Raw genomic sequence first — 72,089 nt, 5'->3', positions numbered from 1 at the left:
AGGCGGCCGTAAGGTTATGGCATGTAGATGATTGGAACTCTGCCGGTTTCTAAGGGAGCTGCCACATCCCACAGAGTGGGTGTCACAGGCAGATGATGGGGACAGGGTACCCACTCCCAAAGCAACAATGGCACAGGCAGAGCTGCCGCATTGTGGATGCAGAAGTGTGCTTGTATGCAAGTGTGCTCATGCACACACAAATTAATACGCATACATATCAAAGAATGTAGGAGCACACAAGTAAATACAAATTCATAAAACAACCATTTTTTAATTTTCTGAAAATATGATATTGAGCTGTAATTTATGGTCACCAACAGAAACAAGAGGGGGGAGTGTATGTGTTGACCATGTAGGTCACAGAAATGAAACAAAAAATTAAAAATGTCAAAATTCATATATGAAAAAGCAACAATTCATGTTTCCCATTTTAGCCTTTTTCAAGTATTTGTTATTCTAATAAATGCAAAATAACAATAAATGGCAATGCTCCCAGATAGTTGTTTGACCTCACAACATGGTCTTACACTAAAGAATGCTAAAGGAAACACTTATATCTCCATCTCATAAAAATCAAGGATATATTTGCATTTTCTCACACCATAAAATCTCTTCATTTGTTCTAAACTTTGTTGTTGTTGTTGTTGTTCAGTGTAAATAGCACAATACTAGTTGTGACCTGATCTCAGTGGGTTTCATTATGTTTATTTGGAAAGCCATGTAATTTAATAAAATGTAATTTAGTGTGCTGTCCACTTGGCCAGAAAAGCCCTGATCATCATAATTCATGCCAAGAACACCAAAGATGCTCTGTCCTAATACCAATTTTTTAATCATGTTACTGTACTTTCATAACTTATTTGTCTGATTATTTGGCCTATTATTCCAAGTCCTCAGTTCAAATGATAGTGAGGGAGAGCCAATTTAGGTTTTCCCTGGCCTCAAACTGTCAACCAATCAGAATCCAGTGGGTGTGAGTAGAGGCGATAAAAGGTGTGGCTTATGATGCCCCATGACCCGAGCCCCTGAGGGAACCCCACTCACGCAGATGTCTTGTCTGTACTGCTCTCTCCTCCTCACAGACCTACCACCATTTCTTGTCAATGAGGGGAAATCGTATGAAAAGCAAAAATGCAGAATGGCCTAGAAAAGGTGTTGTAAAGCACTGATTTTCAAGGTCTTAACGATAGAAGGCAAAAAAAAAAAAAAGAAACACATAGAGGGAAAAGGGCAGCTTCAAATCATAGGTCAGTGAAAAAGGGGCAATACACCAGGTGTGGAATTGTGGGGGTACAAATGGTGGAAAGGAGAGGACGGATGAGTAGAGAGGAGGATAAGGTACGTGTGTGTGTGTGTGTGTGTGTGTGTGTGTGTTAATGAGTGAGTGTGTGTGAAAGAGAGGGACAGACGGAGAGAGAGAGACTTTGTATGTGTGATTGTGTGCTGAGGTGAGAATGTTCTTAATGGGGTACAGGTGACAACATGCTGACCACGGCCACTGAACAATGATTACTCAGGGAGCTGAAGGTGTGTATATGAATGTGTGTGTGTGTGTGTGTGTGTGTGTGTGTGTGTGTGTGTGTGTGTGTGTGTGTGTGTGTGTGTTAAAGAGAGGAAGAAAAAGAAGTGAAGCATGAAAGATTAAAAAAATAAAAGATATATGGTGTATTTTCCCAATAATTCTGCATAAATAAAAAAAGAGTAGACTTCCTAAGAGTATGTTGTATGAAGAACAAAAAGGATATGATCTGTCTCTGTGAGATTAAAACTTGGCCTAAGAAACCCGAGTGGAACACTGTCTAAGCTGACCACTATATTACTAATGTATGTATATCACTTCTATGATTTTAACAGTTTGTAATACTTTAATTTAAATATTTAAAAACATCATTGAGTGATTTAAATACTGTAGTGTTACATATATAATTTTGTTTTAATCACTTCAAATCACCTCAGAGAAAATTACAGTTATATCTAAATATGTATATATATAAATCTATATGATAAACAATTCAAGCTACAGCTGTTTATTCTTTCATAAATGTCACCAGTACCAATGTAAATTATTTTGAAGGCCTTATTATTTTACTAAACTCATAATTAATTAGGGAAAACAAAGACTGTTGGTTTGATTTAGTTAGTAAAAAGGCTAAATAGAAATTAAAAAAACTAAACTTGAAAAACTAAAATTGCAAAGATTATACAACAGTTAAACCTTGGCCTATTAAATATCTTCTTGTTTTGTTAGTTATTAAAAAGACACATTTTGAGATTACAGTTAATTGATTTCACACTAAAATCATGAAGAATTTAAAGTAGTTCTCTTTGCAAGCTCATGAACTTTCACCACATTGGTAGAAAATAAATTCATTTATTGGGGAAGTTAAATTGTGGTACGTTAAGTAGAGTAAGAATATGAAATAATCAAAATTAACATAATACTTGTGGCTTGGGATAAAACACATTTTCAAATATTCTGAAAAAATAAAATAACTTGTTCATTGTTTCGGTTTCCTGAAATTTGATTAAAAAGCTTAAAGCTTACTTTGTTCTATTTGACTTATAAATCACTACATGAAATGAAACATATCACATTTTTTTGTTCAATTTCAATGGTTAATTGTTCACTTTGATTTCTCAGTAGCTGATGAAAACAAGACCTGCATTAGGCACTGATAACTGATTGTTTTCATTAGTGTTTCTTTGTGTCTACCTTGACCTCAGCTTTTCCACCAGTCATTTCTTCTGAAAAGAAAATTATTCAGTTGCTGTACTGTCAAAGTACATTTATGTAGTATGTCAGAGTCATTTTGAATTATTCTAAAAGGCTCGTCAAAATTAATTAAAATATTTGTAAGGTAATGTTGTAATTCCTCTTACTTGTGAACATGCGTTGTTATGCCAAAAGCACATGATTTTTAAGAGCATAAAATCCTATCCAGTGGTGTCTCCTGAATGGAAACACAACATTGTGTAGAACACTGGTGCCCCCTAGTGTTAATTATATGACCTTTTGATTGGATCAACACTGAATAAAATTATGTCCAATCAATACCAGCTGGCATGTTATGTACTTTTTTAGCAGAAGACTCTACATGTTCTACATTTTCATTATATTCACATACCGAGTGTGGATAAGAAAAAACATTTAATTACTTTTTTATTTCTTTCAAACTAGTCTAACAAGTTTTAATAATATGTTGTTTATCTGGGTTTACAGCTTCATGTGCAAAACTATCTAAAATATTATACCTCTTAAATTATGAAATAAATATTAATCTATGTTGGCAACAAACAAATATTCTCCATCGGACACTCATACATACACACCCTCATTACTCACTTATAATATAGGATGCATACTACGAACTACAAAAGACATTTTGTCTCATTTAAAATCATGCCTAAATCATCACTGTGGACATTAAGTTTATTCCTATAGAATTTTTTTTATTTATAATACTCTTTTCTGTCCATGTTTCTATGTCTCTGTGAGTGTGTGTTTGGTGTACGTGTTGGCTGTGATTGCAGTATGTTGTCCTGTCTTCAGTCTCTCAGTTGGTGTGAACTTTAGTGAGTGCCGACAGTCACAGACACTCTACAGTAGTTTTCTACCAGGTTACTATAATCCATGGTCCAAGTTACATGTCTGTGTGTATTCTCCTGATATTGCATCGGTCCACAGTCACCATCGGGTGATAGGAAAAAAACAAATCAAATAATAGGAGTAAACTTAGCACATGAGGGTTTTGAGGACACTTTAATTTTTATGGGGCAATCCTGGGATTTGTCCCTGTGTCAATTCCTCTATGTACCCCAAGGCCAGAGCACTTATTTTTACATCACATCTTAAACCGTTTTTGTCCTTGGTCCTAAATTATTGGGAAACAAAATGTGTGGTCTCAACAAATATGAGCAGGGTTTTGATGTTGATAATTGTGACCATTTGGGACACAGAATTTTGCTTTTTCTCTTTCAAAAGCAGTCTCCTGTCTCTCTGCCATATAAATGCTTAAAGTACTCACACTCTCTCAAACACACACACACACACACACACACACACAGAGTGTAGATATTTTTTTCCAATGCCTGAGTGAGACTGCATCATGAACTTCTACCCTCAACTCTTCTCTCTCATCTTGGAGCTTTGGAAATTAAGTTATTCTCATCTGGCAATCCTCCCTCCCCTCAATCCCTATGATCACAAAGAAGCCGTCAAGCTTAAGATATGAAAGCCCCCCACAACAACCCCAAACCCCCTCCAATAAGCATGCCATGTTTCTTATGCAAATGCAAAAGAGAAGCACTTACAAGAAGACTTTAAAAAGTATGGAGACCCCGTCAATGCAGCTGAGTATTATAACACTTACTTGCTAATTTCTATGGGTCAGCTGTGGAGGAATAGACCTGCCAATCATTTTCACATGTAGCAGAATTTGTCTGTCTACAAACATGGATACTTTGCCGTTGCTATGGAGACTAATCCGAGTCCGCAACTCCCCCCCGCACTCCCTGTCCACATTCTGTGTGTTGACACCGTCAGGCAGTTTTTGAAACTACCTGATCACACATTTAGCTGGAGGCTGGCGGAGCTACCAGGAAGCTCTCAAGCGGAGTTCACTGTACTCGAGGTCGGTAAGAGGGCTCTGTCACTCTCTAACTTGCTCTCACACATACACATGCAAACACATAGATAGGACTACTCGGAATGTAAATATATTCAAATGTCTTTTACATTACAGCTGACCAAGTTTTTGTCATCAGATGGAAAAACAAATGTGACAGTAAACAAGGCAAAGTGAAAGCTTTTCCAGTGAATGCTGCCTTAGCCTTGCTTATTTTACACAATATATTTGGTCAATATTTACGCATAAAATGTATTCAATATCATGTCATATAGTAACAGACAACAGTTAAAACTGAACTGCTATTCAAATTGTTATACTACACATTTCATTACACACAAAAGCTATAAAATCCCTAGGACATAAACAGTACCATATCTTCAAAATATATAATAGCATTTGTTATTATGTTTTTAAAATAGTCACAGACAGACAATTAAAAAAATGCATATTTGCATGATGGTAAACCTGTATAGATTTCCAAGAGGAATATTCTAGGTTGTCTGTTTAAAATGCTGTGCATAGATCCTATACCTTCTCCCTGCAAATCAAATATTCATGCACTACCTTGTTGTCTCTAGTCCTGAGGGTAGAGCTTGAATTACATATGCCTCACACGCATCTTCATGAATCATATATCACTGTATACCTACACACACTCATAGTGGCCATTATAGAGTCCGCACGCACACACACATACATACACCCATAACAAGACAAGGATGTGTGTGAATGCATATCTACACGTGAAAACAACTGTCCGGCTCTTAAGGTTTATTTAGAGCACATGGACAAGGATTATAGTTCTCTGCTGAATAGGCCCGCTAGATGAAACCTCAACGCCACTGTAGCACTTTAGTATGAATGAGAGTGCTGATAAAGGGTAGGAGAAGGAGTGGGAAAGAGGAAGAGGAGCAACCTGAGGGTGGGGTGCGTGAATGTGGAGGGGTGTTTTCACATTCTCGGGGCAGTGGCCTTTCTTGGTGCCAGGATAGGCTCTGCAGCCCCCTTCAATTAAGCAGGAAAATTGATGTGTATCATTAATTATGTCAGTAATATCATAAATCATCACTGGGTGCAGTAATTAATTATTTTCAACTCGTGTGAAGAACATGACAGAGTAGAGATAAATAAGGGGAGAGAAAGCTACAGTGGAATTGTGGGGGAGGAGGGTGGGGTGGGAGGGGAGGGGAGGGGAGGGATGGGGGGCTATTCGTCCGTCAGTAACTGGGGGGGTACACTCACACGCTCTATTTACCGGACCATTGGGATGTGACGGGAACGTGACAGCCCCCCTTCTGCTCTCACTTACCAGCCTTCTCATAGAGGAACGACAATTAAGCCTGAACGAGACGGGCACTTCCTGGAACAGATGCTGGCGTTCCCTGTGAAAAGCGACCCTGTCCAGCCTCTGAGGTTAAGGTGTATGTAGCAGAGTTACCATTGCCTCTAAATGAACTAACAGCCCTCTGATGGACCATTTATAATCAAAGGGCAACCTTAAAGAAAGTATGCCTGTAAGGCCACTGAAGCTTGTCTGAGGACTTGAATGCATTTTATTGTTCAAGTCCTGCCCACCATTATGGGAAATGTTTTAGTGGCTTGTATGCGATACTTCTGAAGCTCCAACACTTAAAACCCTGCTGGAGTTTATATGCTGACAGGTGTAAGTGGAAAATTAATTAAGAGAAAAAATGATTAAATTATTAAAATGATGAGGGTTTTTCTAGCATTGCATAATAGAATATTGTATTGGTAAAATACAAAACAGCAATTCCATAGTTAAGTGTTTATCAAGTCTGTTTTCCATAGCTCCTTTTTTTGGGGGGGGTGGACACTGCAGTTATTAAAATTGATAAATACACAAAAAAATACTTCTTTTTTTTTTTACAGGTTACGGGACACTGATCAGCACAAGAGTCTGATATTTTAGTCTTTCATTTTATTTGATTGAACGGCCACTTGAACGAAAATTGTTTCAGCTGATTAAAGAATAAAAGAGCAAATGAAGAGCTCTCTGTAAAAAGGTTATTCAAACAGAACTCTGTCTCTGCACTCTTCACTCATTGAAAGGACTTAAAATATTTTGTTTAATGAATTTTTAATTGTGTACAGTACATGTCACCTCTGCTTTTTGCCCAAATATATGGGATATGTAAAACAAAAAATGAATAATTAACTTATCATTTTTTTTAAACCCTTATCATTTTAATAGTTGCAACAGATGACAGACTGTAAAGTTTTAACAGCAGCTTTTTATGAAATTACTTTAATAGTCTACACAGGAGTAGAGTAACACCTACAGTACACGCACTCGACATCAAGTGCTTCAGAGCGTCTGAAAAGTAGGAGAGAAGGTGATAACACACCAACTGCAGCCTGGGAGATTTCAAACTCCATTGCCTTTAGCTCACTAAGTGTTGACTGACTCACATGCTTGTATGCCTTCTCTCTCTACCTTTGTGGATGCAGAGTATCGATCCAATAGATGGGGAGGAGATGAAGGGAGGAGAACCTGTGCTGAGAAAAAGTAAACACCGCTCCAGATGACAAAACACTGATCACCCCAGAGACGTAGACCTTTCCCTTCTCCCTTTCCCCATCATTCTTCGTGACCTTTGACACCCCCAGCCTAAAGCCATAATCAGCTGCGCAATTTTTTTACCTCCTGTAACTTTATGGTATGTGCATTTGCTGGAAGTCATCCATGTTGGCAGTGAAGAACAGGATCAACAATAGAGTTAAGCTTTTTAAGAATTCATTTTTGTATGCATATACAAGTGAGGTAAAGCAGTAGCAGCGTTGTGTGAGAGGGGTTTAGGGAACACAGGCATCTAAGCAAGTGTTTAATATCAAGTGCACACGGTGGAGTTTAATCAATACCAGGCCCCTTTTGTTCCCAGCCTGCTGAGGAGAGTTGCGGCCATTCACTCCAGAAAGGTTAATGCTTGAGGTCAAGTGATTTCACACCCACACCAGGATCCTCCATGTCACCACAGCTACCACGCCTCCAGCCGCCATGAGACCACCATCCTGATTTATGGGTTGTGAGAGGGTGATGGGATGGAGTTGGGGGGGAGCAGTGTTATCTTATGATAATTCTGTCCCTCTGTACTCCCACAAATGAAGGGAGCGAGTGAGAGAGTGAGAGAGACGAGAGAGCAGACTCAACCTGCCCTACACCCACGTGGGTGGGTTTTTTTGTTTTTTTTTCTTTGCTCTGTCTCCTCTGTGACATGGTCCTTTAGTTTTCTACCAACTGGCTCTACATGCAGTCATAATGGTAATCTTTATCGTTATAATTGCTCTAAATTTGCGTGTCCACTTGTGAAAGGGCAGTGACGCTCGGCGCAACAGCAGTGAGTCATGATGGATTAGAATATCAATAATACCATTAGCAGAAGATTACAAATCTGTGAGAACTGTTTATAATGCCTATCAACAAATCAGACAACATATTTTTGCCGTTTGCCTTTAAATTAAGAAGTGAAAAGTGAAGCTGTAAATATCCCGTCTGAAGTCTCACTGTCTGTGTGAATAAATCTATATAATGGGGATGGCGTGGTTAAGAAGGTGCCAGGAAAGGAAGAGGCACAAGAGGAATTAACATGAGGACTTATCTCACCCAGGCCATTATTTAAACCCTCACTATTCTAAACACACCACCCCTCCAATGAGAAGGACAATAAATAATCCTTCCAAATAAAATCTATTCCCTGCAAATTCTCCAGGATACAACCCATCATTATCAGTAGGAGGGGACAGACAGCAATTAATAACACAGCCACCCATCTCTCAGAGAGCATCCATCTTATTTTCATTAGGTCTATTTCTGCATGCATACGTGTGCTTGCTTGTGAGGATGTGCTTGTGCATCCCTGTGTATGTTAGAAACACTGTGTAACAGTGAGCATTAGTTATGTGCTGTTACCTGTTTCCACTCAGCCACACCGCCGTGTTACCTTATAGTCTGGCTTTTGCACTGCAGGCCTGGATGTATGCTGTTTGAGATAATTTTTTGTGATCATGCCTTTAATTTTTCTAATGCCTTATTAATGCTCTACCAGAACCACCTTTGATTTGCTTCTCTGGACTTCCTGCATTTTTTATCTCATGTTTTGAGGCAGTATTCTCTCCAAAAGGGCAATTGCACTAGCGTTAGCATCATCTAGGTCTCTGGGGTTGACAATAGCAATTAGCTTCAATGACAGAGCGATATGAGAGGCTGCTGATTGACAGTTGCCCCCAGAGAAGGGGCTGACTGAGGTGACAGCTGGGCTCTCCACTCTCCCTGGCTGCCCCAGGCTCTGGCCCTGTGTCATCCCATGCGCCAGCCAAACCCTTCCCTAGCACACAGTCACATGTCTAGTTACATCCTGTGCGGTGGCCAAACCCTTCCCCATCACTCAAGCTCATGCCTTGTTATATCCTGTGTGTGAGCTAAACCCTCCCCCCTTGGTCCGAGCCTGTTTCTTGTTATTCTAACACAGCACATTGTGACACACATCACTGACCTTTAATTTTCCTTTTCCTTCATCATATTGTATGTGTGCATGCACATTCACAGCAGCGTGCGTGTATGTATGTGTGTGTATGATTTGAGAAAGTGTGTGTGTGTGTTTCCATCTTTTCTCATAGAGTACAGCCTGATGGTTTGGTATCCCTTCTATGTCAAAGCAACAACTGCAGCAGCCCTGACACATCAGTGAGTGTTTCTTCAGTAGCAGCCTGAGGAAATGAAGCGCTCCACGTCTATTGATCCCCCTACACTCCACTGTGCATCAGGGAGACTTTGTTTTCACTGCCTAACAGAAACATAGCTCCATCAATACTGTACAGTACTCCTCGGCACCAGCTCCTCTCCTCACACAGCAGCGTCCCAGGAGGCCTGTGATAGACTCCACTAACTGTACACAAACTGTACAGAGAGAGAATACAATATGTTTGTGTGTGTTGTGATGCGTTTGTCAAAGCGCAGAGGGGGCCCTGGGATGGCAACAGCAATTTAAGGAGTATAAAAGACATATTGGCAACAATGCTTTGTGAATGATATATTATGTAATCTGCCCCGGGAGTATGTCTTCTACTCCATCTCCCTCACTTTTTCTCTCCTTCTATCTTTCTTTCTCTGTTTTTCCCATTTGTATCTTCCTCATTCTCTGTGTCAGTGGTGGGGCTTTTAAGGCTCACTTCTACATGCATCAAAATAAGTGCCAATAAACAAATCACTGCACTAAACGGCATCAAGGTCACATCAATCTGGAAACAACAATGCTGACTGGTTTCACCCGAGTCTATTAGTCGGAGGGGGGAGGGAGGGGCAAGCACGGGGCCAGTGTGTGTGTGTACGGGTGGGGAAAGAGACCTCTGTCAGCACTGATAGAGCCCCACCACTCTTATTTATTGCCCACTGTACTCCATGTACAGCATTCAGCCTTCAGCCTGTAAATAGGACAATAGTAGAGAGGTCTGACCATGTGTGTACGCGTATGTGTGTATGTGAGTGTATGTCCAGTATACAATATATGCTGTATATTCATCTGGTTTCCAAACCTTTACCGTGTTCAGATTAACAGATATGAATCTTATTGATTTATTAAGTGACGTATTTTATTTTTATGATAAATATCAAATCATTGTGGTGCTGCTGTTGTTTCATTTACATGGACACATTCTTTAATCAAATCAATTAACTGATTATGTCGAATAAATCCTGATTATTAGTCCACTAAGATGTTTTTTCTAGAGTTTTCACACTCGCACCTATAAGGACAAATACATGCAGACACACACACGCACACACATTTCTTCACATATTCATTGTATAATTTGTAAAAAGAAATTTTAATAATACTATCAATTTGGCATATATTAGATTCATTTTTGAAATCTTGCAACAAGTCTCCATATTTTTGGGTTTGTTTGAAATGGAAGCCCTTACCTTTGACTGTCTCCTATCATAAACATGCAGAAATGTATTCTCATTCACACTGGAGCTATAATATAGGAAATATACTGACATTTCACTGTGCAGTTATGTCTGTCTCAGGTGCTTTACATCTCTATATAAAATGTATGAAAAGATTTAAGCTTCAAAAAAGTACAAGGGCATTTTAATGCAAAACATGAAGACAAACATAACCTGCCTCTAATGACAGCAAACTGACATATAGGAGAAGACTCTGCAGGTCAAATGACATTATTTGAGTCTAGTTCCTCACTGTTCTTGTGGCAATCAATTCAAGACAGAGTTGCCCTCGCCTCCCTCTCCCATACTTATATATGGATAAACACCAGAAATGAATACCACCGTTCTTCCTTCATACACATTGTAAATATATTAGCTTGCGTTACAACTGTACACTTTACTTTTTCAGTCAAAATACTGCTAATGCAAGTAGGGTAATGGTCAATGTATAATTGAGTGCATATCTGCCTGTCACTACTTACCAAGAGTCACAGTAAAAGGAGACAACATGGCCACAACTTGCTGTGTAAGTATTAGTGTTACAAATTTATAACAAATCCTAAGAGATGAGATTAAAAGGATGTGTGCTAAAGATTAAAAGTGAAAAAACACTAAAATTATAAGGTCAAATAAAGTTTAACTCACAAAAACAGCTGTGACCCCTGACAAAACACTGAACCCCTTTCAGTACTTTGGTAAAATGATGCAAAGTTTATGTAAATGATTAGTTGAGGTTTCAAACATCTTGAATCTACAACTCACCCCAAACAATTTATGGCATCTTAAAATGAAGTCCAATTAATCACAGGAAGTGTGCTGCTTTACAGCTTTCATATGTACACAAAAAAGAAACAACAATGAATGGTTGCACATGTGAATATACACAAGCATGCAAAAGCTCCTGCAAACATACTCACACAGACACACACACACACACAGACACACACACACACACACACAGACATCTGAAGATATTCTTGTGTTTCAGTCTGCTTAGCCACCTCCTTTATATCTATCCTTCAATCAGAGTTATTGATTGGATGAAATCATCAGCCAAGTGGTCCATCGTCACTCTCTCCAGCCAACGCAGAAGGAGCTCTTAAACTCTGACGCCACAGAAATATCCAACCCACAGCTTTCATTTCACCAGACATACATTAAATGGTATTAATAGAACACCACTTAATGGATCAATTCCCTCTGTTTATGTAAAGTGGAGTGGAAAAAGGGAGGGAGTAGAAGAGAGAAAAAGCAAGAGAGAGACGGAGAGAGAGAGAGAGAGAAAAGGGAGGGAGGGATTAAGGGAGAAAATTAGGTATGTTAAGATAGGGAGAGATATTTCTGCGTGTGGGAGAGGTGTGAGTGGAAAAAAGCACCTTATTAAATGACAAGCTTTTCCTGGTTTGCGCTAATTAATTGTGCACTGCCACTGACTGCTAATTTGCTGGGAAAAAATGCATCCCAAAAGCAAAGGGGGCTCCTGCTTGAACTTTGCCTCAGAAGCACCTAATTCACCGGTGACTGCAGCTGTGTTCCTCTCCTGGACTGCAACACTATTAAATTAGAGCGCCTGGGCCATCAATTTAATAAGCGCTGGAGCAGATCATTTGAATAAGGACAGTATTAGTATTCTAGCTGAGCACAACTAAGAGCAGCTGACCTTTTTCACCGCTGAGAAGATCCTTGAACACATCCAGCTGAATCAGAGAACACGGTAATAAGCCTGTCAATGTTTAACAGTGTCAAAAAGGAAGGGTTTTTTTTAGGCTTCTCTTCTTCAGCCTATCAAGCCCCCACCGCCCTTTAGTAGTAAATATTTTGATCTATCAAGCCAGCTAGGATATCAGCAATTTAAAACTGAGGGACAGACCAGGAAAAAGGTAAGAAAGAGAGAAAGTATGAGATAACTAGAAACACTGCCTTGACGTTGTATTCGTCCACCAACCAATCAAGTTGCAGTTTACATCTATGTCTGTCCACATTCAGAATATTAGCAGTGAAAACTTTGAAGGAATTTAATAAAAATGTATAAAGTGTACTTTTTGATGAAATGAAATTGACCTTGACCTTTGACCACCAAATTTTAATTATTTCATTCTTGAGACAAAGTGAACATTTGTGCTAGATATAATGAAATTCCCTCAAGGTATTCCTGAAATATCACAATCACAAGAAGGGGACGGGGGGACGGGCGGACGGACGGACGGACAGACGGACAACCCAAAAACATAATACCTCCGGCCACGGCTGTCGGCATAAAAACACACTCACAATATGCTGAGATTTATGATTAATTGCACTACAGTCTACACATAGGTCCATTTGTGCATGTGTGTGTGTGTGTGTGTGCATGCCCACACATGTATTCATACACCATGTGCACCCATGTATACCTTCTTTCCAGATGCACAATTGATTTATGTGCATGTTGGGGTGTGGAATTGATCAGTGCACATCAAAATTCCCCATGAACTCACACATAACAAATCAGATCCTGACCTTTGGCTCCAACATCTTTAGCTGCTGATGCACACCTGGGGGACAGCCTATTAAGCACTGTTTTGACACATACTGTGGATGTTTTGAACGGTACCAGGGTGAATTGGCAGGATAGTGAAACATTAGTAGTAGTAATGCATTGGGCTGTGAAATAGATCATCCACAGTGACAGTTACAGTGCCTGTCAGACCGTAGAGAAATAGATTTAACTAGCCTTTTGTCTGCATGAAATAAACATTGCATGGGAGGTTAAATGCTCCATCATATGACTGCTTGGCGACGAATCAAGCACTTTCTATGTACCTCCTGTACTAATATTGAAAATCCCAGTGACACTAAGTGAAATTGTGTAGACTGTTCCTTTCATGCAATTAATTTCAAGCTTATTACTACAGAAGATTGTGTAACAGTCATATATAAACCGATAAAGCACATTTGTACTGCTCCATTCTTTGCAACCTAAAACTAAGCAGCCTTGAATTTACTGAAACGCTGCAAGGTAATTCTGTTATGACAGGCAACACAGTAATCAATATAGGGGCAGTGAGCACAACACACCAGGCTCCAAGGGTAACATGGAAAACAAGGTCTGTGACTGGTCATACGACTGCCACTACTTGGGCTTTATCCAGGGATATAATAAATAAACAAGATGGCGTCTCATTCACTCACCATGCAGCACTTAAATGCTGAGGACAAGTAAGATCCATAAATAATGGGGGAGTTAGATGGTAGATATATGTTTGGCCTGGGAAATGGCCGGCTCTGTGTTTTATGGGGCTAGTTGCAATGTTGATGAATATTTGCCCGTTCGGAATCATAGCTTAATGTCAGCCTACAATTTGTTGCAATTAGCTGGGTGATTTATAGGAATGCCAGGGCCAAGTGCATGGTAACAATTAACACAGCTTTCTGTAGGCTTTTTATTAATGGGGTGTCGCACCAGAGGAAGGTCTCAACCAAAGCTAGTACATCTGCAGGCCTCTTGGTGTGTGGCACCGTCAGCAGCAAAGATGGAGGACAGACTTACCGAGTCTAGCAAAAGCCAGACGAGCTGCGCAAAAACATTTTTTTCTCCCTCCTTTTATTCTGTGTGTGTGTGTATTCAACTGTGTGTGTATATAGTATGTTGTATGTATGACACTAACACTTTCATAATTGTAAATAATTCACTTTTTTTTAATATTGCACATTTTAGTATATTTAATCTAACATGTTATTTTCTTAATATACAAATTAATGAATGATGATTGATACATGCATTTTAGTTTTTTGTGACATAAAAATGAATCACATGAAAGGCAATCTTTGTAGGCTATAAATATTACTTTTTTTGTTGCCTAATTAAATTAAATTTACTGACTTATCAAATGCTATAAATAATTGAGAAAAAAATGTCTAGTAAAAATACATGTACATATTTAAATATCATTTTAACTTTCTACTAGCATTTGGCATTTAAGTACATTTTTTTAAAGCTACGCAATGAGACAAACAGTTAAAAAGGAACCAAACAGCTGTTCTGTCTGGCAATAACAGGGTTCAAGTGGAGCGATGTGCCCCTAAACGGCTAATAAACGGCACAAAATGAGCCTGCAATTAAATTTATACACTTGATTGCACTGCTGTCATGTCCACTACAGGCTTATCGAACACCTGGGATCTATTTCCTAATAGAACCTTGGGGAGAGTGGGAAAGAGAAAGAGGGGGGAAAAGAAATGAACAAAGCAATCTTTTTTCCCTGGTATTTTTGGCTGCTTTCTCAGGCATTTGTGAAGATCCTCTTCACTCGAGCAGAGGGTTTGAGATTTTAAAGAAGAAAGACAAAAGAGGGCTGGTTTTATTGGACAATGTTGTATAGCTATAGCAAATTAGTTTTTCATACACTTAAATTATTGAAGTCATTTGTAGTCATTAGTAAGCGGTGTTATCACACATCTTAAAGCAAGGTTTGTGGTTATGGATTCAATCAAGGTGAGTATTAAAAAAGAACAGGTCGTACATATAGAGATGTATTGCATGTAATCTTAAATGTCACACCTTTCTAATTTTTGAACAATTGTGCAAGGAAAGCACTGAGTAGCATAAACATCTAGATATGTTATTTGTGACCTGTCTCACAAAGTTACATACGTCAATACATGATAATGAATAATGTTGTTGCAAATCTAATGAAATGACAGATTCTCTTCTAACTGACTCCATAAGCGCTGACACCACACTGCAATACCTCTCAACCCAGCTTCAACACTCCATTTCATCATGAAAAAGGTGTCAGCACAGCAAATTATAATCATTAATAAACCTTTATTTGATGGTGTTTGACAAAACTGTAACGTTACTGTGAAAACGCACATATTTTTCTCATGTCTAGTTATATGTACTCTTCTCACGTTCTTCTCATCTCTAACTCACTCTGAATACAGAAGAGCAAGCAGTTTTGCCTTTCTCAAGCATTGCATACTGATTTACTGCCCAAAAACACTGATTAACCATAAGAAAAAGAAAAGTCTGCTTTCATTTTACTCACAACTGGTCAAAACAAATGTAGAAGCAGAAACCCCACCGTTAAACAATTCTGACCTGGACTATTAATGACATTTTTAAAAAGGAAACATAAAATAACAGACAGTCTGTAGCTCTTCCTCTTTTTGGTATCAGAGGAAAAAAATGAAAGCACAAGGTTCAACTTTGTGAACAATGTCGCTGTTCACTGCATTAGCATAAGTTATGGTGGTCAAGAATCATACACTGACTCTGTGTTCTGTTCTTCATCTACAGCGAGATTTCCTTCTCCCTAAATTCTCTTCAATTTGCTAATTACACCGGGGCAATTTCAGAGAGCTGGGCTGATAGAAAAAGTCACGTTTTAGGGACTCTGGGCCCACAATCTGTCTCTGACCACTGTTAAGTCACATAAAGTATGTGGCAGGAGGCCAACAATAATTTTGCTAACCCTTTTTTAATTGTGGGAGGGTCATTCACAATGCCCAGTAGAAAGCATTAGCCACTGAACTGCGACTGACAAGGGCAGGTTTCCCACCAGCAAGAGGCACCTTGCAGGCAGGCCAAAAAGGCACAGAAAAAACCCTGTAATACGTATGCCATATTAAAGTCACATTTTAGTGCAACCTGGAACACGTTGTGTAATTTAAAAACAAGAAGAATCTAATATGTTTGTGTTTCTCTTCTTATAGTGTATGTAAAAATTACCATTTTAAAATTTTATGGGGACTTAAAAATAGCATTTCTGTGCTGGGGATCAAAACCATAAATTATTCAGTCAGCTCCTTATTTGATTATGTTTGCTAATTTTGTGACCTTGTCAAGCAATTATTTGGCAATCTCTGCCTTTTTCTCTACTTACCTGGTTCACTGGTTCACTGAGTGGCTAATGGTATTTTAACTTGACCAAATTATGAGAGCTCTTCTGAAGTGGCCGCAACACAATTGGTTCAATATGTTTCAGAGTTAGAAATTTAACAAAGAAACATTCTGAAGAATTCACAGGTTTATCTAAAAGACTCATCCTGAGGGATGTGAAAAAAATGAAGAAATATACATTCTCTCTTCAGTCTCTTTCTTACTCTTGCCTTAAATTATCCACTTTTGACAGCTGACTAACAATCATCATTACAGCTGAAACATTTACCTGTGAGAATGGCCATAAATCTTGTTAAAATAACCAAAACCGTCTCTTGTGCTTTTTTCCCCACAAGAAGCAACCTGTCTGTAAGCACACACCATCTGTACATAGTTAGAACCGTATGCACACAGATGGCAGCCAAACACTCCCAAAGTTGCTCCGTCCGCACGTCTAACCTTACAAAGCAAACTAATTAACAGTAAAACGCACAGAAAAGGAAGGAGCAGTTTGAAAGAATTTGCAACGACTCTAATGAGGAGAGAGAACGGTCATCTATATAGTAATGCCAGAGGGATGGGGGGGGGACTACTGCTGAGGCTCTAGGTTTACTGCCCTCTTTAAGATCCATAGTAAATGAGGGCTACTTATCGTCAAGCCTCTGCCCCAACACACAAGCCTTTAACAGCATGGTGCGGGGCACAGGACAGGCATCGGAAAGAAGGGAGATAAGTGGTGGTGGAGCTCGGCTAGGAATCTTGATTTACCAAATCAGATATCAGTAGAAGGGCTTGCTGTCACACACTTTATTTAAAGCAGGCAAGCCCATAACAATATCCTGAGGTTTAGAGGTCAGGAATGTGAAGTTTTAATCTTTTTCACAGTTAATATGTAAAAAAACTGGTTAAAAGTTTATCTGTATATTTGAATCCACCTGTTATGATACAATTATATAACTTTGTCCCAGCTGTGTGATTTACTTAATTAAAACAATATTTAGTTTATTTCCTTTAAATGACAGGACACCAGCAGGGAACTTGTGCACTGTTGTGGCTGTTGTCTTTTCATGAGATGGTGTACCCACACTTTCAGTGGCCCACCATACTGATGAAATTCATTTTATGAAAAGGAGGACAATTCCTTGGAAAGTTAATTAGTAGGAAACAAGCGGAGGAAAAAGCAGGAAACGAGAAATGACCCAGCTGCCAAAAGTAATAACGTTTTCATTATTTATTTCATTATTCATTTATGGATGTGTTCAGACAGAATTAATAATAGAAATCCCTGAGAGAAAATGTTTGCGCTGGAACTCTATTACGAGCAGGCCAAGTCCAGTGGCACAGTTAGTTAACATGCACAAATGTACTGCCCCCGACAAATAACATATCAAGTGGATCCCTGAATTATTTTGTGCTCCCAAACCTCTCTCTTTCAATTCTCTGCTTTTCATTTAATTGTTTCAGTCAGGGTTAAGGTTTTATTCAAACTGCTACTCCCTGCTACCTTCATGGAAAAATAAAACAATTTAAGAAAAAGCTAAAGCAATTCATCTGCTGCCAAATGCTGCAAGAACAGTATCGCAATAATCACCATGGCATCCATTTAAATGTCTATTGCTCTGTTTTCATAATAAAGTGAGATGTCCATTTCTCCCTGAGAAAACTAGTAATGAAGCACAGAATCAATTAGAAGTCCCTTTGGAGAGTGGAATTTGTGCTGTTCCATTACACATTTCTTCTTTTTTAGTCCAAACATTACTCTGCATGATATTCCCTGATCTGGCCTGTGTTTGCTTTTTCTCAACTGTTTACTGCAACACTTCCAGGCCAACTCACATTTGATTTTCCCCACAGAGATTCCAAACTCACTCCCAATACACGCTCTGGAGAAAATGAGGCCGGAAAAGAGTAGTGGCGATTCATTCAAGGCTGTCCAAAGATCTCTATTACAAAAGCAGATTTTATTTTCACTTCCAACACAGACATCTCTGATAAAAAGCATGTCAAAGGCAACTGGGATGACTGGTTTTTCTCTTGGCATATTATTTTTCACTTATCAAATGTGTTTCCCTCACCAGCCTTCCAACCACAACCTACCCACCCAATTCCTGGCTTTACTATACTAAAGTAAATTGAGAACGGATGGCGAGGGACAGAGTGCCTCATTGGATCGATCTCTATATCTACAGAAGACACATTAGAGTTGGGGTGTCTGTGTATGTGTGTATGTGTGTGTGTGTGTGTGTGTTGGGGGGGGGGGGGGGGTCTAAAAATGAAAAAAAAAAGAAAAGAATAAAAAGAATAAGAATAGAGCCTTGGCCATGTGTCAGTTGAGCATTTCTACATTAGCCATACGTAAGGCATTTTTTCTCTTTTTCTCTTATTCGCTGCTCAAAGCATCAGGGCCATGGCCATGTGTGAATAATCACACAGAGGGCCTCAGAGGTGCCCTCGCCGCCTTACAAGAGGCTGGGTGCAAGGGCAGATGGGGGAGGCGCAAGTTGAAGGAGTCGAGAGATGGGGGTAGTCGTAAACGTTAACACGTTTTGGATTTGGATATCCTCACAAGCTTGTCTCATTAGCTGCTAATTGGCAAGATTTTCCCCCATCTTTTGTTCTGCATAACTTTTGTCTTTTTTTTGGGGGGGGGTGAGTTTGGAAGGAGGAGTGGGAGGTGTGTGTGTGGGGGGGGGGGGTAGGGGATGGGGAGGGTGGCAGTGGGATGGTGAACTACATATTTCAAGTGCTCCATGCTTCACTGAGAGAGAGTTAAGCCCATATTACAGCAACATAAACACTTCTGTCCTATGATTAACCTTAAAAAGCAACTGAGTGCAAAACTGAACACTCAACCTGCTCAACCAAATTAGCACTGAGATCAAGGGAGGAGAGAAAGATAGAAAGAAAGAGAAAAAGAACAGTGAATGAGAGAGAGGGTGAGAGGCAAGGACAGGGGTTATTCCTCCCCCCCCCTCTCCTTTCCGCTCCTTCACCTTTGCCAACTGGGAAATTGTAGAAAAACATCAACACAGCTAAACGGCAAATTATTACCAAAGCTCCCCTCAGTGCTGGGTCCAAAGCAGACATATTGGAGTTGTCATGCAGGGGGATGGCCAATACTTTCCTAAGATTATTCTGAGTATTGCACTCTTTGACAAACATTAAAAGAGACAAACAAATACATAAGTAAATGTGTATTTGCCTATGAGCAAAGACTAGAAAGAAACGAAGAGTAAGAAAATTGGTCCCCATATTAACACAGCTTCCTGACAGTCCAAGTGGATTATACATTTACAGAAGTAGCCACTTGAGTCTACATGAACCCTATCCTTAAGGCAGATCCTGGCCATGACTGCTGATTTGAAAGTCATGTGTGCGTCTTCTAGACTTTTTTTTCTGCAACTATGACTGTCTGTCTGTGTCTCCATCTGTCTCTCTTTCTTTCTCTCTGTCTATCTTACTCTTTTTATCCCTTTGATTCTGCAGAGATGTAACCGCCCTGAATGCCAATAGGGACCTGCTAGATGATAGGTCAATTGTCCGTTCCTGTTTCTTTAGAGAATTTCATTTTTTCTAAAAAAAAAAAAAAAAAGGTATTGGATTTCAGGACTGTGTCATTCAAAGCAAACTATGTCTGAAGTAATCTATTTTAATGGACATCATTAAACTGAATAGACAGAGATATAGTATGTGTCTGCCAGTGTTTGTGGAGGGATTTTTATTATACACTGAGGAATAGAGGATGTATCAATACTTGCCACTGCTGACAAATGGAATAATATTATGCACTTAAAAAATCCAGACTGTGTACTTTATTACCAACAGGTGTGTGATGTCATTACATTAGCGCAACTTATTTTTTTGCATTGTTATAATTTGAGGAAAAACTTGTGATCACCGCTAAGGAATGAGAGGAGCACCTGAGGAACATTTAACTGTTGCAAAGCTTATCAACAGCATGGAGACGGAAACAATGGAAAACAGTGGAAAAGAAACATGATGGTTACAATTACTGTAAGAGTGAGGCTCTGTTTTATGTTAAGAGAGATGTCAGAGAGGGTTAGGAAGCTGGGTCATAGCCCTCATATGCTGTTTAACACCTGACACCAAGGCCTAACCAAGATTCATAACTCAAATGGAAAGAGAGGTGAAGAACAAACAGAAGGAAGAAATAAAGAAAAAAAGAACAGAAGAACAGACTTCAGTCAGGCTTTCTGTCAAACTTCTGTCACAACTATACAATCCCAAAAATCGTACAATCTAAAAAGTAACAGTTTTAAGATATAAAGCATAATATACAATTATTTCACTTAAAGCATTTAAACACCTAAATCAAAGTAATAATTTCTAAACCAATGACATCTGATTTCTAACACTGTCCATGGGCTCAGAGTGAGTAAGGCCTGTAGAAAATCACAGTAGGTCACAAACGGCCAGCACATGAGTCCTTGGCTTCATCCAACATCCAGCAGATCAAGGGCCTTGAACTAAAGCAGTACTGACACTGACCTCACTGAGACCCAGCAACTGAAACAGCCCTAACAAGGTATTAGCAGGCACCGCTGTATACCCTCCAACTCTCAGCCCCGGTCTAAAGAAACACAGCTGCACGGGGTGTTTTTCAGGGCGGAGGGCAAACCTGCAAGCAACATGGTGCCCCCGGCTAAGCTCAAGGGTGCAGCTGGAAGGTCAAGAATTCAAAGCAATGGGGGGCAAAGTTTACAGAGATTATTTTTTACTGGCATTTTTCTCTCTCTCCAACACAGCACTTAATGCACTAAATCCTTTGGATATCGATTTGTTGGGTAGTCATCTACAATAATTCCAGGAATATATACAATATGCATTTCCGACCTAGTGTATGAGTGTGCTGTGTGTTCTTGTGTGTGTATGCATGTGCAAGCACGTATGGCGGTAGTCTCTGTGTGACTGTGGGCGTCTGGAGGAGAGAGAAGCCTCATCTGTTACCAGCCCAGCCCGGCCGGCCCGCCACATGAAGTAGAGCGACAGGGTGTCACCACCGACGACAGTGATAGATGCCCTAAATTCAGTAGTCAACTTGGGCAATTGGACACATTAACAACAGGCACCTGCTTTCCCCTGTACAAATCTATTAAAAGATAACAGCAATGGCGGCTCCTGCACTATTAGTAAATTATAGCTCTGTCTGAGTGTGAGGTAAGTGTGGGCCTCCTTCTCTGAGCAACCCCCTCCCACTCACCTCTGCTACCCATTCTCATTGACAGTCTCACAGTGCCACCCAGTGGCGATAATTTATAATGTTTTTCTAAAATGTAGAGCAATATTTGAACACGGATAAAAAAAGTAAACAGACGAGGCAATATTTACACAAAGACGATCATTTGTCTGCTCTTATCTGAGGACAGGATCCATGTACTAACTAACTAAATCACTGACAATTCGAATTTAAAATAATGTTATATTTTACACTCAAATTACAATCACATTATCATCACACTGCATTTATCCAAATAATTCCCATGGTGAATTAGTATTAATTTTTTACTTAAAAAAAATAAAAATAAATAATGTATGATGTTGGCAGCAGTTATTCAACCTGAACACAAATAAAAACCTCATACTAAACAAAAATTAGTAATAAATTAGTGACAAATTTGCCATGACAATAAGTCTGAAGGCCAACCTCGTTTAAAGTGGATCGTTTAATGTTGCTTTAATCAGTTAACAGATTATTTTAGTCTGTGTTTGTGTGAGTGACAGCACACGTGTTTCAGTGGATTCATCTTCACCCTTGCGTGCACCTTATGGATTTCGGTTGGATGACTGGGCCAAATGGCCAGTGATTGGAGACAATGTGGCTGACATAAAACCATTATGACCTACTCAAGACCTGCTCTATTAAAGCATTAACAGCAGACCAGTACTCTCAACATGACAACATTATGACATGTCTTGGGCTAGAGCTCAGGTATGCCACATAAGTGTGTCACATAAATTTGCTGTGGGTAAATATTTCTGTGTGTGCTTGTGAGAGGGGTATGTGTTTGCAAGCTGGCCAAGAATAAAGGGAGGACAAGACCAGTAAATACTTTTACAGCAGGCAATTTGTCAGGAAGTGTAAATGTCTCCAATTCCCAACAGCGCTGGAGTAAAATTTACAGTCACTCTGAAAGTGACAATGCACAAAAAAGGACCACTTTTTACTCTCTCTTATCTCCCTCAGACCACTAAAACCTTCCCATAAATCTCTTCCGGTCCCCCCAGATGTCTGCTGTTGTCAGATATCATGCCTTGACAATGCCTTCTACCATCATTGTCTTGACAGAAATATGATATGTGAAACTGCAATGTCACATCACTTAACATGATTTATCCTAAGCAAGGCTGCACCATTTTAATCAATCAAAAATGTCACCTTTTTTCCTGTAATGATGGTAGAGGTATAGGATCCCTGTGTTGGGGTGATCTATAAGACTTATCTAGCCTAGGCTACTGATTTATGACTACTGCTGGCTAATGTACTAAAGGAGCGTCCTCTCTTCCTGTCTTCAGGGTTTCTATCAAATTGGCAAATAAGTAGGCCAGTATTACCTCATGGGCAGGGATGAATACACTTCATGTTGAGTGTGAATCCTATGAATGTGACCTGATATGAGTTTGAAACCTATAGATTATCCCTTTAATGTGCCACCAAATTAATTCTTGGCCCTTTATACAGTATGAACTCCATACACTCATGGTCAGGCAAGTAGTTTGAACATATGTCTTCACAAAATGACAAACTACGTATGGTGTTTGCTGATGGATTCTATGGGCTTTGTTGTTTACACATACATTGATTATGTCTCACTTAACCGGCTGTTCTATAAACATTTTAAAGCCTCACTGAATAAGTATGGCTTTCAGAAAATCAACATTAGCGTATTAACAGTATATCAAACTAATTATTGCAGCTTGTCTCTGTAAATTCCAAATACTGCAAGAACTACCAGCCATAATTGCTAAACAATGATGGTGAAGAATTAGTAAATAAAAACCATCAACATAACCAGCACCAATGGACGAGTTGACCAGCTAAACAATGTTTCTATTATACTGGACAAATGACAAAATATGTGTACTCTACTTTCACTACTCGCATCTGATCACAACATAACCCACACATAAATATCAAGCAACATTAACTGCATACTGAAATAGAGAATGGCAGGCATTTTAACATCCGCATTGTGCTATAAAATAAGTAGACTGTAGGCTGTACCTGTGACCACAATGGAGTGACTGGATCCACATGCCATCAGCTTCACCTCGCCCAACCTGGTAACTGTGAACTCTCTCAGATGGGCCTCCTCTGGACTGATGTCCCCTGGCCTGCCATGTCCAGTCTGGCCCAGCTCCCCACTACCCCAGCAAAGCAGATCCATATCCAACTCACTGTACGTCCTAAAAACACAGAAAGACAAGAGGGATGAATTTAGGTGACATGAGAAAAGTAAAGAACATTTGATGAGTACTTTTTTTCAACTTCAGCTTAATTTTATTCACAACCAAGAACTGTGGATATGCATGAAAATGGTTTTCTCTCAGGTTTGGAATTTATAGTTTTCCAACTACAGCATATACATCCCATACAAATATAGAATACATTTTTTATACATGTCCAACTGAACTAGAGTCATCTGCCACCATAAATGCACCTAAAAGATCTAGTCCCAAGTGCAGTATGATGTAAAATGGTGGAAAGGTTTTCATGTAGCTGGGCCTTCTAGTCAGCATTAAGCTTGCTTTAAACCAATTTGAAGTTCCCAGCCTTATTTGTAATGAACTGTGTATCCGATGCAGATGACCAATATTCATCTCAACATATTTATTTAAAATCTGCCCTCTGTGCTAATTAGAATGTGACCCACACACATACACACACACACACAGACAGAAAGCCATGTGTGTACACAAACATACACACTCCCCACAGCAATATTACCAACACAATTCCATCCGACTGATATTGGAATTTTCCGAAAGAGCAAACCAATAGATAACCTATTACAAAACTATAAGAGATCAATAGCTAATTTCTTTGCATTGATTACCACTTGGACATTTAACATGCCCCTGTGGCCACAATGTGTGTTCCACAAGCTTAGATCCCCATTGGCCCTCATGAGTATTAAAATTATCGATTCAGACAGAGGACTAAAAATGTCAAGCTGTTCATTAATCTTAATAAAGACTGGACTTGACCAAGGCACCCTTTCTCCCAATGCAGGGATATAACCTATCCAACCAGGAGCTATACACAGCATAGATTAATGAGCTTCTACTGAGAAATGTGATAGAAGTATTTGCCATAAATGGATCAATTGCAAAAGAACATGTCTTTTATAATAATATTTTATAATAGTGCCTACTTTTATCTAGTATCACAATTCATGCTGTCTATTCTATTGTAGTCATTTGATTAGAAATTTAAAACAAACTTTGCAAAAAAACAAGGAGCACTATAGTATTGAGGTCTTTGTATGACATGAAGCTACATCAGCTGTTATGCTACAGATGTCCCTCTGCAGTCTGCAGTCTACAATGGACAAATATTATCAGGCACTGCCTAACAATCAGTTTCATGTCTGTCTTATGTAGATGAGTTTCAAGGCATGCAGGGCTGTCCTTAGCTTAATGAGGGCCCTAAGCAGGATTTGATTTGCTCACTTTTCTTACTTTTAATTACTTTCATATTTCTCTCACATTCACTCATATGTTTCCTGCTCTCGACTGATTGGCAGCTAAGCTACTGCCATAATTTCCTCGCACATCCACTAATCAGGGAGAGTGTTACCAGATTGTTTCAAAATAAATACATGCATACAATGGCTCTTTCACACAAAACACATTTTTCAGTAGACAAAAACAATTACAGCTGAAACTAAATTTTTGCTAGCCAGCAAAGACAGCGACCCCTTGACTTAATTCTGTCAAGAAGCTTTTCGATGTCTACCACACCTGGCAGTTACCAAGCTCCTATTTTGATTTAAGTTTTGTAATTAACATCCCAAAAGCTTAAAATAATTAACCACACATTAAGGCATGCCAGTCGAAGCTGCTGTTTCTTGCTCTTCTGCTTGCATCCATCTGATGAAAAATATAACTTCAAAGTTTTACAGAAAGCTACTGGTTATGCAGATTTGTTCTTTATTATATCTCTACATATGTTTTGCTTTCTATATAAAATATTCCAGGTAGTGGCTATCTTCTGACTGTCTTGGCTTTTACAGGCCTTGTTCTTAGAATTGTGAGGAAGCTTAGCCATAGTGTCATTGAAAGTGATAGGAGGAATGCAACAAAAAACAACTCAAACAATGATGAACTTGATGGTATGATTACACACTACAGCAAAAAACAGTCCTCACCTTTCTTTTTCTCAATGACTTGACCAGTATATCAGAGTTTTACTGATCCCTTGTATATTTTCACCGGCTAGGCAGCCAAAAGATTAAATTTACTATTTTTTCCTTAATTTAACAGGAGCAGGAGAATTTAATTGCGGGAGCCGTCACTCAGCATGAAGACGGCCGGCCCTAGCTGACGTGTCACCTGAAGGGGCTGAGACCAGAAAGATGCCATCTTGTTACATCACTGGGGCCTACGGGCCCGAACCCCGTCCGACACCTAGATAGCGGTGCTCTTGACTCTGTGTTTCTTATCAAAACGTTGCTTCATCTCCCGCTGCTTTTCCCTCACCACTGCTTGAGCGGCATCTCGGCCAGCCCTATTGAATAGCTTGAATGACTACGGTGAAGTATCAAGATATTTGACCAATGAAGCCAAATCAGTGGCTATGATGACATCAGGTGAATGTCCAGCAGAACTAAAGGAAAAGGTGATTTTTAAATGGACTGATAAAGGATTTAGATACCTGGGTATTATTATTACTCCTAACATATCACAACTCTTTGAAGCAAACTATGGGAAATTGTTATTTGAGATAAAGAATGACTTGGCTAGATGGGAGACATTGCCTCTGAGTCTGATGGGAAGAATTGAAGTGGTTAGAATGAATATACCACCAAGATTGTTGTTCTTGTTCCAGTCATTGCTGATTGTAGTTTCTGCCTCAACTTTTTTAAAAATTGATAAAATCATATTGAAATTTTTATGGCAAAATAAAAGAGCGAGAATTAAATACAAGACACTTATTTGCTCAACAGAAAGGGGAGGGCTGAATTTACCTAATTTAAAGAAGTACTATTGGGCAGCACAATTTAAAGCCATAATTATGTGGATAACAAATGAGACACATTCCATGTGGGTGGGGAATGGAGCGAAATGCATGTCAGAACACATCTTTGGAATCACTTCCATTTCTGACTGAAAAGGTTTGGAAAAAGCTGAAAGTGGGCAATGACTGGATCAGAGGAACAATGAAAGTATGGTCAGTATTACGAAACAATATGAATTTGTCAAGTTCTATTTGTAGGGCTACAAAAATAGCAAAAACCCCAGAGTTTCTACCATCTATTATGGATTCAGGTTACAACAACTGGGCAAACAATGGCTTGGTATATTGAACAAGTGTTTAATTGACAAACTATGAAATCATTTGAACAACTTAGACAGGAATTTAATCTACCGGTTCATGACCCTTACAAATTCCTACAATGAAGACATTAACTGAAAAAACACCAGGAGTGAGAAAATATTTGTAAGACATTTTCCAAATTGGAGGAACTGCTAATGGCATTCACAGAGGAAGTAACAAAAAAAGGGGCTATATACCGAAAATCTATAAAGCATTACAACATGAATCTAAAGATGATAATAGGGATGTTAAAGAAAAATGGGAACTGGAAACAAATATAATTACAGATGAGTGGAAGGATACATTTAAAGCGGGACATAAATGTACTAACAGCCCCGCATGGAGGGAACTTGATTGGAAGGTGAAAATGTGATATTTGAAAACTCCATTTATCACCTCAAAATACAGTGACACATCTGGGTTGTGCTGGAGGGGTGTGGAGCAGTGGGGGATTTTACTCATAGTATCTCAGTATAATCATTCTGGGACTGCCCAAAACTTTTGGAGTTCTGGAAAAATGTCCAAAAGGAGATTCAACTAATTTTGGGTATACATTTTGACATAGACCCAGCAAGAATTCTGCTTTTAATGCCAAGTGCTTGCTCATGTGGGAATGTTGGGTCTCTTTAAAATTAAACCTGAAGAGTACGGTTTAGAACCTGCTCTATGTGTAAAGTGCCTTGAGATAACTTTGTTGTGATTTGGCGCTATACAAATAAAGATTGATTGATATACAAATAAAGATTGATTTTGAGCTTAAGTCAGCTGATGATTTTTTTTCCCGCAAAATTCTGAGAAAATAAACAGTTTCTGCTGATTTGCGTATGGTCTGTCTTAGTCTTATTGCCGTACCTGTACTATGTCATGCCATACGAAGAAATGGAGGAAGAAACTGGAGAAACTCCCACCGAGCAGCCGTGGCCTTATCTCAAACCCATGTTTGAGATTTTTGTCACAAAAACTGATTTGTTTCAGTTTAAATGTTTGTTGTGCTTACCGCAAACAAATTATATCACAGCCTACAAAAATTCGTCTTCCAACCTGAAAAAGTAGGTCGAGGTAAAGTAGCTACTAACGTTACCTAGCTAAACAAATACTTTAGTACTTTTATTTAAGTAATATTTTGACTAAGCTACTTTTACTTGTATTGGAGTAATCAGTGTTTCCCACAGGACAGGCATCTATTTGTGGTGGTGTGGTCCTCAGCTCATTTTTGATTCTCCCCAAATGAGAAAATGAGCGCTCCCTCTCACAGTTTGTCACCGGCAACGTAAGGAACATCCTCAAAGCCACATCAACATTAGGGAAGACTAACTACAGGCCAAACTTCAACATGGTTTTCAGCATATTTGAGGGTGACTTGTCTGTTTCAGCCAACATGAAGGATCGGAACTGCAGACACTTAAAACACGCTGTTCCGCCTACGGGACGGACCGGAAGTTGGGAGGTAGCGACAAGTTCTTCTGAATGTTTTAAACACCAACCCTTAAACATATATATTCATGTCGTACATTGTTACATTGAAAGCTTAGATTCTCCTGATTCATTCAAGACCACTCATGAATTATATGGTTGCTCACAGCTGTAATAGTATTAGCGGTTAGCTCGGCTAGCCACTCCGCTAAAGTAAGCTAACAGCTATAATGCCTACATACCTTCAAAGTCTTCTCTTTATCCACAACGATCATCTTATGACTCAGGACTTTCTGTACAGCTCGCCAAGTATCCATTCTGGTGAAATATGAAATCCGTTTCCATAAAACCGAAATATTTTCCTCAATATGTCCATGTATTTAGTCCAACACGTAAGGAAACAGACACGGAACAAACCATATACGGTCCCTTTCCCGACACTGCATCTGTGGGACACGTGACTGTTTTGTTTACGTCCGTGAACTCCTCCTGTTTCATACACACCACACACCAGCAGATAGCCTCTAGCAAAGACATATGTCTATGTCTATCTTCTTTTTCTTTATCTTTATCTTTATCTTTATCTTTATCTTCTTCTTCTTCTTCTGTATCTTCTTCTTCTTCTTCTTCTTCTTCTGGCCGACCAGGTGAATTAAGTGCGTTCTTTGGTTTTATTGCCGCCACCTACTGCCCCGGAATTGTAACGACAAGCTACATTCACAGACAGAGTCCCATTATTATGCTTTTATGAGCGAGGTCGAGCGAGCCAAAAGCCGAAAAATCTATTCGTGGCGGACGTAATTCTTTCGTGGCGGGCCGCCACGAAAGAATGAATGTGTGGGAAACACTGGTAATATTTGACAAGGAGTATCTGTACTTTTACTCAAGTAGTGAAGTTGTGTACTCTGTCTACCTCTGATGGTCTCACTCACTTTGTTACAAGTAGGGCTGGGCGATAAAACGATAACGATATGTATCTCGATAGACACGTACTCGATATCAATAGAAAATGTGTTAGATAGAACGTTTCGATAGATTTTTTTTTTCTCAAGAAACCGGCGTAAATTTAGCCAGAGCGCTCTCTGGTTATGGGTTTAAATCGTTGCAAAGCAAGCTTGGTTGCATTAGCAAAGGCACTTGTCATCTGGTGCCTAGCAACGAATGACCCGTGACACGCTAATAGCCAATCATGTAACAGTACCAAGTTTGGTTTTGCCAGCCATCTCGTTGTCTTTTTAAATGTTATTGTTATTAACATTTTTGCACTAAACTTGCAGTAGAAAATATCATTGTTCTTCTCATATCAGGTTTTGCTATGTTTACACATGTTTGCTATGTTTACACATGTTTGCTACATTTGCACAGGAACACTTAATAAAAAGCACTTTATTATTGATAATTGTTCAGTTTTCAACTGTGATTTTAACATTGAACATATGTGTTGACATGCATTTTTCCTAAATGCTTATTGCCTACAATTAGAGTAAGGATTAAATAGGTCATACAATATTTCAATAATTATCGATATCGACCAATATGAAACACTTATATCGTGATAGAGATTTCAGCCATATCGCCCAGCCCTACTTACAAGTATTATTGCTTACTTGGAAAATACCCAAATGTTTGCGAGAGTTCTGGACATATATTCATTCAACAGGAATTTTCTCCCTACCAACAGAAACATGGGACATGATTAAATAAACCAAGCACATCTTTTCTGATGAAAGTTTTTACTTGTTCACTTCAACTAGTTAAAATGTATTTGATTTTCAAATTATTTCACCCGACTGGCTTACAGCATAAGACACATACCACACTGCGATTCGGTTCTGCAGCAGAAGTTTGTCACATCATACCAGTCTCTACATGTTTCGTGTCTCTTCCAGCACTTTCAGCTGTCAAAAGCAAATAAAACCAAACACACACTCAGCAGGACAGTTACCAGCAACTAACCTGTGTCAATGTTGGAAGGAAGAAAACTTTTCATTTCACACTTCTTCGTCACCAGTTAATGCTTGTGGTCATTTGGTCCTTTTGTTTTCTCAAATTGGTCTTGTTGCCCTGACTGCATGCCCCCCCCCTCCTCTTCCCATTGCACTGACAACATTAGCATGGTAACTGTCTCCATAGCACCTTCTGTTGACAGCACACCAGCCAATCAAGATAAGCATACTTTCTAAACTGCGGAAACTTTGAAAGGACAGGATGTCTTTAAAGAAAGGCAAACATACAAAAACACTGGTGGTACCTTCAACATCACTGATTTGTATTCACTTTGACCACAAACATATGACTGGGATTGCAGATTTCCACATTTCTTTCCAAAGCACTTAAGTGACATTTTCTAATCCACAGTCTTTTTAGGCAGCATTTCCCATTAATTATATAGAATAGAGTGCTTCCCACAGAATTTTGAGAGACTATGGTGGTAGGATTTTACTGGGGATTTCTACCGGGTCCGTCAGCAGTGCGGAATGGCTGCGCCACGGTTTAGCTCTGTCCTCTGCCCGGTGTCAACTCACACCGGGAGCGTTACAGCAGCGGAGCGGAGCATGCTCTGGGAGAGAAATCTGCCTTTTAAAATGAAGTTGCACTGTTCATACAGTAATTACGGCAGCCCAATCAAATCCGAACAAGTGCCTTTAGTCTACCGTAATTACTGTAGTAGCAGCACAACTCAACGGCCCGATTTTGTTAACTCGTTCAACAATTTTGTTAACTTGCAACGTCCCTGCAGCGGACAGCCGCTGCTGGCACGTTGCTGAGACGCTCCCGGTGGAAACACTCTCATTGATTATAGTGGCACCTATCAGCTCTGGTGACCGCTGACAGACACAGTGGAAATTGGGCTTTAGTCCGACTCTTGGGGGTCTGGGTGCATGCTCTCTCGGAAGACAATTTCTTCTGCTGGGTTTTTAAAAAAATGCAGCTTATTTTAGCGCTTTCTGTTGATGCCACATCCCACTTTGGGTTTACCATCAGCACCGAGTAAACCTCAAGTCCCACCCTGGGGGTTTTCGGGGCCATACGGAGTACCTAACCTAAGCAGGGACTCAGTTAGCCCCTGTAAAAGTTCCAGGAGATTGTCCTTCGGAGGAGGTTCCTGCTGTGGAGACACGCACCAACGGCCCCGGTAAATTACACTGAAGTTCTTGCAGTTGAATAACTGGGAGTGGGGCTCTATAATAAGAGGTGGCGAAATTGCCAACTCACATTCTGTATACTTCTTAAGTAGAAGTACAGATAATTGTATAAAAAGGTGGTAAAAGTAGAAGTACTCCTTAAAACTCTGTAAAAGTGAGAAAATACAGGCTGTTTTGCTGCAGGCCAAATTTGAATAGAATAGGCCTATATTACAGCCGAGCATAATGCGTTATTTCTTTAATCATCTCTCCTCACTGACTCACTCACTGTCACAGATTACGGTTATAATGGAGCTGTGTAAAATGTGCACAGCATGTGTTCATATGGTAGGAGTCTATGGAATATTATACCATTCAAAAAGGTGTACCTGAAAACAGGGTTTTGTATCTGTAACCGTAGTTTTGTAAACTTGTACATTTAAGTTTTATCTAATCTATAACTCTGTTTTGCAAGTCACTTTCACAGCTGTGCGGCAAATGTACAATATTAAAAGATCTGGGAAGGAAGCTTCATAGCCTGGCATTATTTAGATTATTAATATTCAGTTAGTTTCATCCTGTTATGATGCAAGAAGAGAAATGAGCAGATAGACGGGAGCAGTAACTTCACACATATGTCTCCTATAGTAAATAACTAGTACTATACTACTATAGTAAATAAAATATTTATACTAAGGGCGTATTCACACCTGCCTTGTTTAGTTCGGACCAAACCAAAAAAATCGCTGGTGCGGACCTTTTGGGCTGGTGTGAACACAAACCATCGAACTCTGGAGCGGACCAAACAACCGGACCGAGACCCAGTCGGAGAGGTGGTCTCGGTTCGCTTCCAAACGGACCCTGGAACCTGGAGATTTTTGTCCAATGATTGAACGATCTTTGCACACATGTGGGTTTGTTGACAAATTCTGGTCCACTTGTGAAAAGCGCAATGTGAACAGGAACCGCACCAAACCAAAAAAGAAACATTGTATTTTGGTCCGGACTAAATAAGCGGACCAAAGGACTTTCCTGGTGTGAATACGCCCTAAGTTTACAGGTAATATGTCTGATTTTATGTGTCAATACTATCATGGTGTAGCTCTGTTCCTGGCGGGGGAGGAGGAGGCAGAGGTCAGAGTTCAACCAGTTCAATGAGCCTGAAACCAGGAGAGCTACAGGTGAGCAGTTGTTGTTTTGCTTGCTTGTATTACTTCATAAATTCCCTCCATAATCTCCCTATCCTGTGAAATAAGGCCAGATTACATCAGTGTAACAGCATTACCTCTGAAAATGCCGACATTGGTATCAGCGAGTACTGGAGTCCAGGAACCGATCCAATACCACGTAATTTATTAGAAATAGGAATCTATTTACTGGTTAGCTCTGTTAGCGCTGACACAGTTCTTCTTCGCTGCTCTTAAAACAGTTGTGCTGTGCTGCAATCGGCAGTTGCTGTTTTAGAGGGGTGAAGAAAAACTAATCACCTGACGCCTGTTACAAGGAGCTAACATTAGCGCATGTCGGCAGTTTGGCAGTACTTCACAGTGGATTTAGTTAAGTTGCTGTTGCACTACTGTTTTATACTGGTCTATTTAAAAATTGAAATGCCTTTTTTATTTTACAATATTGTGGCTGCACTTTATTTTTTTTAAATAATTATCTATTTAGTTAAGTTGCTATTGCACTACTGTTTTATACTGTTCTATTTAAAAATAAATGGCTTCCATTTGCTGTATTCATTCATGTTTTACAAAGGGTTTAACCTGAGCCATGCCTTACCACAATGATCATGTCATAGTCATGCAGGCGTAGTATGATTTTCTTTTTTAACACACTGGTATCGGTACTCGGTATCGGTCGATGCCCACAGCACAAGTATCGGAATCGGTATCGGGAGGGGAACAATGGTATCGGAACATCTCTACTACAATTTTCTCATTTCAGGACCAACCTACTGTCTTCATCACCTGGTGACCCTATAGCATCACCTCACCCTGTCCAGGGTCAGCCAACCTGGTGTTTCTGCCAGAGATGCAGATTCCTTCCAACATGAAGCACTTGTCACACAGATAGAAGAGTAGTTATACCAAGCTGCTGTGTGTGGTTTTTTGTATTGACTTTGTAGGTTTCAACTTTTTTCTCATTGTTTGCTGAAAGTTTTAAATAAATATGGAAAATAACACATGGGTGTTTGTGTAATAACATTTTTCAATGTATCATTGCAGAGTAAGATTACTTAATCTACGTATTATTATCAATGTAAAACAGAACAATCACAATATCAGTAGAAATAAGAAAAATGTACACAAACATATTTGTAAATTGTATAAAGTCTTACATAATTCGATACTCAGTTGTTAGTTGAAGCTAGTTACTCCAAGTATGTGACATGGAGAGGAGGCACGACTGAAGGAACATACATTGATTGAGGGGAATAGAAATAGGATATTGAACTGGGGGAAAGGCTGAAGACGAGCTAGGGCCGGGGAAATGCTATGAGGAGCAGGGCTACAGGATGAGAGGCTGGGAGGTTTCTGGGGCTGATATCACATCTGTGTCTGGGATGCCTTTGAAAAGAATAAATACAGACCCATTATAAGTCTTATGCCATTGTTACTGGATAACTGAGAAGACTGTGGCATTATTGTAGACTGTGGCTACAATAATGTGCAATGTTAAACATTCATAAACAGTTGGATTGTAACAAATATGTGCTTATTTTATTTTTGTTTTGGAAATCACCAGACCTCGATTTTTTCAGCTGAATTAAACACATAGTGGATAACAAGCTGCTATATATCAAGATTTTCCAAATATTGGATCAATAACGTAAATCTGTTTATCTGTGTATCAATCTGTTTATGTAATAAAACACAACGGAGTAAAAACTAACAAGAGTTAGCTGTTCAGGTTGATTTTACACAACTACAGTGACAAGAGTTGAAGCTAATGATAACATAGCATGTTGGCCTGCGTATTACTCAAAATCATTTTACTGTGATAGCAAACCTGTGTTTATAAGTCTTCATGGCTGTAAACACTTTGAAAGCAGTGAACAAACATCAGATACACAGGGAGCAACTACTCAGCAGCTAAGTTGTAGGTTGCGTTAGCACGCTGCTAACGTTAGCTGCGACGCTAACATGCAGAGCATCAAACAGCTGCTACTTTACAGCTAACATCACAACAACATATCCTGACTAACTATGTAAAGCAGCGCTAATGTTACTCACCTGTCCGGCAGAGCAGCGTCCGCCTTCACTCTCCGCTCCTCCGCTGGTCCCTCCGCCATTAGAAAACCACACTGATGTGTCCGCGGGTCCTTGTCTGGTCAAAGTCCCTCTTTTATATTTTTTGTTCTTCTAACTTCTAACTTTCTCCTCTCTGGATGTTTTTTTTGGTCACCTCTCCTTCTCCACTATGTTTGTACCAGACGTTTCTCACTCCGACTGCGTACACTACTAACCTCAGTGTGGTCTAGCCAACTGTGTTGTGCGTAGTGATAGACACCGTTTGGTCAGAAGCCGAAGACCTACCCCGCCCTCTCTCCCTTACGAGCAAGTAGCCGGTTTCTTGAAGCCCCTGACGTGACCCATGTCTCTGCGTGACCACAAGCCTCTGGCTTGACGGAAGTGCCTCTGGCTTGACGGAAGTGCCCCTGGCTTGACGGAAGTGGCCTCTTTTTTCAAATTAAAAATGCTTAACATAGCGTCTCATTTGTTTTACCATTATTTAATCCTGCAAGTCAAGTTTGTTTTGTTTTTTAGTAAAACAAAATTGCTTAACATAGCGTGTATGAATTGTCCATTTATATTTATTTTACCCTTATTTAATCAGGCAAGTCATTAAAAACTAACGTCAATTATTTTAACTATATACCGTAACATTCAATGTGCATAAACTAGTGGTGTCTTTGGACCTAAAAACACTACTTCCCATTATTATTTATTACATAGATGTAACCAATAACAAAAAAGTGTAGTTATTAGATTAGGTTTAGCCTACCTTTTAAAGATCCAGAGGATCCTCAAGGGCACTGCACATCACAGAATCAAATTAAGGAATTTTGTGTTAAATCAATTTACCCACAAGACCTTGACTAATCAGAAAATGTAGTGTTAAGTTTACAAAACATTACCATGTAGGCTAGTAAACCTGTCAAAAGTCTGTGAGCTCACGCACGCACACACATGCGCATAAGTACTTTTTCCGCACAGCTTGTGAAAGTGAGTTTGCAAGCCTGTGTCTATGCACAGACTTGCAAAACAGAGTTTGCCGGCAGAAGACAAAATGTACAAGTCTACAAAACTAAGCTTACAGATACAAACTTCAGTACACAAATTGGCATAACGACAGTTACGGATACGAACATAAATGTATAAGTTAACAAAAAATCTGTTTACAGAATAGACTGTATGGTTTACAGATACAAACATAACTGTACAAATTTGCAAAACTACAGTTACGGATACAAGCATAAATGTACAAGTTTACAAAACTACAGTTACAGATACAAACATAAATGTACAAGTTGACAAAACTACAGTTACAGATACAAACCCCTGTTTTCAAGTACGCCTTTTCATTCATTAAATCGTTATTTTTTTATTTTAATTTCACCATAAATCCATTTTCCTTTTTTGTTCACATTTTGTTGTTGATTTTAATGTATGTATTTGTTGTGTATTTTTTTTAGTTTTTTTAATGGGGAGCTTTTATTTTGTTAATTTTGCTTTCACTGTGTGACCTTTGACCTGTCACTTCCTATCCGCTATCACTTCGCGCAGTTCTCTCGGGCTTGCTGAGGAGGGCTAAGATGACAGGGGTGCTCCTGTTTAGACCAAACATGATAGAAAAGTACAGGAGAGTTTGGGAAGCCATACAGCAGTATGAAGTCGAAGAAAAGAGGATATGAGCTGCTAAGAGACGGTGTATGAGGGTAAGCTAATGGTAGCTATCGCTAGCTTGCCCGCTAGCTCGTACACAATAGTCCGTCTGTAAAACGTAATCATGTTTGTTTGTTTGTTTGTTTGGGGGGGGGGGGGGGGTTGCCAGGCTTGCTTAGGCTATATATGTTGTCTTAAAAACCTACTAAATCATGAATGTAATATTTTATTTATTAACAAGATAATTGAAATTATGTTTTTTATATACAAAAAAATATTTATCTAACATAATTTCGATATCTTGTGAATAACATGGGATTATGACACCCTTACATGAATTAAACCTGTCTTGAAATGTTAAAACACATTCAGACGTATCTGTTGACAAACATATGTTTTATCTGTGCACCGTTCCAATATGGCGGCCGCGTTGACGTATTCCACTCAATAGAGCTTGCCTGGCAACGCGGCATCTAGTCAGTATATATATCTATGAAACGTAATGATGTCGTTATTAACTTTTATGCCGTGCGTGCGTTTCAGATGGTTCTCTCGTCGCAGGGCTGCAACTAACGACTATTTTTTATAGTCGACGAGTCATCGATTATTGAAACGATTAAACGACTAATCGGATCAGTGGTTCTAGCTTGTAAGGCGCCCGAATGAATTTCCCCTCAGCGGCCTCCAAATATATAGATCAATAGATAGAAATAACAGTCATAAATACCAAAATTATATACAATCATGAATACAAAAAATGGATAGAAACAATTCTTGTATATACATATAAGTAACTTATTTTAATTATTACAAATTATAACATATTGCTAATATTGCTAATAAAAGTAAACTACACAAATCCTATATCACACAAATAGAACAACACATTTATATGCACATCAATATTACCATCCACTAGCAGTGTCAACTAAAAGTCAAGACTAAACCAGTTCACACAACTGATTTTGCATTATTCTTAATGATTTTACTCACAACCCAGGAAAACGCAGTGTTGTTGAGGTGAGAGCGACTGAGAGTTATTTTCTTCACCTCAGAGTTGGGTTAAGTTGTGTAATGCTGCGGTATGTATTGTTCAGGTGCTTTTGTTTGTTACTGCTGGAGTTCTCCGCTCCGCAAAGCACGAATAACACGCCTGATGACGTAACCGACAATTAAATTAGTTGGCGACTAATTTTGTCATCGATTTTATTTTTGTCAACAACATCGACTAATCATTGCACCCCTATAGCAAAGTCGCCTCCGCAAACCGTCGGTCTGGGCATTCAACCAAGCCTCCGAATGGTGGGATGTGATTGTTCTCGGCTTCACAAAAGTGGGTGCAGAACTCTAGGATGTCTGAAGAAACGTTGAACTTCCTGTGCAACACACTGCGTCCAGTTACACTTTTGTGCTGCAGACATTGTTGGTGCCAGAACAAATCTGTTTTCCTGATGAGGAAAAGTTCAGAGAAATAGCTGCCTACACCGAGAACAGGTGGGGGCTCCCATACTGTGTTGGTGCTATTGATGGGTCCCACATACCAATCATAACACCACAGGAGTATCACTGTGATTATTTCAATCGCAAAGGCTGGCACTCCATCATCCTTCAAGGTGTTGTTGATGAAAAGGGGCTTTTCTGGAATGTGTTTGCTGGACTGCCAGGGAGCTTGCATGATGCCAGGGTTCTGAGACTGTCCAAACTGTGGGAGTTAGCCAGCCAGGGAAACCACTTCCCAGCTCACACCAGGAACATTGGTGAGGAGACTACTGGCTATTACCTCCTAGAAGACTCAGCATATCCCTTGCAGTACTGGCTCTTGAAACCATTCCATGACACCGGACAACTAACAGGAGAACACCATTTGTTTAACAAAAAATTCAGTAGAGCATGGGTGGTTGTTGAAAATGCTTTCAGCAGGCTGAAGGGAGGGTGGCGTTGCCTCCTGAAAAGGAATGACTGTGATATCCAACTGGTGAAATTGATGGTTGTGACTTGCTGTGCTCTGCATAACCTGTGTGAAAACCATGGAGAGACTTATGAGAATGAATGTGATGCACCTGCAGCAGCAACAGCAGTCAAGCCGGTGGTGGCAGTGGCACAGGCACAGGGTGTAGAAGAGGAGGGCAGAGATGTACGAGAGGGTCTGATGCATCACTAATGTTGTTTTTGTAATTGTATTTCACTGTGAATTTTGACTTGAAATAAACCTTTGAAGTTTTTACAGAAATGTCGCCCCTTTTGTTTATCATACATTTCATTTCTAAAGGTTACCTAGATAAGATTTACAGACATAAATGAAATGCTAAAGGATTGAAAGCTGTTTACTAATCCAGTAATAAGTTGTTTTTTTTTTCATTAAATTGGGTCATAAATGTAAATGGAAGTAAAAGCAGACAAACTGTTTGCTCTTACAACCTGAATAAATCACTTTTGGTTTGGTATAACTCATGCAGAATTATGAACCATTGTAAAATAGTTATTACCATTACTGGGAAATACAGAGATATAGCAGTTGTATCAAGGTATTCTAGGCTATCACTAAAGTGTCTATTTTAAACCTTTTCATTTACATCATGTACCATTTGGTAATTCTCTCTCAGTGTACTGACAGATGTGTACTGACAACAAAATTGTTTATTAAAACCAAAACATATATATATACATAAGTGAAATGTCCCATGTGCTAGCACAACGTCTATACACAGGGCATGACGAGGAAAATCCAAACTATATACAAAGTGCATGTTTAACAAAAATCAAGCTGTACACATAACTATATGCACATCTACAGTTTGTCCAGTCCTGGGGTAGAGGATATTGTTCACGTGCGATGGTTTAGTAATGGCCTGGACAAGCTGGCCCAGCACTCCAAGGAATGCTTCATTAAATGAAGCATTCTGTGTGCTCTCCTCACGCCTCAACGCAGCTTCTAGCTCCCTTGCTTCCCGTGCTTCATCAAAGAGCAACATAATGTGGCGATCACGCTGGGCCCGGTTCAGCTCCTGCTGTTCCACATCTTCGGCCTGAATGTCACCAAACTGTGAAGGCAGCGCAGCAGCCAGATAGTCTTATGGGGCGCACATGCGAGAGTTGATCTGTAGTTCATTTTTAAAAAGAAGCGACTGCAGCATTTTTAGATTGAATAACTAAATGATTACCTTTGTGAGACGATAGTTAAGTTTACTGTGAACTTTAAACGCCGTCACTCTCCTCAGCTGGAGACATGATAACAAACGTGTGAGATTCACCCCTACTATATTATACTATTGACTTATTTTGGTCTACTTATTTTTAATGTGAAGAAATTTATGTTTAACAACAGATTTTTAAATCCTAAATAAAAAGGGAGTTCATATTTATCTGACTTCTTGTATCAATTGATGGTAAATTAGCCATGCAGTAATAAAGAACAATAACAATAATGCATTTTTTTTTTAAAGCACTCAAGGATGCCTTAGAAGACACACATAAAACAACAACACTGCATCAAACAATATCAGCTAACATTGATGTGGAGGTTAGTGCAGTTTTTGCAAAGATAAATAAATAAATATGAATGTGACTAGTGCAATAGTACAATGGATAAACAAGAATGTGATTATATAGTGTGAGACAGTATGCCACTCGGATTAAGTGCATTTTCAGGCAGGACTTATAGGTGCTGAAAGAGTCAGAAGTACGAATGTCTGGTGGAGGAGTTCCATAGGCGGGGGGCAGATCGGCTGAAAGCTCTTGACCCTGTGGTAGTTAATTGGCAGATGGGGTAAAGAGCTAGATGGCAGAAGATGATGGGAGAGTGCGTGAAGGTGTGTAAATGTGAATAAGTTCAGAGAGATACAATGGTGCCAGGTTGTGAAGGATCTTGAAAGTGAGGAGTAGAATCTTAAAATCAATGCAGGATTTTATAGGGAGCCAATGAAGTTGCTGCAGGGCAAGAGTGATGTGTTCAATAGAGGAAGTTCTGGTGATGATATGAGCGGCTGCTTCTGGACCAGTTGTAGTTTATGAACAGATTTCCAAGGAAGACCAAAGAGGAGAGAGTTATTATAGCCCAGACGGGATGTAATCAGGGTGTTTACGAGGATAGTGGTGCAGGTTGGTATGAGTGAGGGACGGAGACGATTGCTGTTGCATAAATGAGGATATATTGAGATGCGTCAATAATCATTTTAGAATCGATCATAGCCCTCTGAATCAGAATTTAATCGAATCGTGAAGTGCCAAGAGATTCCCGCCCCAAGTAATTGAACTGAACTACAACACTTTAAATACTTTGCATTATTAACATTTTCTCCATGAGTTGTAACATCACAACATGTCAAACTGTGCAGGAATTATTTGTAGCATCTAAAATGTGCTTCTCTCCTTCTTCCCTCAGGTCTCCAAAAGTGATTCTTGGTCCTCCCATCACTGAGGTTGCAGACATGTGGTCTCTGGGTGTGGTTCTGGTTACCCTGTACCTTGCCAGTTTGCCATTCCCTCAGCGCTACCACTATTACCTGGGGTGTAATCTAATGCACCTTATCTATGCAGCTCCATGTCAAAACATAAACAGAAAAATGGTGTATCTTGTTGGCTGATGTGATTTTATTCTTCCCCACATTAAAACTATGGTGGAGACGCTGGGTCAGCTAGAGGACCAGATCCTGGATGACAGCACCCACACACTTCTCTATTTAAGCCGGAAGCAAGATTTCACAAAAGCAGCATAGAGGCTAAAGGTACAAAAATGTGTCCTGCTGCACTTAAAGCAGGTTAGATATTGTTTCCCTGATTTGAAAGAGACTAAAGTAATTCACACACTGTATATTATCTGTTGATTTAGACTGCTGATGAGCACAAAGCTGTTTCTGGTTTCCCAACCCAAAACCACAGAGGGAGCTCCAGGTTCAGCAGTCTTGATGACCTCGTAATGGTAAGTGGTACACTTTACTGTGACACTGAATTAAGAGTAACACTTGAAAGACCATTGACTTTGTTTCCAAATGGAGCTGTACTCCGAGGTAGAAAAGACAGCATTTGTTGACCTACTGAAGCAGATTATTTGTGTGCATCCTGAAAAGAGAATATCGCCATTTGAAGCTCTGACTCAACGCTTCATAAACATGAGACGGATGAATCCAATGCTGCTGCAGCAGATGATGCTTCAGCCTGCTCTGCTGCTAATGATGCAGCTGATGAAGGTCCAGTCACTGTATCCTCAAACAAAGGAGCCTGTGCAATGTGTAAATAAAAAGAATAGGCAGTGTTTTTTACAACCGTAGTAAATGGGAGGTCTGTTTACTTGATTAATTCTAACTGTGATGCTATTCAGTTTTTGTCAGCGTTTCATGTCTTCAAACCCTTACACGAAGACAGGTAATGTGTAAATTAGATTAAATACATATGTAATTCACAACATGAAGATTAAGTCCATCAATAAGTAGGCTATTTTTAAATGACGAAACTAATTTTATATCAAACCAGGTGTGCAGACTAAATAATTTAAATTAGGCCTTCCTCCACAGTTTTACAGTTCTTCTGTCATGGAGCAAATACAGTATGGTAGCACACTTGTGTGCTTGATTTTCTAACTGCTAAGTACACAGTATGTAGGACAATACTGAATGGAGATTTTTTTCTTATCTTAATTAGAGAGCATGGTATATCAATTTGAGAGCATTATTTATTGATTTCACGTTCAGATTGTGTAATATGTCCCTCAAAACTCTGCCCTCGCATTAAAATAACCTCTGCTCGCACTAAAATAAGCTCTGCTCACACAGATTTCTTGCACTCAATATGGAAAGCCCAAAGTGCAAACCCCACTATTTCAACATCCGTGTTTATTAAAACGTCGTTTTTTGTGTCCGTCTACTCGCAAAAGTGCCACAACAATTTTTATTTGATATAAATTTGATATTTGACATTTATTTATCTTATTCTGATTTATTTTTATTATTTATTTGAATCCCACAAGTTCAGTGTAAATACTTATAAATGTTGTTGCCATATTATAGAATTTATTTGACAGTCTACAATCTACCCACTAAACACAGATGTTGATGGAACTACAAGTACAGCCAGGAAATGTGCCTGCTGTATTGTTTTTCTGCATTGTTCCAGGAAAGTACTAAGATTCAGAGGATTCAATATCACCGTGCCTGGCTTCACTGTGTTTAAAAAACAAAAACAAGACCTAGGTTAATCATTGTAGTGTACAGTTTAACCATTTTGGGTTTTCAGTCACTTCAAGAGGCATCCACTTGCTCAATAGCAAACTGCCAATTGTCTTTATCACAATTTAAATTTTTTCCCCCTTGCAGCTCTTGAAATGTGGTTTGCCTCTAGCCCTGTGTCAAATTATGCTATTGCCAGGCACCATTTTAATCATTTTTAAAAATGTATTAAGTCCAAATGTATTATTTGTCATACACTTTACTCTTGTTTTTTATAGTCATATTTTTAGTTTTTTCTTTTTTGTCCCCTGAACAATCTCTAGCTTAAGCGTTTCTTTTGGGATACTGCTATTAATAATTACTCCCATGTTCACCAGAAATCACTAGCACTGTATTTAATGTAACTCATTTCAAGTTCAGCTATATCTAAATTCTACCTAGTGATGTGATGATTAGATGGTATTACACATTTCAACCACAGGGTGCCAGTAGTGGTTAAAACAACTGGTTAGCAGCAGCCGTTGGAGTTTTCCAGTATTACAATGTAGTGTCTTAAGAATAATAATAATAACAATAATAATAATAATAATTTTATCACACACAAATACTTATATGTGTATATATATATGTGTGTGTGTGTGTGTGTGTGTGTGTGTGTGTGTGTGTGTGTGTGTGTATAGCCTACATATATTGTAAATCACAGTTGTTTCAAATATAACATAACATAACAAGGCCCACATTTAGCCTACCAACAGACTTACATATTGAATTGTCAACATAAAGAGCTCTGCCCTTCAGAGACAGGTCACAGGAATGTTAGGTTCTGGAAGTCACCAGCTACATACATCTACTTTTTTTTCTCTCCATATCTTATAGCTTCCGCCACCTGTTGCTGGTGTGGCTGATCAGTGGAAATGATAAAACATCCTACAGGGAGGAGGTTAAACACCTAGTGAACTGGTGTAAAGAAAACAATCTGGTGCTCAGCGTCCGTGGCATAAACGCTCTATGCTGTTGTTTAGGGCCACAACCACTAGTGGGAGCCACACGATCAGTGGGACTTTATATTTTGCCAGCTCTTCACATTGCAGTGCGGGATTTTTACATATAAATGATAAACCATAAACACCACAACTGTTTAAATGTGATATTTAAACAGTTGTGGTGTTTTAATTTTTCATAAATCACTTTTAAATCCAAATGAAGAAGAGAGGAGAGCCTCTGCTGTACAGGAGGGAGAGTGTGTGTGTTTCTGTCAGCAGCTGCTCTGAACATTTAGGAATGGCAGTGAAGGGCCAAAGAAGAGAAAACTGGACATGGAAAACTATCACAGTATAAAAATGTTGTTATTGTTTATTTAATCTGATTGAATGAGCTGACCCTTCCGACGTATTCTCGCTCGGGCCATCAGTTTTCGCGGCTCGAGGAAAGTTTTACAAACAGAGTCATAATTGACCTTGTTTGCAGTTAGAGGATGTCCTGGCAGCAGTTTTACAGTCCCTTTTATAATGGTGGTCTATGGAAAAATGCTTTTTTGGGCGTTGGGACTTTCCGCTGCAATATCACGATTGGCCACTGGGGAAAAGTGAGTGCCAGGCTGAGCGGCAGCTCCCCAGCTTTTACAATACAGCCATACCATAAGCCCCGTTTCCACTGCAGTTCGCCTACTCTGAGCCCTTCTCTCGTCTGGACGTTTGATGGCAGTAGAGGAGCAGACTTGCAAAAGGTGTGGCCTATGTCGCATATCAAAGACCCCAAGGAATAGCCCACAAACATACTGGCACTCACGTGATAACGTGAGATCAGGCAACGGGACCACTTCTCTCTCTGACTCTTAACCACCAAAATGCCTTCTATTCAAACTTTTGCTTTGACTTACGACGCGCTGAATGAGTACGGGACGTTTTCGGAGGGGGACACTATAACGGGAAAAGTAATACTGTCCTTAATAAAGGCAACATCAGTTCAAAGCTTCTTCATTAAAGCAAAAGGAGACGCTGATGTGCGCTGGACAAGAAAACATGGCGATCGCACTCACACGTACTCTGCAAACCGAAGATATTTTAAATTGAAGCAGATCATTATCCCAGAGAGCTCAAATGGTAGGCGGTAGACGTCTTGTGAGTTACCACAAACCATCATGCTGCAGGCAGTCTGTACCATTTCCTCTTTGGCTGTTGGTTCATGCTTTACTTTCCTGCTTGTCTCGTAATCTGTCGTCACATCACCGATATTAAGATATAGTAAAACATTCCAACATCACAGTATAACAATACATCTCGCATGCTAAACTTAACGTTATGCTCAAGTGAAATCTACTAACCCGTACTATTTTTATACATCAGTAGGTGGAGCTGGAGTTAAATATAACGAGGGTGTAGCCTAGTTTGGATAACAGTGCAAAGAGATAAGGCTTTACTAACTAACCAGAAATAATAGCTGTCACATCATTTCCTTTTTAAATGTACAGTGCTGAAATTAGTAGTGGAATAGAAAATGATCATTCTTACATTAAGTTCAAGTATCCTAAAATTGTATTAAAATATGTGAGTAAAAGTATTTAGTTGCTTTTCCACCACTGTGATCCTTGTCATTAATAGTAGTAACATCCTTGACTTGCAGAAACCGTAATTCCCAAAGGCAACCATGTCTATAATTTCCGCTTTCACATACCATCAGTGTAAGTAAGAAGACTATTTACCAGAACTTAAAATTTACACTTTAACGTTGTGATTCATATTAACAAAGACAACCAAATAGCCCACACATTATGTAAACACGTTCATTGAATTTAGAATACTGTTGTTAGTTTATTTCAGTTTACCAAGTATGATTGTGTAACATGAATCTGCTGAATGCCCATTACAGAAGTATGCCTTCATCCTTCAAGGGGAGACACGGGAAGATCATTTACTCGCTTGAAGCAAAGATGTCCAGGAGTTGGAAGATGAACCGTTCTGTCGAAAAAGAGATCAATTTTGTCTCCAAATCCATCCCAAACCTTCAATATCTGATGGTATGCAAGATATTTATTCATAGTAGCCTACACAAATCTCTGAGATGTCACTTGACAGCAACTGTATCCTTTCCAGAGTGTAGTGTATAGAGAGGACATTTTGTAATATGATATTATAGAAAGCAAAATACTTATGTGCAATGTAGTTCACTAGTTTTTCTCCCCTACTACTATCTAACCATGTACATAGTTTTAGTTGTATGCACTTAAGAGATTTTGCTCTGCCACCACTGCAGTACAATATAGATGATTTCTTTCTTTTTCACAGTTGTATTTCTTCATTCCATTTAGATCTCAGTTCTGGGGTCCAGGTATTAGACATAATCACACTTCATCTTACTGGAATGTTACATAGAATAGATATATGATTAACAGTATCAGCTCCAACTGTACCTTTCCTTTTATGACAATGCAATGAAATATCTGCTGTGAAGAAGGCTTTCTGGAGTTTGTGTTTGTGTTGCTCAGATGTTTTTAAATACTTATTTTTAAAACCTCAACAGCAATGTAAGAGTTGCAAGAAACAGTTAATCTGGATAAGCATTTTGTTATTATGTTATTAGTTATCTGTGTCAACCACCCCAGCCTCAGAATCCTAACATTGCTCAAAGGTTAAAGTGAAAGTGACATTGTCTTGCTTTGTGCCAGATCCTTTGTATGCATGTGGGTTTCTGTATTGCACTTCCTATTTTAGCTTAGCATGCTGCTTGGCTAATCAAGGGAGCATCTTAGAGTGGAGCCTGCAGTGCCAAGGAACACTGTAATTCCATTTGTTGCAGTAAATGGTTCATGTCTATGACGAGAGTTTTCCTGATTGAACTAAGAGCAATGTAATACATCACGCTTTCGATGCACACAGAATAGAAGGAAGTAGGATGAGTTCATTGTTGATTTGATGACAAAAGGAAAATATAGATAATTGCCAGCTTTATCTTTTAACAGACCTTACCATGGACAGTTTTCATGGGGACAATTTATTATGTAGAAAGAAGTAAGAGATTCGATGCAAAAGGTTGTGTAGAGATACACAGCCCTAATCCTGAGAAGCTTTTTTATGTAATTGTTTCATATGTTTATTACATTCTAGTCACATCAAGCTGGTTCAACACAGAAAGAGATGGGGCTTTTCTCAACAGGACAAGTGCAAATGGATGTCATTGTTGACAGGAGGGCTTATGCCCCAGGTATGAAATTATTCTTCAGACTTGGTCAGTTGAAGTCATGGTGGGAGATCTTCTGCAAAGAGCAGATGCTGGAAGCTATTTTTTGTCATATGCTAGTTGTTGTATCCAACATTTTAGTAAAGCATGTCATAATAATAATGGCCTCATAGTTCATGAATTGTCCTATCCAGCTGGTTACTTAATTACAAAATTGAATGCACCATATAGTCTCACTGCTGACATTTAGCAGGGGAAGCAAATGTGTAACTAGTAATATTATCAATGCTGCATTCCATTTAGATGTGTCCATTTCAGTGCTCTGCTATTGCACCTGCTGGTTTACTTTTGTGACATCCTTGCACATTTCATAACAACTGACTCATTATTAATAGTAACAACTACACCAGCTAGGACAACTTATAATGTTTGCAGGGATGGGTTTATTAATTACTTATTACTGAGGTGGTAATAAGTGATGGTGGTGTACCGAGGTGCCCCTCTCGTGTATGTTAACGGAGTGGACAAAATATTAGGAATATAATGCAACCTTATACACTACCAATGTATACATATATAACATACATATATATAAAGCGGAATTATCACCTTTTGGACAATGTCAACAACAACTGAATATGTATAAGCTTCATAAATGTAGAATTTATAGCAGAGCTGTTGTATTGGATTGCATTGAATTGCACAGATGTACCTAATAAAGAGGCCAGTGATTGTATAATGATTTCATATTTGAATATGATAGTCACAGTGTTATTACTTGACCTGGGTCATATAGTACTTTCATGCTTGGAGTAGCCTAATCCATGCATGGAGTTATAAATGAATGCTATTCACCACTTCAGCTCTACTGATACAACATGAGTAAATTGTGCCTCACAGGCATATAGTAAACTCTTTTTGTATACACTGTATTTTACACTCTGGAGAACATTGAATTGTATTATGTGGCCCTTTAATTAGAATGAGTTATTCATTAAAAATATGTTGTTTTTCTCACAGGAGAACCAGTTACGATTGTTGCAAAAGTCAAGAATTCCTCATCCAGAGACATGATACCCAAATTCAGTATAATCCAGGATGTGGTGTACCGTGCCAACAGCAGCAACAGACGTGACGACTTTGTTGTCCAGAAATTTGTTGGCGTCGGTATTAAACCCCATACACAGCAGGAGGTCAAGTGTGTATTAAGGATTCCCGGTGATCAGATGCAGACAATCCAGAATTGTGAAATTATCTCTGTGGAATACCATCTAAAGGTATGAAAAGACATCTCCATGGTAAAGCACATTAATCAGTAATCCTATAATGAATCTATTTTTTTTTTTTTTTTTAAATGTGTAAAACTGCCTCATAAATGTTGAATTGGTTGTGACTATTAGATGGTATCTTGCTATCCAGTTTCAACATCATGTGTTGATGACACAGTTTTTTCCCCCTTTTTTTTCTCAGGCGTCTTTGGACATTAGCTTTGCTTTTGATCCAGAGATCAGGTTCCCATTGGTCATTATTCCTCCTGACCTAGCTCCTAGCCGTCAGCCTGGTGTTTCCATGGGTCCCTACCCCCCTGTGGGGGGCCCAAGCAACAGCGACTTTCCCTCCTCTCCAGTGGCTGCTGGTTGCCATCCTGTTTCCCCACATTCAGGCAGTCACAGATGGCCAGGAGCCCAACGGTACTCAGTACCATCACGTGCTTACTCAGATCGGCAACAGGTGCATGCTGGTTCACCCAGAATGTACCCTGCTCAGCCCAACCATATGAGTGGGGGTTACAATAATCCAGTGCCACGGCAGGCTTCTCCATATGCATCCCCGTTTTCATCCGCATCATCTTCTCCTGTACTTCACCCACCGCCTTCTGCCCCAACTTTTCATCCACTCCCATCTGCTCCAGCAATTAACCCATCCCCTTCACTAACATTCAACACATCCCCAACTGCTCCGTCATACAACCTGCTGCCTTCTGCACCAATGATGAACACAGACTTCCTGTCTCAAAATGATGAAGCTCCACCAGCTTATTCACTTCTTTTCCCATCCTCTCCTATGAATAACTCTGATGCAAATCAATAGAATATAAGCCTTACAGTATTCTTCAATAGTGTCTTTGAACATTTTAAGGGTGAAAGTGTCATTTTGAAGTTACAGTAAATGCTTTGTGTGGGACGTTTGCATGTAAACATTTATATATGCCTACAAAAAGGGCTTTTGTGTCTATGTGAGTCACATGTAATTGGCTTTGTCCAGTTGCTAATGTAATAATTGAGACCTCAGTCATCAGGACACACTGTGTTTCCAGGAGCCTTCTTCAACTCAAGTGTCTGACCACTATTGGAACTTTTTTTCTCCAGTATTACAGTTTACATTTACCACACTCTTCTGTTCAGAGGCTAGTCAAAAGAAACTTGACAACATGTGGCCTACTATATCAAGAAAAAAAATGTTTTTTATGTTTTTTTAACTCTAACAATCAACTATTATGCCAAATATTTTACTGTACAGTGAGTATTACATACGTTCACTACACAATAAAACCTGAATAACAGATTGCTTTTTCTTCTGACTTTGAGATTTGAATAAGAGACTATAGATCAGACAAAGTTTCTATGCAAATATGTCAGTGTGAGTATGAACTCCTTGATTACTAGACTGCTGTTAAGTATAACCACTTCATTTGTGTTGTATGGTTTAACTACTAGATAGAAGTAGCACAACTCATTAAATAGAATGTCTTGGCTACTAATTTCATTCATTTGCTCTTTTGCATCTTGTAGCTACATCCATCATCTTCTCTATGCCTTTTAAACTTGCAAGCCACTTACACCTGTGAATTTTAATGCAATCCTACAAAACAACTATGCCATAAGTTGTACATTAGCGACGTTATAAGAAAAGGTGATAACTACGTTTGCCTCCGTCATATGGGCCTATTGTTAATGGGGTGGACAAAATGTTGGGAACACTTGAATGCCATGCACTCCAGGACACCACCACTAAGACTTAAGTGATAATTATCACCTTTCTCGTAATGTCAGTAAAAAGCTTAAAATGTATGAGTAGAATTTATGGCAGGGATGTTGGATTGCTAGGGTGTAGCTAATATAATGGCCGGTTAATGTAATCGCCCAAACAAATACACAATGTGTACACAATTGTCCAATGTGCGTAAATAATCATCTAATTGTCAACTAATAATCAACGTATTGTTAGTATCATTAATGTTTTCTATGCAGGACACACATTGAATGCAACAGTGTAAGATATGATGAGACGTTCAGGGGCGGTGTCTGGTATGTTTAAAAGAGGCGGGTATCTTTAGGAGGTCGCTATATGATGGAAGAGTGTAAATAGAGCATTCAGACGGAACACAATGTCCCCGATAAAGGAATTCAGCATATCTTATGAGGCTCTCAACAAACAGGACATCTTCACCAATGGGGATACTATCTCGGGCCAACTTACTTTAACTTTGTCAAAAGAGACTAAAGTTAAAAGCCTTGTAGTGAAAATTACAGGTGAAGGGTCCGTTCGCTGGGCACACGGGGTCGGAGATGACAGGAGGATCTACAGGGATCACAAGAGATACATCAAAGTCAAGGAATACCTGATCAAAGAAGATTCAAAAGGTAGAAAAAAGTGTGGTTCGTTGAATTAATTGCCTGCTCATCTTTTAGACGGTTTGTGGTTAGGATTAGTATCAGGATTAGTTTAGGTTATATGTTAAAATTGGCATGTAAGATATTTTATAGCTTACTAATGACATAGAGACACTGTTTTCTGGCTAACTTAAATGCAAAATAGTCTATTGTATATACTTTATTGTCAATGTCATTTTTTTGTTTTGTTTAAATAAATAAATAAAAACAATTACCCTTTTTTACCCACTTTTTAATTTATTTTTAATTTTAATTTTTTACAGACAATGTACTTCCTGAAGGAGTTCATCACTTACAGTTCAACATCCAAATCCCACAGGAGTAAGTGATGATTTCTAGAATCCAGCATTAGCACTATGTCAATGTATGCTTTTACTAATAAATGCATTTGTCGACTTGTTCTCTTTTCTACTCTTCTCTCTTCTTCTTTTCTCAGAGACCTACCATCATCCTTCAAGGGGAATCATGGAAAGATTGTCTACACGCTACAAGCAAAGTTGTCCAGGAAATGGCATATGGCTTCGACAGTAGAAAAAGAGCTCAATTTCGCTCCCAAATCCTTACTACAATCTGAAGAAGTGAGTGTAAGTGTATGATGACATATGTTATGGATTAACTAGAATTTTATTCCCATTTAATTCAATAATTGCAGTGGTTACAAAAGCAGACACACCCAAGCAAAACAGGTTGGATCACAATCAAAACGGATCATATAGAGATACATATACAGTCTGTCCTGAGGCTAAATGAGAGACAGGAAGTGTAGGATCAGATTACTGGCAAAGGCCACGAGTCTCTTAACACTTCGGCAGAAATGTGTGGAATGACAAAATCTGGAGATCCATATTAAACCAGGGGATGGGGAAAGAGAGATGGTTCTGAGAATGGAGGAGGAGAAGAGAGGGAAAGGGGGCAGGTAACACCATAACAAAGTTAGATGACTTTATAGACACTTCTTTGAAATTGCAACAATGAAGAGATACTTCTGAAGTGTGAAAGCAGTTGTATACAGTACAGTGTACACCACTGTGTGTGAGTGCCATTAAGTCTGCCATGTAAAACATTCTAACACACCAGTAATGTATTATACTTTAGAAACATTTTGCAGTATGGAGACAGCAGGAGGTAAGCTGAGAATTCACGCATTGAAATGTGTGATATGTTGAGAAAAAACACAAACCGTTTTTTTTTGTGTGGAGCAGATTCCACTGTAAAAGATAGAGTTGGCACTTGGCAGTGAACAGTGTTAAAAGTTTGGAAAGCTTTTTTTATCGCTAAACCCATCTCCAACCTGGCCCTGGAAGTTTCCTCTTGGGATTTTAAGCAGGAGGTAATGTGTGATGTGATACATGTTGAGAAAAAACACAAACCAGTCTTTTGTGTGTTGAGCAGATTCCACTGTAAAAAGTCAAGAGAACATTTACAATATTGCTAAACCCATCTCAAACCTGGCCCTGGAAGTTTCCTCTTGAGATTTTAAAGTGTTCACTTTTTATGGTGTCATTATGGATAAGGTTGACTTGATCCAAAAGTAAATAGCAAGATGAAAGTTTTTTCTTCAGAAATTTCAATTTCAGTCATAGGAGGAATTAAGTTTTAGAAAATATTTGTATGTTTGTAAATATTTGTTTGTATGATTTGTTCAAGGGTGCCCAGGCTGGTTCAGTCAGTAAAGATGTGAGGGTTTTCTCCAAAGGAGAGGTCCAGATGTCTGCCACCATTGACAGAAAAGCTTGCTCTCCAGGTAATGTCCCTCCACTTTACAAAATCCATTGTCCGTGTTAAGCATTAACTACAGTGTATTGTCAACTCATAACACATTTTATAGCTTTTTATATTTTTTGTTACTAATTCACATGAACGTCCTTTGTGTATTAGCATGATCACATCTCAAAATATTTTTTATGATGTAATATGATGACATGCAGATTTTCATTTCTTTATAGGTGAAACTGTGTCAATTGGTGCCAGAATCAACAACTCCTCTTCCAAAGAAGTGAAGGCCAAATTCAGTTTGGAGCAGAGGACAGTGTATCATGCCCGTGCCATCAGGAAAGTTGTCGAACTCAGTCTGTGCAAAATGGATGGGGACACAATCGGACCAAACTCAGAGGGAACTGCCTCCTGCCAGTTGATGATTCCTGAAGATATCGTCCATACTCTCCATAACTGTGAAATGATCTCAGTTACCTATACCATTAAGGTATGTAATAATGTAGTATTGACATTATGTTATGGTGGTAAAGTAATTGTAACTCATACATATTTGAAATCCAGCATAACAGCATCACAGCTTGTAAAGTCACAGTATTAAATGTTGTATAAATATAGGCACTATAAAACAGCATGATCAAGCCAGCAGGGCTATAATAAAAATTAATGACCAATTTGATTGAAATTATTTCATCTCAGCTTTCATGTTTTCTAGGTGTATGTGGACATCAGCTTTTCCATTGACCCTGAGGTGTTGTTTCCAGTGGTCGTTGTTCCTTCCTGCTTTTTGGCCCGCTAGCCTGATGGGGATTTTGGTCCCTATCCAGCTGCAGTGCAGTGATTTCCCTACTTCTCCTTTCCCAGGTTCGGGTTCTTAAGGATACCCAGCACCAGATCTCGCTCAACCTAGCAAGTAGCTTTAATAATCTGTTTCCACAGCAGTGAGCTCCATGGTTTTTCCAGTGCAGCCTCTGTTTTCCCACCTTCTGTCAGCAGTAGCAGACGACCTGATAGCAAAATCTAAACATAAAAAACAACACTAAATAATCATGAAGGATTGATGAGGATGAAGGCATTTGAGCACATTTATAATGAAGCTTAGTGGAAGTTCAGTCAGGAAAACTACTGTTTTGCATGCTCAGGTCTGGAGTTCTATTTCTCAAACTGCCATGCCGATCCACCACACAGCTCACTCATAATTTCCTTGCTGTCGATCATATTGGAGCTGTCTTTTTAACTGTGTTTTAACAATTAAAATCAGTAACAACTAGATCGATTCAGGTTATTTGTTGGAATGCCTGAGGCAATCTCAGCAGGAATGCTCAGTCTACAGCTTCCCTTCAATAACTGGACTGATGGTCATTTACACTTACTTACATCCTGAGCAATTGTATACAGTATAACTGGTGGTTGGTTGTTTTATGTTTTGTCTCACCATTATTTAGCTGCAATCTAATCACTCATTTCTGATCACTGCTGAGCCTGTTTGGTGCTCTCTTTTTCTAACTCGTGTCTGACCATTAGCCATCACTAGATGTGTTTTGCCTGTCTTTGTCTTGATGGTACACATATATACTTCAAACTAAAAAAAAAAGGCATGCTCATTATTTTTGTTGAATCTCTTAGATTATGTTGTGCTGTGATAAATTGGGGCCTGCTCCTTTCCTGCTTGACAAGTACATTTCTGACTATAAGCCATGGGTCTATTCATGTATGGTATACTTTTATATATAATCACTCAAGTTCTATTTTAAAATGTTAATTATGTCACATTCATCTTTTTAGCAGACATCCCATCTTTATTTAATCAATTGAGGCCTGTTCTTTTCCAACTGGTAACTTAGCAGCTGTCCAGGTCATTGCTGAACATCAGCCATTGCTGCTTTGGGCCTGAGTGTGCCATGGACTCCTCCGGTGCCAGTAATGAACTCTATTGAGCCAGGCTTCTCCCTTGTATACATACTGCAAAACAAGCTTAGTTTGCAGCTGCTAAGCTAACAATTACATTGGAAAGGATCACACATTGGCTTGATCAATCATGACTGAGTCTAAATGTTGACAAGATGAAAGGGTTTTTTTTTTCTTTCTCTGAAACCATAGTACAACCTCCTAATGCTGATATTCTCATCAGAGTGTAAACGATTGGCATACTCTCTGATTTTAAATATCTTGGTGTGACACTAGATCCAAATTTAAACTTTAAGAAACATGTTAAGAAAATGGTTAAAAACTTTTAGACATATTAGAAACTGTCTCTCTTTGCACGCAATGATTCTTTGCCATATGTCTTATTGTATTGCATGTTAGGGGTAGGCTGGAGAAACAGCCATAAGACCTCTTGAGTCCTTTAAATAACTCTTAAATAAATCCTTAAAACACTGGACAAAAAGCCAATGCATTCCCATCACTGTAGAGTACTGGAGAAATATAATTTAATTTTGAGAATTTTAAATTACTTTCACCCAACTCAGTGGGAAGCTCTACCTGATGACGCACATTTAAAACCAAATTAAAAAGTCTGCAAAAAGCTTCTCAGCTCTGTAACCATTGATTCTACATTATATATGATGGTAGATTTTGTGTAGTTTTGTATTTTGCATGAGTCCTGGGTGTTTTTGTGCTGTTAAATGTTTAAATATTGATTTACTGAAGGAACTGCAGGTGAAAATGAGCTATAAGCTAACTGTGGTAGAGCACATCAAATGGTAAGATTTATGTTGAACATTGTACATTGTTCCTAATAAACAAATACCATACGCATTTCCAACTGTCAGGTCATTCTGATCCATCACACAGCTCACTCGTGATTTCCTTGCTGTCATTCCCCTGGGCATCAATTAAGATGTCAGCTGTTCACATCACTTCTAACCAATAGCACAGTCACACACCTTCATTGTCAGCCTAACTTGCAGTCTTTTTAATCAATGCCCAGTCTTTGCAGATTTTATCAGTGCATCACTTCAATAATATCATAGGCCTGTTCAGTCACAGCAGAAGTCATCATCCACCACCACCAGTCTCTGGACTTCATGGGGGATTTATCTTGCTACTGCTCAAAAGTCCCTCAATTTAAAATCTCCATGTAGCGTCTAAGCAGCAAAGACTTTTGACAACACTTAATAATAAACAACTCTTTTTACTTCATTCAATCGTCTCTCCTGATTGGAATTTATTTGTAAGTTATGTAACTGAAGCTCAATTCTGAAATTGTGCATCTATTTAACAACTTTCACAGTCATGGAAAAATATTTAATGTACAGTGTGTGTAATGATAGAAAATGACCTTTCTATAACCCACATAAATTATATTGTGGGAAATTATTAAGATGATAGTTATTTTCTTTGTTCATTAATTGCTGTCCTTTAGATTCATTCTAAGTGTAAGAATAAAGTTTACAGGGGTGAAAACCAACTGATGCAGTTTTAAATTATAAACTAAACCTCAAATTTGTTACAGAGAATAACATACCATACCAGTGTCAGCGCCAGGTAAAAAGGGAACATCTTATTCAGAGGAGTGGAGCATGTGAGAAATGCAGAAGTCGGTGGCAGCGGTGGAGGTTATGTGCAGGCAAAGAAAAACTATACAGGACAGACAAACTTCATTAAACAAAGGATCCATTATGACTGGACTGAAAACCAGGACTTAAATACAAACTGAATTTATGAAACAACAAGGAACAGGTGGCAATACACAAGAGCAGACTGGGGGCTGATTGGCTGCAGAAGACATACGGAGCAGGGCAGGTCTAGGGAGACTGAATGCAGGGCAAAAATGAAGGGAAGAGCGGGCTGGGAGAAATAAAAACAATGTATAATCTGCGTAAAAGTAGAATTTATGTTTATTGTTCAGGCATACGTTAAGTGGCTGTTTTGCTCAACAGCGTTGCGCACTATAAGCTGCGCAACAGTATGTTGTCATACATGTTTTCTACGCACGACACTCAGTAAAGTTAACAAGTTTTTATGAGGGATTCACTCTCAGGGGCGGTGCCCGGATACGAGGCAGATATCTATCTTTCCGATGTGTGTATATGTTGGAAGTGTGTAAACAGCAGTAGACGGAACAAAATGTCCCCGATAAAGGATCTAACTCTGACATATGAAGCTCTCAACAAACAGGACGTCTTCACGAGTGGGGATACAGTCACAGGTCTGGTTACTTTCATTTTGACTAAAGAAACCAAATTTAAAAGCCTTGTAGTGAAAATTACAGGTGAAGGATCCGTTCACTGGACGCACGGGGTCGGAGATGACAGGAGAACCTACAGGGATCACAGGAGATACATCAGAGTCAAGGAATACCTGATCAAAGAAGATTCAAAAGGTAGAAAAAAGATCTTTTAGACGCTGTTTGTGGTTAGGAGAAAGTATTGATGTTCAAAATAGTGGGATTAGTTTAGTGTAGATATATAGCGAGACTATTTTACAGCTTACTAATAACCTAGAGACACTGTTTGCTGACATACTTTATAGCTAAGTAGGATGTTTATACTTTATTGCAACCTCATTGACATTGTTTTTCTTTTGGTAAACAACCTCAAAACTAGAAGGTATATATATTTGGACAGTGTTGAACTACCATTGTTCTCTAGAGGAAAGTGACAATAACCCTTTTTACCCATTTTTTTGTTTTCCAGACAATGAACTTTCCAAAGGGGATCATCGCTTTAAATTCAGCCTCAAATTCCCACAGCAGTAAGTGATGATTACAGGCATCTGGCATTAATACCATGTCATTGTATGCTTTTACTAATAAATTCATTTGTGCACTGGTTTTCTCTTCTTCTTTTCTCAGAGACCTACCATCATCCTTCAAAGGGCTTTATGGAAAGATCGTCTACACCCTGGAGGCAAAGTTGTCCAGGAAATGGCATATGGCTTCCAGGGAAGTAAAAGAGCTCAAGTTCGCTCCCAAGTCCCTACTACAACCTGTGATGGTAAGTATATAAAGACATGTGCTATGATTTTAATATCATTTTATTTCCACTTAACTTCTAAATGCACACTCAAGCAAAACTGGTTGGACTAGTTATATTGCAGTTATTATGCAACAGCAATTAATTAGACAACAGAAACTTTGTTCCAAATGTAGACACAGCCAGCAAAACCGGTTGGACTACAGTCACAGTAATTTATTGTCAATAATCCATCTTACTGTTGACAAGGATATCCAACAATGCAAACAAACCTGAAAGGGCTGCACAGGTTTCAAACAAACATAAGGTAAAACAGACCATATACAGGTTCACATATACAGTGTATCCTGAGGCTAAATGAGGTAATGAAGGACAGGAGTGTATGGAAATGCATTGGAAATGACATGCAGAGAGGCCACAAGACTCTGAAGGTGTCTGGCAGAAAGGTAGGGAATGACAAGGAAAAGAGAGGGAAAGGGAGCAGGTGACAACATGACAAAGTTAGATGGCTTTAGAGACACTTGTTTGAAATTACAGAAATGAAGAGATATATCTTAAGTGTGAAAGTAGTTGTATACAGTGCAGTGTACACCACGAAAGAGTGCCATTAAGTCTGCTATGTAAAAATCTCTAACATACCAACACAGTGTGTTATACTTTAAAACAATTTAAAGTATGGAGACAGCAGGAGGTAATGTGTGATGTGATACATGTTGAGAAAAAACACAAACCAGTCTTTTGTGTGTTGAGCAGATTCCACTGTAAAAAGTCAAGAGAACATTTACAATATTGCTAAACACATCTCAAACCTGGCCCTGGAAGTTTCCTCTTGGGATTTTAAAGTGTTCACTTTTTATGGTGTCATTATGGACACAGTTGGCTTAAGCCCAAAGTAAACAGCAAAACAAAAGCTTCTCTTCAGAGATTTGAATTTCAGCCATATGAACAATTAAGTTAAAAAGAAATTAGTATAAAATGTTTGTTTGTATGATTTGTTCAAGGGTGCCCTGGCTGGTTCAGGCAGTAAAGATGCTTGTAATGTGTGATATGTTGAGAAAAAACAACAAACTAGTTTTTTGTGTGTGGAGCGGATCCCACTGTAAAAGATAGAGTTGGCACTTGGCAGTGAACAGTGTTAAAAGTTTGGAAAGCTTTTTTATTGTTTGTTTGTTTCTCGTCAGAGAGTCAAGAGAACATTTGCAATATTGTTAAACCCATCTCCAACCTGGCCCTGGAAGTTTCCTCTTGGGATTTTAAAGTGTTCACTTTTTATGGTGTCATTATGGATAAGGTTGACCTGATCCAAAAGTAAACAGCAAGATGAAAGCTTTTTCTTCAGAAATTTGAATTTCAGTCCTATGAAGAATTAAGTTTTAGAAAATATTTGTATGTTTGTAAATGTTTGTTTGTATGATTTGTTCAAGGGTGCCCAGGCTGGTTCAGTCAGTAAAGATGTGGGGGTTTTCTCCAAAGGAGAGGTCCAGATGTCTGCCACCATTGACAGAAAAACTTGCTCTCCAGGTAAAGTCCCTCCAGTTTACTAATAACAAAACCCAGTGTCCCTGTACAACAGTGTATTAAAAAACCTATGTATTAAATGTTTAGTTACTGATTCACAGGAAATTCTTCTTCTTCTTCTTCTCCTTCTTCTTCTTATTGTTATTAGCATTAGTCTTATTATCACATTTAAAATAATTGTTTGTGATGTATTATGATGACATACAGATTTTATGGTTATTTTCTTTACAGGTGAAACTGTGTTTATTAGTGCCAAAATCAACAACTCCTCTTCCAAAGAAGTGAAGGCCAAATTCAGTTTGGAGCAGAGGATAGTGTATCACGCCCGTGTCTCCAGGAAAGTTGTCGGGCACAGTCTGTGCAAAATGTCTGGGGACACAATCGGACCAAACTCAGAGGGAACTGCCTCCTGCCAGTTGATGATTCCTCATGACATTGTCCATACTCTCCATAACTGTGAAATGATCTCAGTTACCTATACCATTAAGGTATGTAATAATGTAGTTATATTATGGTGGTAACTGTAGCTCATACATATTTTAAATCACACAATCATTAGAAATGTAAAAGTACATAACAGCACAACAGCTTGTAAGCATAGACACTATAATACAGCATGATCAAGCCCACAGGGCCAGAATAAAATTCATGTCAAATTCATCAATTATTCTGGCAGTTTGATTGAAATGATTTCTGATGTGGATAGAGTTTACATCTCAGCTTTCCTGTTTTCTAGGTGTATGTGGACGTCAGTTTTTCCATCGACCCTGAGGTGTTGTTTCCAGTGGTCATTGCTCCTTCCTGCTTTCTAACCCATCAGCCTCATGGGGGTTTTGGTCCCTATCCAGCTGCGGCTGTTGGGGCCCCAGGCTACAGTGACTTCCCTGCCCCTGCGTTCCCTGTTGGACCGTATCCTGTACCTTCAGGTTCGGGTGCTTATGGATACCCAGCACCAGGTCCCAGTCAACATGCAAACATAGCAAGTGGCTATAATAATCCATTTCCACCGCAGTCAGATCCATATGGATTTTCAAATGCAGCGTACCCTCCCCCCTCAGTGCAGTATCAGGCCCCTACTGCCCCAACTGTGCTTCAACATGGAGAACAACCTCCATCCTACATGTCTGTTTTCCCACCTCAGCAGTAGCAGTGGAACTGATAGCAAAACCTAAACATCAAAAACAACACTAAATAATCATGAAGGAGTTCAGTCAGGAAAACTATTGTTTTTCATGCTCAGGGCTAGACTTTTATTTCTCAAACCCTCTGTCATTCTGATCCATCACACTTTACCCATAATGTCTTTGCTGTCATTCCCCTGGGCATTAGCACAGTCACACACCTTGATTGTCTGCCTAACTTGCAGTCTTTTTAATCACTGCCCAGTCTATATTGCAGCTGTCTTTTTAACTGTGTTTTGACAACTAAAATATTTTTCAGATTCATTCAGGTTATTTCTTAGAATGCATGAAGCAATCTCAGGAGCCATGCAAGTTCTACAGCTTCAATAACCAAACTGATGGTCATTTTACACTTGCGTAGATCCAATTACCCACGGCTAATTGTAATCTCTAAGAAGTTTATGACGTCTCTTTATGGTTAATTGAGACCTCTGTTATTCCTGTTTGGTAAGTAAGCATATATAGCACATATTAGGAAGTGCTATCTTTATTTAAATAGCTTTTACTATTTTTCAGGTCACTGCTGATCTCTTTTGCACCGATCAGTTATTGCTGAATTCTACGTTTTCAATATCTTATTATGAATGAAACTTTATTAATTCTCTCAGAGAAAATAGTTAATTTCAGAGTTAGATGTGACCTGTAGTGGTAATACTCACATGGTGTGTAGAATTGCTCCCAAAAAATAAAAAAATGCGCTATGCTCATCATTGTGTTTAATCTCTTAGCATTTATGCAGGTTTGTTTCTTTCTGGGAGAATATTGGGCTGTGTTTCCCACTTTATTTTGGTGGATTTATCTTGCTGCTGCTCAGGACTGATGTCCCTAAATTTAAAATCTCCCTGTGGAGTCTAAGCACTAAAGACTTTTTTCACTTATATAAATATATTTGACTTGACTGGACTTAGTCATCAATGTCATCTGTATAATAAACAACTATTTTTACTTCATTCACTCGTGTCTCTTGATTGAAAAGTATTTGTAAGCTATGTAACTGAAGCTGAATTCTGAAATTGAGCTTCTGTTCAATAACTTTCACTGTCATGGAAAAATATTTAATTACAGTGTGTTATGATGAAATTACCTTTCAATATCCCACATTAATTACATTGTTGTGAGAAATGATTAAAATGATAAATAGTTATTTTCTTTGTTCATTAATTGATGGCAGTGCCTTAAGTTTAAATTTGAGTGTAAGAATAAAGTTGACAGATGTGATAAAAGCCCACTGATGCAATTTTGAACTGTAAACAAAACCATAGATGATACCATACGAGTTACAGGTGAAAAATGAACTTTTTGTTTAGTGGAGTGGAGTATGTGGACCCAAATGCAGGAGTTGGGCAGTAGCAGGAACTGAAGAATAATCTTTGATGGAGGTGCAGGCAAAGCAAAACTGAACAGGACAGAATAAAACTACACTTCACTAACCCTAACCCTGTATAGGCGCACCTTGGATTTGCATATGATTATAGGTGTGTAAAAGGCCATCCACAATAAGAATGATAACTATAACAATAACTTTATCTTTAAACATAATGATGTGAGCGTCCACACTTATGAACTATACGTCCTATAAACAGCTGTCGAGCACGCGCTGCGAGCTCCAGCTGTTTCGGCGTCTAATGAAAATAGATGATGATGCTGTTTGCTATACAGAACAATGATTGTGTGTTGATCAGAAGTATTTGGGGACACTAGTTGCTGTGATGTTTCAGTATTTACAGACCAAACTGTATACACACTGTATTAAAGTTAGTGTTATTTTAAATTAATTAATTGAAACTCATAGCCTAATCAGGACAATTAACCATAAACCCTACACACTGTTTTAGGTGTAAAGTGTGTGTTTTGATTGTGTTTCAAATAAAAGTAAACTGAAAAGTTTGAGAGTATAAACGTATGTGTTTATAAATGAATATCTACTGGTACAGTCAAAAGTAGTCTTGAATAGAAAAGCGTTTTCCCCAGCATGAGACCCCCCAAAATAGACTGCGACTTATACACAAGTTTTACGGTAAATACAAACTGAATTTATGAAACAACAAGGAACAGGTGGCAAGACGCAAGAGCAGACTGTGAGCTGATTGGCTGGGGAAGACACGTGGAACAGGGCAGGGCTAGTAAGACTGAATGCTGTGCTGAAATGAAGGGAAGAGCAGGCTGGGGAAAAACAAGAAAATGCTGCCTTGGGCTGAGGACAATAAAAAACATAATTTCAATCATAATACAATTTCCACAAAACAGTCATGCACAATCCTCTACATCTCCAACCCAGGATCTTTTTCCAAAAACTAGAAACATTTCTGTTGACAAACAAGAACCATATCTGTCAAGCAGAATATCTTGCACATAAAGGCTGCATGAACATACATTAAAAGATTGCTGCTCAGAGTTTTAGTTCACTTTTACAGTTTCAACGAGAGTATTAATTAGGATAATCCTTAACTAGAATCTGCAACCTCTCATCTGTACTTCCCCTCTCAGTCCTGTCATGAATAGGTAGAACAGCCAGAGGGCATGTGGTAGACTGCCTACAGGTACATAAAGCCAGGCTGGGACATGACCAGGACACTTCTGTTTTTGTTGGCTGTAAAATCAAATGTTTCCACCTTATGTAGGCTATATGTATCATATTGGCAAAATATTAGAAACACTTTTCAATATAATGCACCCTAGTACACCACCACCACCACCACCACCACTCACTACTACCTCAGTAATAAACATGAAGGAGAATTATCACCTTTCTAATACACAAAAACTAACAATGTATAATCTTTGTAAAAGTAGAATTTATGGCAGAGCTTTTATATTATTGCATTAGATTGTTCAGGCAAACCTAATGAAGTGGCTGTTTAGCGCAACAGTACAGTATTTTGTCATAAATGTTTTCTATGCACAACATAAAATGAAGGTAACAGTAGGTTCTTCACTTTTAAAGCTAATTTATATTATTATTATTATTATTATTATTATTATTATTATTATTATATTTAATGCTCAATTCTAGCATTTTATGTATGTCTTTCTATTTTTCTGTACTTTGTTTTTATTATGGGGCGCGGGGGGGGGGGGGGGGGGGGGGGGTTATTGTATGTTTTAATGTTTCTGTTTTATGTAAAGCACATTGAGTTTCCATTGTGTATGAAATGCGCTATATAAATAAAACTGCCTTGCCTTGCCTTCACTGACTTCACTTTCAGGGGCGGTGCCGGATACGTTAAGTCTACCTGTTTCTCTCTTTGCTGTAAATGTGCAAACAGAGCGTTAAGACTTAGAAATGTCCCCGATTAAGGATTTTACTCTAATTTATGAAGCGCTTAACAAGGAGGATGTTTTCACCAATGGGGACACTGTCACTGGTGTATTTACTTTCACTTTGACAAAAGAAACCGAAGTGAAAAGCCTTCTCGTGAAACTCAAAGGTGACGCAAATGTTCACTGGTCGGAAGGAAGCGGAGATAGGAGGAGAACCCACAGGGATCACAGGAGATACTTTAAAGTCAAGGAATACTTTATTAAAGAAGATGCAAAAGGTAGAAAAAAAGGAAATGCCGTTCGTTGAATGAATTGCCTGCTCATCTTTTAGACGCTGTTTGTAGTTAGGAGAAAGTATTGATGTTCAAAATATTGGGATTGAGCATAGCTATTTGTTAAAGTGGATATGTAGTGAGACTATTTTACAGCTTACCAATAGGCGGACCGCGGACCGGATCCGGACCCAGACGCCGTCCTATCCGGACTCGGACCTGTAACTGATTAAATATCGAGGATTGTTACATTTTGTTGAGATGGTCAACTCTTGAATTGGTGTGAATGCTCCTTTATAAATAGAGCTCTCACTCACTTTCTCTATATAGGCCTACAAAGTACAGTGATTGAACTCAATGATGGCTCTGTCCTCAGTGATTTGTCAAAATCAGTTGACCTTTGTGAACTAACATTGTTCTCTACAGGAAAGAGACGTTTATACCTTTTTTTTACCCACTTTTTTACAGACAATGTACTTTCCGAAGGGCATCATCGCTTTGAATTCAGCCTCCAGATCCCACAGCAGTAAGTGATGATTTCAAGCATCTGGCATTAGTACTATGTCATTGTATGCTTTTAAATGCATTTGTGGACTGGTTCTCTATTTTACCTTTCTCTCTTCATCTTTTCTCAGAGACATGCCATCATCCTTCAAGGGGATTCATGGAAAGATCGTCTACAAGCTACAAGCAAAGTTGTCCAGGAAATGGCATATGGCTTCTGGAGTAGAAAAAGAGCTCAAATTTGCCTCTAAGTCCTTACTACAACCTGGACAAATGAAAGTAAGGGTAGAATGACATATGTTATCAATTTAATAGAAATTTAGTTCCACTTAACTTCCCGTGTTAAGTATTATATTCTCCTCTTCTCTTGAGATTCTATAAGGTTGAAGTTCACTGTTTATGGTGTTAGTTATGGACAAGGTTGGCTAAATTCAAAAGTAAACAGCAAGACGAAAGCTTTTTCTTCAGAAATTTGAATTTCAGTCCTATGAAGAATTAAGTTGATGTTGATGAGTTGATGAGTATAAAATATTTGTTTGTATGATTTGTTCAAGTGTCCCCAGGCTGGTTCAGTCAGTAAAGATGTGGGGGTTTTCTCCAAAGGAGAGGTCCAGATGTCTGCCACCATGAACAGAAAAGCTTGCTCTCCAGGTAATGTCCCTCCAGTTTACTTATAACAAAACCCAGTGTAAAACATTAACTACAATGTATTGTCAATTTATGTCACATTTTTATAGCCCTTTTTACATTTGTCATTGCTGATTCACATGAAAGTCCTTTTTTAGTATTATTATAGGATGATTATCACATCTCAAATAAGTTTATATAAGATTTTTTTTTGTGATGTATTATGATGACATACAGATTTTGTGATGATTTTCTTTATAGGTGAAACTGTGTCTATTAGTGCCAAAATCAACAACTCCTCTTCCAAAAAAGTGAAGGCCAAATTCAGTTTGGAGCAGAGGATAGTGTACCGTGCCCATGCCTCCAGAAGAGTTGTCGGGCACAGTCTGTGCAAAATGTCTGGGGACACAATCGGACCGAGCTCAGAGGGAACTGCCTCCTGCCAGCTGAAGATTCCTGAAGATATTGTCCTTACTCTCCATAACTGTGAAATTATCTCAGTTACCTATACCATTAAGGTATGTAATAATGTAGTATTGACATTATATTATGGTGGTAACTGTAGCTCATACATATTTTAAATCACACAATCATTAGAAATATAAAAGTACATAACAGCACAACAGCTTGTAAACATAGACACTATAATACAGCATGATCAAACCCACAGGGCCAGAATAAAATTCATGTCAAATTCATCAATTATTCTGGCAGTTTGATTGAAATGATTTCTGATGTGGATAGAGTTTACATCTCAGCTTTCCTGTTTTCTAGGTGTATGTGGACATCAGCTTTTCCATCGACCCTGAGGTGGTGTTTCCAGTGGCCATTGTTCCATCCCGCTTTTTAACCCAGCAGCCTGATGCAGATTTTGGTCCCTATCCAGCTGCGGCTGTTGGGGCCCCAGGCTACAGTGACTTCCCTGCCCCTGCGTTCCCTGTTGGACCATATCCTGTACCTCCACCTGCTTATGGATACCCAGCACCAGGTCCCAGTCAACATGCAAACATAGCAAGTGGCTATAATAATCCATTTCCACCGCAGTCAGCTCCATATGGTTTTTCAAGTGCAGCGTACCCTCCACCCTCAGTGCAGCATCAGGCCCCTACTGCCCCAACTGTGCTTCAACATGGAGAAGAGCCTCCATCCTACATGTCTATTTTCCCACCTCAGCAGTAGCAGTGGAACTGATAGCAAAACCTAAACATCAAAAACAACACTAAAATAATCATGTTGATAATGGTAAACGCATTTAAGAACATTTATAATGAAGCTTAGTGGAAGTCAGGAAAACTTCTGTTTTGCATGCTCAGGTCCGTTTTATTTCTCAAACCCTCTGTCATTCTGGTCCATCACACAGCATAATTTCCATGATGTCATTCCCCTGGGCATCAAGTAAGACATCAGCTGTTCACATCACCTGGTCATATCTAAAAAATAGCACCATGACACACCAAACACTGTTCATGCTGCAGCTGTCTTTTTCAAAATGTTATAAAGGTTATGTATGTAGAAATTAGAATTTCCTTCTCAGTAGCGACCTCACCTGTGGACATTATGCTTGTATGCTCATGCATGTGTTTGTAGTGCAAGGCTATTGCAGGTTAAGTCCCCCCTGCCACTCCTCTACGCTCACTGGAGTCATCTGTTACACTGTAGCTGCTGACTAGTGATAGTGAATCTGCACCGCCCAACCTGTGTTAATTACTTTTTTCTAGTAGGCCCAGTGAGCTTTGGCCAGGTAGAAATGAATTGAGGCCAAGGAGCAGTGCACTGTGACTAAAGAACAACACGCTGCAGTGTTGTGAAATTTGTGTTTATTACCCCTATCGACAGGAAAAAAGAAAAGGGGTAAGTTATGTTATGCTTTTTTTCTGGAGCTTGTTTTCTGTCCCTCTGCTGAGGAAATAATGTTTTAGATGTGTGTAGGATAATTTGATTGATCAACACTACACCTACCATTCAATTGGATGGGGGATTTTGACAGGGTTGTTGCAAAAAAAAAAAAAAAAATCAGAGAGCAGAGAAGAAATCTGAGTTTAAGTGTGCAGAAGAAACTTGAGCTGAAGAACTGAAGTTGTAGCACAGGAAATCTGTGCAAGCAACAATATATCTGACAGTAACAGAGCAAATTCAAGCACAAACAGAGGCTACTAAATATAAAATCAATAAAGCAAAAAAAAAAAAAACGCATGGGGGCAGACTTGAGAAACAGCCGTAAGACCTCTTGAGTCCTTTAAGTAACTCTAAATAAATCCTTAAAACACTGGACAAAAAGCCAATGCATTCCCATCACTGTAGATACTGGAGAAATATAATTTACTGAGTTTTGAGAATTTTAAATTACCTTCAAATTCAGGCCTGGTTTATAAAATTTGAAGTGTTTTGGCCCCTCCTCCACTACATGACTTTGTCTATACTTGCTCAGTAAATTCTCTTAGATTCTCCAGAATATTATTATAATAATAAATAATATTATATTATCTATTGTACTATACCATTACGTCACACTACATTTGGGCAGTCAGCATTCTCTGTGAAAGTCACAACTCAGTGGGAAGCTCTACCTGATGACGTGAGGAGCTTCATCAGCACATTTAAAACCAAATTAAAAAGTCTGCAAAAAAGCTTCTCAGCTCTGTAACCACTGATTCTATATTATATATGATGGGAGAAATGTTTTAATATTGATTTACTGAAGGGACTGCAGGTGAAAATGATCTATAAACTAATTGTCGTACAGCACATCAAATGGTAAGATTTATGTTTAACACTATACATGGTCCCAATGAACAAATTACTAACATACACATTTCCAACTGTCAGGTCATTGCTGATCACAGTCATTACTGGTTATGCTCAAATTTTTTAGCTGGCAAGTCATGATGACAATTAACGATTACAAGTATGTTTTTGTCTATTTACAGATGCATATATACTAGCTCTAGAATTTTGCAGTGTCATGCTCATTTTCATGTTTAGCAGATTATGACATCTCTGCATGATAAATTGAGACCTGTTTTATTCTTGTTTGGTAAGTAAACTCCTTGAGAGAAAATATTAGGCAGTGTATATTTAAATTACTGGTCCTATTTCTCCAGTCACTGCTGATCTCTTTTGCCCAGATCAGTCATTGCTTAATTTGTCTATAATATCTTATTATGAATGAAAGTTTATTAATTGCCTCAGGGAAATTAGCTAATTTCAGAATTTACTTAATTCACTCATATCTCTTATGAAACGTATGTGTAAGTTGTGTAATTGAAGCTGAATTCTGAAATTGTGCTGTATAATAACATTTACAGTCATGTAAAAAAAAAACTGAATGTACAGTGTGTGTGTATGTGTGTGTGTGTGTGTGTGTGTGTGTGTGTGTGTGTGTGTGTGTGTGTTATGATGGAAAATTACATTTCTATACCCCAAATAAATTACATTGTTGTGGGAAATGATTGAGATTATAAATACTTATTTTCTTTGTTCATTAATTGATGGCCCAATAAATTATTTATACCCTTTAGTTCAAGTTTCATTCTAGGTGTAAGAATACAGTGGACAGAGGTGAAAACCAACTGATGCAGTTTTGAACTGTAAACATAACCTCAAATGTTTTACAGAGAACAAGATACCATCTGAGTTTCATGACAAAGAGGAACATCTTATTCAGAGGAGTGGAGCATGTGGACCCAAATGCAGGAGTCAGGCAGCAGCAGGAACTTTGATGGAGGTTAGGTTCGGGCAACGGAAAATTATAGAGGACAGAAGAAGAAAAAAAAACTTCACTGAACAAAGGATCGATCAAGCCTGGACTGAAAACCAGGACTTAAATACAAACTGAATTTATGCAACAACAAGGAACAGGTGGCAACACACAAGAGCAGACTGGGAGCTGATTGGCTGCAGAAGACACATGGAGCATGGCAGGGCTAGTGAGACTGAATGCAGGACAGAAATGAAGGGAAGCACAAGAGGGAAGGGAAAACAAGAAAATGCTGCTTTAGGCTGTAAACACATTAATAACACAATTTCATTCATAATACAAATCCACAAAACAACCATGCACAATCCTCTAATATCTAAACTGTCATTTATTTAACTGTCTTTGAATTACATAAAAATAACTTAAATGGACAGACAAGTCACGCTGAGCAAACATAACTTCAGCACAACATCTCCAACCCAGGAACCTTTACTAAAGTACTTTGCTATTGACCCCAAGGTGGTGTTTCCAGTGGTCATTGTTCCTTCCTGCTCTTTAACCCATCAGCTTGGTGAGGATTTTGGTCCCTATCCAGCTGTGGCTGTTGGGGCCCCCAACTACAGTGACTTCCCTGCCCCTGCCTTCTCTGTTGGACAGTATCCTGTACCTGCAGATTCTGAGGCTTCTGGATACCCAGCACCAGGTCCCAGTCATCAGTCACAGTCAGATCCATAGGGTGCAGCTTTCCCCACCTCCTCAGTGCAGCATCAAGCTCCTACTGCTCCAACTGTGTTTCACTGTGGAGAGAGTCTCCATCCTACATGTATGTTTTCCCTCCTCGGCAGTAGCAGTGGACCATAAGTGAAACCTAAACATAAAAAACAACAATAAATAATCATGTGCTGACGTTGGTAAAGGCATTTGAGCACATTTATAATGAAGCTTCGTGAAAGTTCAGACAGGAAAACTATTGTTCTTCATGCTGAGACCTTTAGTTTTATTTCTCAAACCCTCTGTCTTTCTGATGTATCACACAGCTCACTCATAATTTCCTTGCTGTCATTCGCCTGGGCATCAGTTAAGATGTCAGTTGTTCACATCACCTGGTCACATCAGCTGTCTTTTTAAAAAATGTCATGAAGGTTATGTATGTAGAAATCAAAAATTCCTTCTTGGTAACAACAACTAACAACTAAAATCTGTTTTAGATTCATTCAGATTATTTGTTAGAATATGTGAAGCAATCTTAGCAACCATGCAAGGGCTACAGCTTCCCTACAGTAACTGGGTTGATGGTCATCTTATGCTTGCGTACATCTTGATGGCTCTTCAGTAATAACAGTTCAAAGTTTTTCAAAGACTAACAGCTATGGTAAGCAATTTTATGTAACTGGTGGTTGGTTGTTTCGTGTTTTGTCTCGCCATTATTTAGCTGCACTCTTTAATTAGTAATTTATGGTCACTGCTGCTCCTTTGGCTCAGCTTGATTGGTGTTCTCTCTGTCTAACTAGTCTTTAACTATTAGCTATTGCTGGCTTTGTTTTGCCTGTCTTTTCATTTATTTATTTACGTTGTAAATATACGTTGTATATAATGTAAGCTAAGAAAATGCACAATCATGCATGTTATTTTGTTTCATCTCCCAGATTATGCTGTGCTATGATTATTTGCGACCTGTTCCTTACAGCATTCACGTTATTGCTGACCATTATCTATGGGTATATTTTGTTTTGGTCTATTTATTTATGGTATAGTTTAGATATAATCATTTAAGCTCTAACAAAAAAAATGCAAAGATATAATAATGATAAGCAAGTACCCCCATTGGGAAATTATTAGGCAGTGTTATCTATTTGTTGCAGCACTGTGCAATTACTATTTTTCAGGTCACTGCTGACCTCTCTTGCCCAGCTCAGTCAGGTTTTCATTGCTTCATTATAATTGAAAAATGTATTCATTCCCACAGAGAAATGTGCTCATTTTAGACTTAGTTGCTCCCAAAAATAAATAAATATAAAAAATAAATTCTGTGCTATGCTCATCATTGTGGTTCATCTCTTTGTATGCTCTTTGGTGGAGGTTATGTGCAGGCAAAGTAAAACTGTACAGGGCAGAACAAAACTAAACTTCACAAAGGGAACATACAGGGAGCAGGGCAGGGCTAATAAGACTGAATGCAGGGCAGATGTGAAATGAAAAGCAGGCTGGGGGAAAAAAAATAAAAAAAGTTGTATCGGCTGAGGATACACCAAAAGACAGAACTTCAATCATAAGCCAAAGTCCACAAAACAACCATGCATAATCCTCTAATATCTAAACTGTCATTCATTAAATTGTCTTGAAATTACATAAATATAACTTAAATAAATAGACGCTGAGCAAACACAGAAAACATAACTTCAGCACTACATCTCCTTTAACCTTTACCAAAGACTAGAAACAAACCATGAAATCTGTCAAGGAGAGTATCTTGCACATAAAGACTACATGAACATAAACTAAAAGATAACTGCTGCTCAGAGTTTTAGTTCACTTTTACACATAGTTCAAATGAGTCTATGTATCAAGCAACAGTACCTTAAGTGGTCCTTACATATAATCTGCAACCTCTTATTTGTCTTTCTTCTCACTCAATCCTGTCATAAACAGGCAGAAAAGCCTGAGGGCATCTCATCTGGGGCCTGTACCAGAAAGCAAGGTTAGTATACCCAGGACTGGCCATCCAGACAACAAGTATACAAAGCAGGCTATCAACCAGCCTGACTGTTATTTCATGAGCGACATCATCAGAACTATGAATGAAGTACATATAAAATGAGAAGGAACAGTGATACCGAGTACTTGTGAAAAACATCTATTTTAGGGACAGCGAAAAGTCATATTCAACTAAGTGAAACATAAATAACAGTCAGTAATCATACAACATAATAGAATGTAGAAACATATTCAAATACCCCAAATCCTGCTTCATAGTACAGGCTGTGAAATGGTTTTGTTTTTTTGGGAGAATGTAGTTTGAATAGATCTGTTAAGACCACTTAAGATATTTATTGTTACCATGGCCCTTCACATTCTTTGTGGTGCATCATGATACAGAAAAACATCATGTGACCACACAGGCCACAAAAGCTGTCCCATTTCTCACCTTAACGAGTGGACAATCCTATTCAGCTTGGAACACTGTTTTCTCCACATAACAGATTTATGCTCTTCAAATCTAATTGGTAGTCCATGGAGTTGTAGCACCGGGGTTGCGCAAAGATTATCTTTATACCATAGAAGCAAACAACGTGTGTATGAGTTGTGTGTATCCATTGGTAAACCCACATTTCCCAGAGTAATAAAATACATGCAAAACAGCAAACAAATGAAAACAGCTTTGGTAGTAGCCCAGATTGATGGGCTCACTTTTTATATTTCTTAAGTGACCACCTTCAGGTGCAGCAACATGTGAGATTTCACTGATTTGTGTATTAGCAAAAAAGCAAGAGTGGAATCTTTCAAACACATCCTTAAAATATTAAAATGTGATCAATAACAGAGCTTCTCATCTGAAGTCTTCACTTTGTCCACTGTAAAGGACTCCCCCCCCCCCCCCCCCTTTTTTTTTTTGTTTTTTTGTTTTTTTTTTGTTTTGTAGAAGGAATGCATGGTCCCTCTGTTCATCCATTCCATTCATGTAATGAATGCAGGGAGGAAGGCTGCTTGAAGTTTTGTGCCCGCCCACATGCACTTGTTGCTGTTTATGTGACAGAGGACCCCAAACTAGCTGTGCCTGTCATCGCCATCGCCATGAGCAGGAAGCTGCTGTGCGTATATCTGCTTCTCCTCGTCATTTTCAAAGGTAAAACAGATGAATGTTGGTACCATTTGATTGTCTTTTGCTCAATCAGATTAGTAACTGAGACCGTTTTTTGTTATTACTGTATAGCTGGACGTTAGATA

At 38.8% G+C, this 72,089-nt stretch overlaps 4 protein-coding genes across 4 annotated transcripts; all 4 read left to right on the top strand.

The window, feature by feature from the left end:
* The first annotated feature begins 44,448 nt into the window (after positions 1–44,448).
* LOC128364944 (arrestin domain-containing protein 3-like) lies at positions 44,449–48,870 on the top strand. The gene is made up of 6 exons (XM_053325561.1): positions 44,449–44,704; positions 45,225–45,282; positions 45,471–45,618; positions 46,706–46,802; positions 47,799–48,055; positions 48,249–48,870. Exons 1-6 carry the CDS (start codon positions 44,449–44,451, stop codon positions 48,867–48,869), a joined length of 1,437 nt encoding a protein of 478 aa, XP_053181536.1. The 3' UTR covers position 48,870.
* Positions 48,871–50,166: 1,296 nt separating this feature from the next.
* Positions 50,167–53,096, top strand: LOC128364943 (arrestin domain-containing protein 2-like). Its single transcript, XM_053325560.1, has 6 exons — positions 50,167–50,422; positions 50,716–50,773; positions 50,889–51,036; positions 52,100–52,196; positions 52,399–52,655; positions 52,881–53,096. Exons 1-6 carry the CDS (start codon positions 50,167–50,169, stop codon positions 52,962–52,964), a joined length of 900 nt encoding a protein of 299 aa, XP_053181535.1. The 3' UTR covers positions 52,965–53,096.
* A 3,112-nt stretch (positions 53,097–56,208) lies between these two features.
* On the top strand, positions 56,209–59,782 carry LOC128365128 (arrestin domain-containing protein 2-like). The gene is made up of 6 exons (XM_053325769.1): positions 56,209–56,492; positions 56,806–56,863; positions 56,964–57,105; positions 58,509–58,605; positions 58,834–59,090; positions 59,339–59,782. The coding sequence occupies exons 1-6, from the start codon at positions 56,237–56,239 to the stop codon at positions 59,747–59,749; spliced, it is 1,221 nt and encodes a 406-aa protein (XP_053181744.1). The 5' UTR covers positions 56,209–56,236; the 3' UTR covers positions 59,750–59,782.
* A 3,284-nt stretch (positions 59,783–63,066) lies between these two features.
* On the top strand, positions 63,067–65,626 carry LOC128364942 (arrestin domain-containing protein 3-like). Its single transcript, XM_053325558.1, has 6 exons — positions 63,067–63,322; positions 63,785–63,842; positions 63,952–64,099; positions 64,375–64,471; positions 64,709–64,965; positions 65,222–65,626. The coding sequence occupies exons 1-6, from the start codon at positions 63,067–63,069 to the stop codon at positions 65,624–65,626; spliced, it is 1,221 nt and encodes a 406-aa protein (XP_053181533.1).
* Positions 65,627–72,089: the final 6,463 nt, after the last annotated feature.

This window comes from Scomber japonicus, chromosome 9, assembly GCF_027409825.1.
Source record: "Scomber japonicus isolate fScoJap1 chromosome 9, fScoJap1.pri, whole genome shotgun sequence".
Taxonomy (NCBI): domain Eukaryota; kingdom Metazoa; phylum Chordata; class Actinopteri; order Scombriformes; family Scombridae; genus Scomber; species Scomber japonicus.
This window is presented reverse-complemented; position numbering and strand designations above follow the sequence as displayed.

Excerpts from the sequence above, each read along its gene's own strand:
- LOC128364944 (XM_053325561.1), top strand. The coding sequence starts at position 44,449 with ATGCCTTCTATTCAAACTTTTGCTTTGACTTACGACGCGCTGAATGAG. Across the intron at positions 46,803-47,798 it reads CAGGAGGGCTTATGCCCCAG|GAGAACCAGTTACGATTGTT; the intron begins GTATGAAATTAT and ends TTTTTCTCACAG. Across the intron at positions 48,056-48,248 it reads CTGTGGAATACCATCTAAAG|GCGTCTTTGGACATTAGCTT; the intron begins GTATGAAAAGAC and ends TTTTTTTCTCAG.
- LOC128364943 (XM_053325560.1), top strand. The coding sequence starts at position 50,167 with ATGTCCCCGATAAAGGAATTCAGCATATCTTATGAGGCTCTCAACAAA. Across the intron at positions 50,774-50,888 it reads AACATCCAAATCCCACAGGA|AGACCTACCATCATCCTTCA; the intron begins GTAAGTGATGAT and ends TTCTTTTCTCAG. Across the intron at positions 52,197-52,398 it reads CAGAAAAGCTTGCTCTCCAG|GTGAAACTGTGTCAATTGGT; the intron begins GTAATGTCCCTC and ends ATTTCTTTATAG.
- LOC128365128 (XM_053325769.1), top strand. The coding sequence starts at position 56,237 with ATGTCCCCGATAAAGGATCTAACTCTGACATATGAAGCTCTCAACAAA. Across the intron at positions 56,493-56,805 it reads GATCAAAGAAGATTCAAAAG|ACAATGAACTTTCCAAAGGG; the intron begins GTAGAAAAAAGA and ends TTTGTTTTCCAG. Across the intron at positions 58,606-58,833 it reads CAGAAAAACTTGCTCTCCAG|GTGAAACTGTGTTTATTAGT; the intron begins GTAAAGTCCCTC and ends TTTTCTTTACAG.
- LOC128364942 (XM_053325558.1), top strand. The coding sequence starts at position 63,067 with ATGTCCCCGATTAAGGATTTTACTCTAATTTATGAAGCGCTTAACAAG. Across the intron at positions 63,843-63,951 it reads AGCCTCCAGATCCCACAGCA|AGACATGCCATCATCCTTCA; the intron begins GTAAGTGATGAT and ends ATCTTTTCTCAG. Across the intron at positions 64,966-65,221 it reads CAGTTACCTATACCATTAAG|GTGTATGTGGACATCAGCTT; the intron begins GTATGTAATAAT and ends CCTGTTTTCTAG.